The following is a 70,424-nucleotide window of genomic DNA, read 5'->3' as shown; positions in this document are numbered from 1 at the left end:
AACCAATCCTTTCCAAATGGTGCAATCCCTTTTTAGTGTTTCCCACCTATTTCTCATTTGCTTCTTGTCATAATTTTTCTTTGTGCGCGCGTTGAATTTCTCAACTAGGTTGGGGTATTCAAAACCTGTACCGGACGATTATTTGCTGCCACCTCTTCTTTGCACACATCAAGAAACACACGCTAAGCAACGGCATCCCAATTTGCCTTTGGACGTTTCACCTTTTCTTTTAGCGTTCCCATCTAGTTGCATAACATGGTTGTTTAATTGACCAGAGATAAGATAATAGTCTATGCATACCAATTTGCCATCTACTAACTATCATCTATATTACATCTACCAGAGATAAGATAAATCAGCAGCAAACCATTCATAGATTGGAATGACATCAAATTTCCATCCGTGCATAATCAATTTCACCGTTAGCATCTACTACCACATTAGCTAGTTTGAAGAATAAACTAGACAAAAATAGGGACGGAACAACATACATGGCTGGTAGTAGCCATAGGGAGCGATGCCTACGGGAGGCGGGCGAGCTAGCAGGCGAGCGCGTTTGTGGGAGGGCGCGCTGCTGGAGCGCAAGCTCCGCGTCGACCATGGTGGCGGCGGATGGCCGAACTACGAGAGGTGCGGCACGTGGTCGTTCGTCCTCCTGGTGGTGGGGAATCGAGTGGCCCGGGCGGGAAGAGGTGGGGAACCGGGGCGGCGGGGACAGCTGGTGGAGAGGCGGTGACCAGATGAGCCGGCGACAACGCTCAACGGCAGAAATGGGTGGCGGCTCGGGCTAACCCTTGGCGGCGGCAGGTCGCATCATGTGTGCGTGCGAGGAAAAGAACGAGCCGGGTGGGTGACATGGGCATATCCTTCGGGTACCCATTATTAGTATACCCGGCTCGGCCCAAGATAGAGAAGACCAAATATGGAGAAGGCCCAACAAGGCAACCCGAAGAAGTAGTCGACTAGGACTCTTGTAAAACCCTAGGCTGGTTGCATATATAAAGCTAGCCAGGGCACCCGAAATAGAGAGGCCAACAGATAGACAGGAAATAGACAACATCTCTCCGCCTACGGCGGCACCCTGTAAACATACATATGCTCATATACTGGATTGCTAGCAGCACGTAGGGATCCTCCACCGAGGGGACCCGAAGCTGGGTACGTCGTGTGCCTAATCTCGTCCCCGGAATCTCCATCGTCGCTCTCCCGAAACCCTAGTCTACAATACGTAGGCATTGCCGAGATATTCCCTCGTCAATTGGCGCCGCCTGTGGGAATCGCGGCGACTGGATTTTGTTATCCGGGCGAGATCTTTCGTCATCAGCTACAGCCAGATCGCATCTATCCGGCGGCCCGTTCGATTTCATCGGTTGCAGTAACCTCACCGTCATCACGAGGGCACGCGGAGAATTCGACCGCCGAAGATATCCAAGATCCCGACCAGTACAAGCAACCGAGATCCACTTCCCGATGCAGCCACTGCCTGGTCGAATTCCAAAAGAAAGAGAGACTACTAATCGACCTGAGCAATCGGTGCAAGTTAGCTCGAGGAGCCGAGCACAAACTCTGTTGTCTCCAACCCGTCGCGTCGCATCCAGCGAGAGGCCGTCCTGTCAGATGTGTTTATCGAGAAGTTTTACGCCAGACCGATTGATCGTGATGGAAGACAAGTCCCGAGAAAAAAAAATTCAAGATACAAATTTGCTGCTGTCCACGTGACTCTTGTCTCATACGGCAGCTTCACTTGGATCAAGTTCCGAGCAAGACAACTCCAACAGAGCTTGGATTACGGCCAACTCCAGAACTAGGAACGCACCCCCCACCAAGATGAGTTTTATATTCAGTACATTATCTTTTATCATTACTCATCCAACTAATTATTTCATCTAGACCTAATCATCCATACGTAAATAGTGTTCACCTATCGTTTGGATTTAACCTTCTGCGCGCGTGCATGTGTTCATCTAGTATTTGGTAGGCAAGTATAGTATGGAACAATTTCGGGTCCACTAGATTGGAGGAGAAAGTTTCGGCCTGCCCGCAGCCTAGAACCCGAGGAAGTTAGGCGATGGAGCCTGGACTTCACCCAACAAACCCCGGCTTCATCGGACAACAGTATAGCAACCACATCGATTCTGGATCGGAAATCGCAAGTCCATCAGCAGCGACCATTCGACACAAAAATACCAGTCGACATCATGCACCTGCCATGCTCGGGGGCTCGCCTGTCGCGGACTCGACATCATGGACTTCTCACACTCGGGTGTTAACCCGCCGCGGATTCACTACATCAACTGCATCCTCTTCATCGACTACTTCCGGCCAGGCGCCGCACAACTACAGACTGTGTCCGCGGCACGACCTGCGCCAATATCGCACACCCGATAAAAAGCTAAGTTTTTCTCTTTCAAGATTTAACTATTTATTTACTTTCGTTAACACCCGGATACTCGGGGTCTGCACCATTACATTATTAGAGAAAATTCACCTAACACTGAGGGCTGTACCATTACTTATTTACCGCAAATATACTCGGTTACTTGAAATTTTTTTTTCGGCATAGTGAAATTTTCTTCTCCGGAATATATCATTCTTCGGCTCAGTGAAATATATCATTCTTCGGCTCAGTGGATATATCTTCTTCGGCTCTGGATACATCTTCCTCAGCTCATTGGATTTATTTTTCTTCGGCTCAATGGATTTATCTTCTTCGGCTTACTGGATTTGTCTTCTTCGGACTCCTCCTATAAGGTTATCATTGTTTTCTTCTAATATATTACTACCCGATGTGTTTCCGGGTCAAGGGATTCATCTTCTATGGTTATTACTGGATTCTTCGGGTCAATGGATTCATCCTCCATGATATGAATGGACTCATCTTCTATGGTTATTACTGGAACTATTTTCTTCGGGTCAATGGATTCATGCTCTATAATATCAACGGATTCATCTTCTATGGTTATTATTGGATTCTTCGGTTCAATGGATTAATCCTCTATGATATCGGCGGATTCCTCTTCAATATATGCTCTATATTTAATGGCGTCATCTTCAATATGGATTCATCTCAAATACTTCATCTTGGATTCATCTTCATGGACTCATATTATATTATTGACAATGGCTTCATCCTCAATGGCTTCACCTTATATGACGACGCGACTCCGTAAACTTCTTCCGACATCATGGCTAACACTCGGGGGCTCGACCATAACTTCGCCTTGGGTCGCAACTGCGACACATCATCTAAGTGGTTTCTATTTCGGCTCGACTTCTTATCCGTACTCGAAAACTTCATCGTGCCAACTCAGTCGTGCCCAATAAGCTAAGTGTTCCTTTGATTTGTACAAAGTTAATTATCATTTACTTTTGCCGCACCCGATGCTCGGGGGCTGCGCGGCGTATATTCACTTTACATATCATCGAATCTGAGCATCTGACACCGCATGCGAAAAAAAAGAGTCAAGGAAAAGATAGAAAAAGTTTGTTTATTTGTGCAGGATAAAGCAAAATTCAAAGTATATAAGAGGGAACCCGAAGAAATTGTCTACGGGGAGAACTCGACGAAATTGTCTTCAAGAAAGGACAGGACTCGACGAATTCAAAAAAGCACCCGAAAAATTGTCTTCAGGGAGGAACCCGACGAATTCAAAAAAGCACCCGACAAAATTGTCTTCAAGAGGGAACCCGACGAATTCAAAAGAGTACCCGACGAATTCAAAAGAGTACCAGATGAAATCTTGACAGAACTCAACAAAACTTTATTCAAGGAGAACCCGAAGAATTGTCCTCAAAGAGGTCCCGAAGAATTGTCCTCGGGAAGGTCCCGAAAAATTGTCCTCAGGAAGGACACGAAGAATTAGAGAGGACCCGAAGAATTAGGGAGGACCCGAAGAATTAGGGAGGTCCCGAAGAATTAGGGAGGACTGATACGTCTCCGACGTATCGATAATTTCTTATGTTCCATGCCACATTATTGATGTTATCTACATGTTTTATGCACACTTTATGTCATATTCGTGCATTTTCTGGAACTAACCTATTAACAAGATGCCGAAGTGCCGATTCTTTGTTTTCATGCTGTTTTTGGTTTCAGAAATCCTAGTAAGGAAATATTCTCGGAATTGGACGAAATCAAAGCCCAGGGGCCTATTTTCTCACGAAGCTTCCAAGTCCGAAGGAGAGACGAAGAGGGGCCACGGAGGGGCCACACCCTAGGCGGCGCGGCCCCCCTTGGCCGCGCGGCCCGTGGTGTGGGGCCCCGTGCCGCCTCTTGACCTGCCCTTTCGCCTATAAAAAGTCTCCGTGACGAAACCCCCAAGCACCGAGAACCACGATACGGAAAACCTTCCGCAGACGCCGCCGCCGCCGATCCCATCTCGGGGGATCCAGGAGATCGCCTCCGGCACCCTGCCGGAGAGGGGAATCATCTCCCGGAGGACTCTACGCCGCCATGGTCGCCTCCGGTGTGATGTGTGAGTAGTCTACCCCTGGACTATGGGTCCATAGCAGTAGCTAGATGGTTGTCTTCTCCCCATTGTGCTATCATTGTCGGATCTTGTGAGCTGCCTAACATGATCAAGATCATCTATACGTAATTCTATATGTTGCGTTTGTTGGGATCCGATGAATAGAGAATACTTGTTATGTTGATTATCAAAGCTATGCTTATGTGTTGTTTATGATCTTGCATGCTCTCCGTTATTAGTAGATGCTCCGGCCAAGTTGATGCTAGTAACTCCAAGAGGGAGTATGTCTGCTCGATAGTGGGTTCATGCCTCTGGGAATCTGGAGGAGTGACAAGAACCACTAAGGTTATGGATGTGCTGTTGCCACTAGGGATAAAACATTAGTGCTATGTTCAAGGATGTAGTCACTAGTTACATTACGCGTAATACTTAATGCAATTGTCTGTTGTTAGCAACTTAATACTGGAGGGGGTTCGGATGATAACCTGAAGGTGGACTTTTTAGGCATAGATGCAGTTGGATGACGGTCTATGTACTTTGTCGTAATGCCCAATTAAATCTCACTATACTCATCATGATATGTATGTGCATGGTCATGCTCTCTTTATTTGTCAATTGCCCAACTGTAATTTGTTCACCCAACATGCTGTTCGTCTTATGGGAGAGACACCTCTAGTGAACTGTGGACCCCGGTCCAATTCTCTTTACTGAAATACAATCTACTGCAATACTGTTCTACTGTTTTCTGCAAACAATCATCTTCCACACAATACGGTTAATCCTTTGTTACAGCAAGCCGGTGAGATTGACAACCTCACCATTTCGTTGGGGCAAAGTACTTTGGTTGTGTTGTGCAGGTTCCACGTTGGCGCCGGAATCTCGGTGTTGCGCCGCACTACATCCCGCCGCCATCAACCTTCAACGTGCTTCTTGGCTCCTCCTGGTTCGATAAACCTTGGTTTCTTTCTGAGGGAAAACTTGCTGCTGTGCGCATCATACCTTCCTCTTGGGGTTGCCCAACGAACGTGTGAAATACACGCCATCAAGCATATTTTCTCGGCGCCGTTGCCGGGAGATCAAGACACGCTGCAAGGGGAGTCTCCACTTCTCAATCTCTTTACTTTGTTTTTGTCTTGCTTAGTTTTATTTACTACTTTGTTTGCTGCACTAAATCAAAATACAAAAAAATTAGTTGCTAGTTTTACTTTACTTGCTATCTTGTTTACTATATCAAAAACACAAAAAAAATTAGTTTACTTGCATTTACTTTATCTAGTTTGCTTTATTTACTGTTGCTAAAATGGCCAACGCTGAAAACACTAAGTTGTGTGACTTCACAACCACAAATAATAATGATTTCTTATGCACACCTATTGCTCCACCTGCTACTACAGCAGAATTCTTTGAAATTAAACTCGCTTTATCGAATCTTGTTATGCGAGAGCAATTTTCTGGTGTTAGTTCTGATGATGCTGCTGCCCATCTTAATAATTTTGTTGAACTATGTGAAATGCAAAAATATAAAGATGTAGATGGTGATATTATTAAACTAAAATTGTTCCCTTTCTCATTAAGAGGAAGAGCTAAAGATTGGTTGCTATCTCTCGCCTAAGAATAGTATCGATTCATGGACTAAATGCAAGGATGCTTTTATTGGTAGATATTATCCCCTGCTAAAATTATATCTTTGAGGAGTAGCATAATGAATTTTAAACAATTAGATACTGAACATGTTGCTCAAGCTTGGGAGAGAATGAAATCTCTGGTTAAAAATTGCCCAACCCATGGACTGACTACTTGGATGATCATCCAAACCTTCTATGCAGGACTAAATTTTTCTTCACGGAATTTATTGGATTCAGCTGCTGGAGGTACCTTTATGTCCATCACTCTTGGTGAAGCAACAAAGCTTCTTGATAATATGATGATCAACTACTCTGAATGGCACACGGAAAGAGCTCCACAAGGTAAGAAGGTAAATTCTGTCGAAGAAACCTCTTCCTTGAGTGATAAGATCGATGCTATTATGTCTATGCTTGTGAATGATAGGACTAATATTGATCCTAATAATGTTCCATTAGCTTCATTGGTTGCACAAGAAGAACATGTTGATGTAAACTTCATTAAAAATAATAATTTCAACAACAATGCTTACCTAACAATTCTAGTAACAACTATAGGCCATATCCTTATAATAATGGCAACGGCTATGGTAATTCTTATGGGAATTCTTACAACAATAATAGGAGTTCACCCCTGGACTTGAAGCCATGCTTAAAGAATTTATTAGTACACAAACTGCTTTTAACAAATCTGTTGAAGAAAAAGCTTGGGAAAATTGATATACTTGCTTCTAAAGTTGATAGTCTTGCTGCTGATGTTGATCTTTTGAAATCGAAAGTTATGACTAATGAGAATCATCATAATAAAATTACTACTACAGCAAATGCCATTCAAGTTAGAATTAATGAGAATATAAGATTAATGGCTGAACTGCGTGCTAGGTGGGATAGAGAAGAAAATGAAAAACTAGCTAAAAAGAAGAATATAGCTAAAGTTTGGACTATTACCACCACTAGTAATGCTAATGCTACACATGTTGCTGCACCTCCTACTCATACTAATAAAAGAATTGGTGTTAGCAATGTTTCCACTTCGAATGCAAAGCGAAAAACTGCACTGAAACTGCTAAATCATTAAACTGCTCGTGATAAAGTCGCTGAAATTTTTTCCAACATTGGGGATGATGATCCCATTGCTTTAGATTATAATGGTTTGAATTTTGATGATTGCCACATCTCTGAAGTTATAAAGTTCTTGCAAAAACTTGCTAAAAGTCCTAATGCTAGTGCTATAAATTTGGCTTTCACGCATCATATTACAAATGCTCTCATAAAAGCTAGAGAAGAGAAACTAGAGCGTGAAGCCTCTATTCCTAAAAAGTTAGAGGATGGTTGGGAGCCCATCATTAAGATGAAGATTAAAGATTTTGATTGTAATGCTTTATGTGATCTTGGTGCAAGTATCTCTCGTTATGCCTAAGAAAATTTATAATATGCTTGACTTGCCACCGCTGAAAAATTGTTATTTGGATGTTAATCTTGCTGATCATTCTACAAAGAAACCTTTGGGTAAAGTTGATAATGTTCGCATTACCATTAACAATAACCTGGTTCCAGTTGATTTTGTTGTCTTGGATATTGAATACAATGCATCTTGCCCCGTTATATTGGGAAGACCTTTTCTTCGAACTGTTGGTGCTATCATTGATATGAAGGAAGGTAATATAAAATATCAATTTCCTCTCAAGAAAGGTATGGAACACTTCCCTAGAAAGAGAATGAAGGTACCTTTTGATTCTATCATGAGAACAAATTATGATGTTGACACTTCATCTCTTGATAATACTTGATACACACTTTCTGCGCCTAGCTGAAAGGCGTTAAAGAAAAGCGCTTATGGGAGACAACCCATGTTTTTACCTACAGTACTTTGTTTTTATTTTATGTCTTGGAAGTTGTTTACTACTGTAGCAACCTCTCCTTATCTTAGTTTTGTGTTTTGTTGTGCCAAGTTAAGCCGTTGATAGAAAAGTAAGTACTAGATTTGGATTACTGCACAGTTCCAGATTTCTTTGCTGTCACGAATCTGGGTCCACCTCCCTGTAGGTAACTCAGAAAATTAAGCCAATTTACGTGCATGATCCTCAGATATGTACGCAACTTTCATTCAATTTGAGCATTTTCATTTGAGCAAGTCTGGTGCCATTTTAAAATTCGTCAATACGAACTGTTCTGTTTTGACAGATTCTGCCTTTTATTTCGCATTGCCTCTTTCGCTATGTTGGATGAATTTCTTTGATCCACTAATGTCCAGTAGCATTATGCAATGTCCAGAAGTGTTAAGAATGATTGTGTCACCTCTGAATATGTCAATTTATAATGTGCACTAACCCTCTAATGAGTTGTTTCGAGTTTGGTGTGGAGGAAGTTTTCAAGGATCAAGAGAGGAGTATGATGCAACATGATCAAGGAGAGTGAAAGCTCTAAGCTTGGGGATGCACCCGGTGGTTCACCCCTGCATATATCAAGAAGACTCAAGCGTCTAAGCTTGGGGATGCCCAAGGCATCCCCTTCTTCATCGACAACATTATCAGGTTCCTCCCCTGAAACTATATTTTTATTCCATCACATCTTATGTGCTTTTCTTGGAGCGTCGGTTTGTTTTTGTTTTTGTTTTGTTTGAATAAAATGGATCCTAGCATTCTTTGTGTGGGAGAGAGACACGCTCCGCTGGTTCATATGAACACATGTGTTCTTAGCTTTTAATGTTCATGGCGAAGGTTGAAGCTGCTTCGTTAATTGTTGTATGGTTGGAATCGGAAAATAATACATGTAGTAATTGCTATAAATGTCTTGGGTAATGTGATACTTGGCAATTGTTGTGCTCATGATTAAGCTCTTGCATCATATGCTTTGCACCCATTAATGAAGAAATACATAGAGCATGCTAAAATTTGGTTTGCATATTTGGTTTCTCTAAGGTCTAGATAATTTCTAGTATTGAGTTTGAACAACAAGGAAGACGGTGTAGAGTCTTATAATGTTTTCAATATGTCTTTTATGTGAGTTTTGCTGCACCGGTTCATCCTTGTGTTTGTTTCAAATAAGCCTTGCTAGCCTAAACCTTGTATCGAGAGGGAATACTTCTCATGCATCCAAAATACTTGAGCCAACCACTATGCCATTTGTGTCCACCATACCTACCTACTACATGGTATTTTCCGCCATTCCAAAGTAAATTGCTTGAGTGCTACCTTTAAAATTCCATCATTCACCTTTGCAATATATAGCTCATGGGACAGATAGCTTTAAACTATTGTGGTATTGAATATGTAATTATGCACTTTATGTCTTATTAAGTTGCTTGTTGTGCGATAACCATGTTTACTGGGGACGCCATCAACTACTCTTTGTTGAATTTCATGTGAGTTGCTATGCATGTTCGTCTTGTCTGAAGTAAGAGAGATCTACCACCATAGGGTTAAGCATGCATATGTTAGAGAAGAACATTGGGCCGCTAACTTAAGCCATGTTCCATGGTGGAAGTTTCAGTTTTGGACAACAATCCTCAAATCTCAAATGAGAAAATTATTAATTGTTGTTATATGCTTATGCATAAAAGAGGAGTCCATTATCTGTTGTCTATGTTGTCCCGGTATGGATGTCTAAGTTGAAGAATAATCAATAGCGAGAAATCCAATGCGAGCTTTCTCCTTAGACCTTTGTACAGGCGGCATAGAGGTACCCCTTTGTGACACTTGGTAAAAACAATGCATTGTGATGATCCGGTAGTCCAAGCTAATTAGGACAAGGTGCGGGCACTATTAGTATACTATGCATGAGGCTTGCAACTTGTAAGATATAATTTACATGATACATAAGCTTTATTACTACCGTTGACAAAATTGTTTCATGTTTTCAAAATCAAAGCTCTAGCACAAATATAGCAATCGATGCTTTTCCTCTATGGAGGACCATTCTTTTACTTTCAATGTTGAGTCGGTTCACCTATTTCTCTCCACCTCAAGAAGCAAACACTTGTGTGAACTATGCATTGATTCCTACATACTTGCTTATTGCACTTATTATATTACTCTATGTTGACAATATCCATGAGATATACATGTTACAAGTTGAAAGCAACCGCTGAAACTTAATCTTCTTTTGTGTTGCTTCAATACCTTTACTTTGAATTATTGCTTTATGAGTTAACTCTTATGCAAGACTTATTGATGCTTGTCTTGAAGTGCTATTCATGAAAAGTCTTTGCTATATGATTCACTTGTTTACTCATGTCATATACATTGTTTTGATCGCTGCATTCACTACATATGCTTTACAAATAGTATGTTCATGGTTATGTTGGCATGTCACTCCGTAAATTATCTGTGTTATCGCTTTACCTGCTCGGGACGAGCAGAACTAAGCTTGGGGATGCTGATACGTCTCTGACGTATCGATAATTTCTTATGTTCCATGCCACATTATTGATGTTATCTACATGTTTTATGCACACTTTATATCATATTCGTGCATTTTCTGGAACTAACCTATTAACAAGATCTTTGAAGTGCCGATTCTTTGTTTCTGCTGTTTTTGGTTTCAGAAATCCTAGTAAGGAAATATTCTCGGAATTGGACGAAATCAAAGCCCGGGGGCCTATTTTCTCACGAAGCTTCCGGAAGTCCGAAGGAGAGACGAAGAGGGGCCACGGAGGGGCCACACCCTAGGCGGCGCGGCCCCCCCTTGGCCGCGCGGCCCCGTGGTGTGGGGCCCCGTGCCGCCTCTTGACCTGCCCTTTCGCCTATAAAAAGTCTCCGTGACGAAACCCCAATGCACCGAGAACCACGATACGGAAAACCTTCCGGAGACGCCGCCGCCGCCGATCCCATCTCGGGGGATCCAGAGAGATCGCCTCGGCACCCTGCCGGAGAGGGGAATCATCTCCTGGAGGACTCTACGCCGCCATGGTCGCCTCCGGTGTGATGTGTGAGTAGTCTACCCCTGGACTATGGGTCCATAGCGGTAGCTAGATGGTTGTCTTCTCCCCATTGTGCTATCATTGTCGGATCTTGTGAGCTGCCTAACATGATCAAGATCATCTATACTGTAATTCTATATGTTGCGTTTGTTGGGATCCGATGAATAGAGAATACTTGTTATGTTGATTATCAAAGCTATGCTTATGTGTTGTTTATGATCTTGCATGCTCTCCGTTATTAGTAGATGCTCTGGCCAAGTTGATGCTAGTAACTCCAAGAGGGAGTATTTATGCTCGATAGTGGGTTCATGCCTCTGTGAATCTGGAGGAGTGACAAGAACCACTAAGATTATGGATGTGCTGTTGCCACTAGGGATAAAACATTAGTGCTATGTTCAAGGATGTAGTCACTAGTTACATTACGCGCAATACTTAATGCAATTGTCTGTTGTTAGCAACTTAATACTGGAGGGGGTTCGGATGATAACCTGAAGGTGGACTTTTTAGGCATAGATGCAGTTGGATGACGGTCTATGTACTTTGTCGTAATGCCCAATTAAATCTCACTATACTCATCATGATATGTATGTGCATGGTCATGCTCTCTTTATTTGTCAATTGCCCAACTGTAATTTGTTCACCCAACATGCTGTTCGTCTTATGGGAGAGACACCTCTAGTGAACTGTGGACCCCGGTCCAATTCTCTTTACTGAAATACAATCTCATCGCAATCTTGTTCTCTTGTTTTACGCAAACAATCATCTTCCACACAATACGGTTAATCCTTTGTTACAGCAAGCCGGTGAGATTGACAACCTCACTGTTTCGTTGGGGCAAAGTACTTTGGTTGTGTTGTGCAGGTTCCACGTTGGCGCCGGAATCTCTGGTGTTGCGCCGCACTACATCCCGCCGCCATCAACCTTCAACGTGCTTCTTGGCTCCTCCTGGTTCGATAAACCTTGGTTTCTTTCTGAGGGAAAACTTGCTGCTGTGCGCATCATACCTTCCTCTTGGGGTTGCCCAACGAACGTGTGAAATACACGCCATCAAGGACCCGAAGAAATTTTCCTGAAGGAGGAATTCGACGAAATTATCATCAAGGAGGATTCAAAAAAAAAAAAAAAAAAAAAAAAAAAAGAGGACAGGCAAATCTTCGGGTCTATTGACTCGTCATATTCTTCCGAGCAAGAGCATCGGCGATGAACCCGACAATATAGAAGAATCCAATATATGCGGCTGTCTCATCACGCCCGAGAAAAATATAGAAGAACCCGCAAAATGGGTCATTGCGTCAGCCGAACAAGGCACTCGACAATATATTCTCAGAACGCCAAAGTTGCGATCAATTTCTGAATGCCGCAAATTTGCGAAGGTAAGACCCCAGATCCGTTCTGCTGGGCGTGGCATCGCCGAAGACTGCGCTCTGCTACTTTTATCCGTATCAACAGATACGAAGAAAAATCCTAACGGACGCGTTAGGTACCCGATAAATTTTACTGGGACTCGACAGAATGGTAAGACCTTAAGCGGCACCTGTCGAAGTTCGCACCAGTATCCCGAGATCATGTCCAGGGACGTGATCTTGAAGTAGGTTTTTGCGGATTGCCACTAGAGCAGTTAACTAGTACCTGATCCGTCAGATGAACTAGCCCCAATTACCATTATCCCTGTACAATATAGATATGGATGTCAAATAAAAATAGCAACGACTTGGAGTCGATAAAAAGAGGGGCTGCGCCAAGTTCTTTATTGAGTAGTACAACTTGAGCCTATGCCAGGTGCAAGCACTTGCTCATAGGCTCGGGGGCTACTCTTATCGAGAGTATTGTTCACCCTCCCGATAAGATACAAGAAAGAGGAAAAGTTGTGTGTCGATTAAAAGAAAGTTGAGCCTACACCCAAGTGCAAACACTTGGCTGTAGCCTCGGGGGCTACTCCCATCGGGAGCGCTGGCCGCGCACCCGATAGAAAAATAACTTCGACAATATCTACGGTAATCAAGGTTTGTAGACTCAACTCGATTCTACGACTCGAGTGGAGCCTACTCCCATCGGGAGCACATGGATTTCATCAAATCCTCCAGAAATATAGTTAAGTTCTTTATCGAGTAGTACAACTTGAGTCTATGCCCAAGTGCAAGCACTTGCCCATAGACTCGGGGGCTACTCCCATCGGGAGCGCTGCCGCGCACCCGATAATTTCAAGAATCGTCGACATCATTTACGCTACACGTGATCTGCGGCATGGACCTCGCCTTGTATTTTTCTTCGACTTCGGAGATTGTTATGCTTGGAGTTTCTACGCAAGTCTTCGACTTCCCTATAAACTCGGGGGCTACTGACATGGGCATATCCTTCGGGTACCCATTATTAGTATACCCGGCTCGGCCCAAGATAGAGAAGACCAAATATGGAGAAGGCCCAACAAGGCAACCCGAAGAAGTAGTCGACTAGGACTCTTGTAAAACCCTAGGCTGGTTGCATATATAAAGCTAGCCAGGGCACCCGAAATAGAGAGGCCAACAGATAGACAGGAAATAGACAACATCTCTCCGCCTACGGCGGCACCCTGTAAACATACATATGCTCATATACTGGATTGCTAGCAGCACGTAGGGATCCTCCACCGAGGGGACCCGAAGCTGGGTACGTCGTGTGCCTAATCTCGTCCCCGGAATCTCCATCGTCGCTCTCCCGAAACCCTAGTCTACAATACGTAGGCATTGCCGAGATATTCCCTCGTCAGTGGGAGGCTACGGGGCAGGTCGGGGCCAAAGCGAAAAAATGTAGGAGGAAAACGCTTTAGTTCTACGGTGGCATTTCTGGGGTAATTTGATTAAAATTGATGGGCACCGGTTGCTACCTATTCGGGGCTACTTTTGACAAGCTCGAGAAGCTGCCCTACCGACGCTTCTGTGGACCCAAATTTGCACTACAATACTAGTTTGCGGTAGGGAAAAGCTAAATATAAGAAGACACTTCTTTTGGGCTTCTTCAGTGGGGAACCTAGAAGCCTCTCTAGAAGCCCAAAAGAAGGGGGCCTTTTTCAGACGCATCAATTTCCCGCATGAGCTGGCCCATCTTCGCCGAATTTCCTTTTTTCTGTTTAAATTTAAATTTATTTTTATGTTTCTTTTTTCTTTATGTTCTTCGTTTATTTTTCTTTTTAATTGCATGTTTTATTTATTTATGGTTTTTATTACTTTTAGTTTTTATCGGTGAACAAAATTTAAGATTTGAACCTTTTATTAATCATGAAATTTTTGAATATGTATATATTTTACACGATGATCATTTTTTTAAATCATGAATCATTAGCTGAAATCAAAGATTTAATAACAATGCACATTTTAAATCTGAACTGTTTTACTATTTTTATATCTAAACCTTTTTTGAAATCATGAACAATTTTCAAAAACTAGACATTATTTAATCACGAAATTTTAAAATATGAACCTTATAAAAAATAAGGAACACATTTAAAATCTGCGAACTATATAAAAATCATGAACATTTCCTACAAAATGAAAAAAATGAACACCTTACCTAACGTCAAAACGATTCTACTGTGTCTGCTGGGCCAAAAAAAAATGAAGAGAAAACAAGGTTTTAGCATGTATTGGGCCGGCCCATGTGGAATCCTACTCTGACTGTGAGCGAGCGGTCCCTCGTGCTCGCTTCAACGTAGGGCGACCCCCCAGGTAGGGTTTGCCACCGCGCCCACCCCGCCGCCCGGGGTCCGCCACCGGCTGTGCTCACAACAACGATGATCCGTGCGGCACCAGCGGAGGCGGTCGGAGAAGGCTCCGTAGGGGAGGAGGTCTTCATCGACGACCATGACATCATCAATGAGATATCCCTGGACGAGGAAGGTCAATACTACCTATCATACTACCATGTCATACACAGAAACAGCTAGTAGTCTCTCCTTAGTTCTGCTTGCTCCGTGCTTACTTTTTCCTTGCTCAGATCTCCCCGACCAAGACGATGATGATGACCAGGGCGAAGACATGATGGGTATGTGCCTTTGTTGTTATATGCCATCTGTTTTAGTATGGCTGTACTGGCACTGCTTACATGGTTAACAATTATGTTTGTGTCCGTTCTTACTTGAGAGCGATGATCTTAACGGGATAAGATACTGTCTTGTACTAGTGATGACTGGATATTGCATTCTAAACTGAACTTTCTTGTAAATGAGCTCAGGCTTCTAGGGGTACCTTTTTTTTTCATTTTATATAAACCTTGGCACCATGCTATTGGTTATCTGGTTGTTCATTTTACATGCAGTACACTTTAGACAATCTGAAGTTCGTATAATGTGCTAGTAATTCAAGTGCCCTTTAATTTATGTTGTTTCAGATGAGGTTGAGGATCATTCAGCATATGCATTTCATGGGCATGCAGGCAAGATCTCCTTGAACGAACTAGCTTACAATGTCTTGTGACTATGATTTATTGTTTGCACTTATAAGTTTGATACGCCATGCAATTTGTCGTCTCTTGTATCATGCGCTTCCAGCGTACCTTTGCATTGAAAATCACATATATTAATAGCTGCTACTGATATTTTGGGTACAGATGAGGTATTTGCTGCTGCTTGCAGTCCTGTAGATGCATCACTTGTTGTTTCTGGAGGTAAAGATGACAGAGGGTTTCTCTGGAGCATTGGATCTGCAGAGAATGTTCAAGAGCTGCCTGGTACGGTTGACTCATTTTCTTAGTCTAATTGGGGAATTCCTTAGTTGACCTGTTGTATGTAAATGTTTCTCGGGTCTTTCCCTATGCTTATCACTTTTACTATTAGTTCTTAAATGTGCTGTTTCTATTTCTTTTAGCTATAACTCCAAACGTATTATTGATATATTGCAGCAAGTCTTCTTCTTTATTTTTTTAGGAAAATCTTCATACTTATGTTCCTGTTGCATCGGTTTTTGTACCTTTATTTGCGGATGCATCCCTAGAACTGTCTACGAAGCTTATATAATATCTGTTGCTGATACAGGACATAAAGATACTGTCAGCACTGTGGCTTTCAGTGCAGATGGGAAATTAGTGGCTTGTGGAAGTATGGATGGACAGATAAATGTATGGAATACAGCTACACGAACACTTCAGGGAACCCTTGAGGGCTCTGAATCAGGCCTTGAGGTGAGATGATGCTGATTACTTTAATCCATTTAGCTGAACATACCCCCTAACTGTTTCAATTGCAAAATCTGTGTTCCCCGCTGTTAAACTGTATATATATATATAGTGAGAGCGAGTCGGACCGCTCCCCTTTCCCCATCTACAGTGAAAGGATCACTTTTTCGCCTCCCCGCTTCCGCCACCTCGCCGCCGGCGATCTACCCGATTCCTCGCCTCCGGCAGCCGCTCCGGCGGCGGGAGGGTGGGGAATCGGTAGATCCCGGTGTGTACATAGTGTAGGTAGTAGCAGGGTGCTTGCCGGCGGCGTTCTGGAGAGGATGGCGGCGCCGGAGAAGCTTTTGTGGATGGAGATCATCTTCTCTGTTCTGGGTCCTCTGCTGGAGGCTCGGGGCAGGTCTTCCGTCCACGGTGTGCTTGCGGCTCTTCGGAGCTTCGACGCATCTTCCCTCTTGCTGGCGTTCGTGATGGCGGCGCCGGAGTTCGAAGATCTGGATGAAGGTGATGGCGTTGACCAAGTTGGTGTTGCTCATCGTGCGGGATGGAGGCATAGCGCCGAGGACCGTCGACTTCCTTGCTGCCTGAGGGCTCTTCCCAGTCCAACGTTTGTCGGAGGAGTGGCCGCGGGATTCGCCGGCGGAGCGTGCCGTGCGAGCAGGAGGACATCAGAGCTCAGAAGGACTTATTTGTATTTTTTCTTTGTTTCTGGGTTTATCTGTAAGATGCTTGGTTAATGAAATCGGCTTTATCTGCGCAAAAAAAAAAAAAAAAACTGTATATATAGGTACTCGATGATTAATTATATGCCTCTGGTTGTGTAGTGGCTTAAATGGCATCCGCGACTTCACTTTATAATTGCTGGATCAGAGGACTTCAACATATGGATGTGGAATGCTGACCTCAGTTCCTTTGGGAATACATTTGCTGGCCACAGTAACACAGTGACATGTGGTGATTTTACACCTGATGGTACTGAGTATTTTTCTCTAATGCTATTTCATTTTATATACGTATGTTAACGTTATGAAGCTGCCCCTTGGTATGTTATAAAATATATCACCCCAGCCTGTACTTTATTGGGTCCTGTTTTTTGGAACGTCTCAGCATGCAAAATTTTCACCTTATGTGACAATCTGTTTTTAGCTATCAACGCAGCTTCATTTTTGTTCAGATTTCAGAGGAACTTATGGATTATGGTGTATTTAGTATTTCTGCTACTAACTTGTGTTTGAAGTTAATCTCAGTGAAACTAGAGTTGATCATAATAATTGTAAATAACAGAATGGCCTCTATGATGGTTTAACATCTTAGATCCATTTTCACCAGCTTACTTGATGTTCAGATCCCCGATTTAGCATGCCCTTTTTTAGCTAATTCACATGTTTCCTTTTGAAGGTAAGCTTATTTGTAGCGGATCAGATGATGCAACACTGAGGATATGGGACCTTAAAACTGCACAATGCAGACATGTTGTTCGAGGTAAATCCACCATATATTCATATGGTTGTTTTTCTGTGTTCTCTCTTAACCTGAATGTTATTATCTGACCGTTTTACCGCAATCCAGGTCATGGTTATCATACTCAAGGACTGACATGTTTAGCTATTACATGGGACTCCCAATCAATTGTTAGTGGCGCTCAGGATAGTTCTGTGCACATCGTGAGTATAAACTCAGGCAAGGTGGGTGTATGTCGTGATTTTGCACTATATTTTTTTTAACAAAAATGTTCATGAGTCACTCACATACATGCTGAATGAGCTTTGAATCCTTCTCATCCAAGTTGGCTTACAAAGGAAAGTATTTGACCGTTTTTTTGCATTGTAGATCATGTACACTCACCCCTATGAACGCACGCATGTACCTGAATGTTATTATCTGACCGTTTTTTTGCATTGTATATCATGTTTATTATTATTTATCACCTTATTTTGCTTGTAGTTATTTTTCTAGAGTTTTTGTTTTTTAGATACTGCAGGATTTGTTTTCTTAGGAGAGTCGCATACTCTGTTGGTAGTTTTTAAACTTTTAGAAGCATGTGCCATGGCTTTGCATCTAACTCTGAAGGTAAGATCTGAATTGTGTGTAACAAGTTTTGTTGGTTGTTTTTATAGGTTGTCGGTTCATTAGTTGGCCACACTAATTCCGTCGAGTGCATTGCCATCTCACCGAGGTACTTTTTCGTGGGATGTTGGGGGTCTGTATGATAAATCTGTTGCACAATACATATGGCCTTCCTATTGACCTAGCAAGCTTCACCCCTGTTCTGTGCAGGTACAACTGGGTGGCTACAGGGAGCATTGATCAGACTCTCATCATCTGGGACCTCACTCACCAAGCAATCCGATCCATTTGCGAGCATGACGTGGGTGTAGAAATCAGTTGTCCTTTATGGTTCTCTTGTATTTTTATGTCGCTGTGAACTTATTGCTGTTGGTGGTGTTTGACAAGCAGGATGGCGTGACTTGCCTGGCGTGGATAGGTTCGTCGAGGTATGTGGCGTCAGGATGCATGGACGGTATAGTGCGCATCTGGGACAGCCTCTCTGGGGAGCTGGCTTGCATGCTGAGCGGGCACCGTGATGTCGTGCAGTCGCTGGCTGTCTCCGCTGATGGCAACTCCATTGTCTCGGTCTCCTCGGATAAGTCTGCTCGCGTCTTTGACATATCCATGTTCAAGTAAAAATATCGAGATTGGTTTCATTGGCTTTCATGGTCAGGAAATGTACCTGCGGTCATCATGGGGATGTCAGGAGCTTGGCTCTTATCTTTGCGATGTAGTCAGTTGTGCAAGCTGAATAAAGGCGTAAGATAAGGGAAAAGTCCGGTTTGAACCATGTGAACCCTAGTTGGAAATGTATTTTCCAAATGTTAAAAAATTCTGAAATAAAAATATCCGGGTACGTACGCATGTTCCATGTGTGCGTAGAAAGTTTTCACGGAGAAACCATTTTTTTATTTCAGAATCTAAAAAAGACAAAATACGTCACATATATACTGCTATATAGCCCTGCAAAATTTCACTTTTTTGCCGAGACAAAAAAAGTTTTTTCGTCACGAAACTCATGTCCAGGGCACATATTTGAGATCATCCGGGAAATCATTTTGTGTTTCGATTTTTAAAACATGTTTTGACATCACAAACGGAACTTTTCAAAAAGTGGGTTCACATGCCCCCATGTTCCATATATGCAGTCTCTAAGACAAGGGACTTCTTTTTTTTTAGAAAAATAAGTTAAGGTACTTAATGTTATGTTTGAAATGGCTTGGTATTTCACTGCCATGTACAACGCAGATGCTCACAAACATGCATGTACACTCACCCCTATGAACGCACGTACATCCTACCCCTATGAGCATCTCCGAAGGACCGAGCCGTCATATCTTAAGGTTGACGAAGTCACCATTAGTGCCTTGTTGTTGATGGGCACGTCACCTACCACTGAAAGCAAATCGTCGATGAATCAAATCCTAAAATTAATCTAGATAAATACAAACACTCATGCCAAGTCTAGGGCTTAAACCTGGGTGGGCTGGTTCCACCAAAGAACCTAACCACCACAACCAAGCTCAGTTTACCTCCGAAGAACCGAGCCATCATATCTTAAGGTTGACGAAGTCACCATTAGTGCCTCGCTGTTGACGGGCACGCCACCTACCACTGAAAGCAGATCGTCGATGAATCCAATTCTAAAATTAATCTAGATAAATACAAATACTCATGCCAAGTCTAGGGCTGAAACCTGGGTGGGCTGGTTCCACCAAAGAACCTAACCACCACAACCAAGCTCAGTTTGCCACTAAATACAGGTACATGGGACGAGGATTGACTTCAAGAGATCTTTTACCCGGTTGATATTAATCCTATGTTGGAAATTCCTTTGAATAATCAAGGATTTGATGATTTTATTGCATGGAATTGTACTAAGCATGTGTAGTATGCAGTCAAGTCCGGATATCACATACAATGGAGACATTGGTTTGGAGCGAGTGCGGCACAACATGCGCTCCCAGGATCATCACTAAATAACCCGGTGTGGAGAATAGTTTGGAATCCGAAGATTCGGACTAAAATCAAAATATTCATTTGGCAGTCACTTCATGGCATTTTACCACTCAAGTCAATTCTGGCAAATCGCCATGTGGGTACTGATGGAGGTTGTCCTATATGTAACCAAGCAGCAGAGAATGTTCTACATCTACGTTTCAAATGTCCTACCGTTGTCATGCTTTGGAAGTCCCTTGGCATCACAAAAATCATGGAAGAAGTGACGGGAGACGGTCGATCCGGTTCTGCGGTCCTGAAAATTCTTCTCAGGAGGCAAGATGTCACTCTACCAGGTTTTGAGGTGGATCTAAAAGAGGTTATTGCCATTGGGTGCTAGTATCATTGGATGTACGGAGTAATTAGTTTTTCTGAGAGTAGGCCGGATGTAATTAGACGTCGGGTCACGGAAATGACGCCGGCCCATCGCCCAACCATTCGTCCTCACGTCGGCCCAACACGGCCCGAGCCCCACCCACCGAGACATTCCCGGACCATTTCAGCCTCGGGCTGCATTCGCCAGCCCAGAAGTCCGGTCCATTTCCCCACGTTGGACTCCCCGTGTACTTGAGCAGCAGTAGTAGCCAGTCCAAACTCCCAAGACTCCAAAGCTCTCCCTCCCTCCCTCTCCTCCTCCGCCGCCGCAGCTCGCGGCAGATCGGTTTCGGCCGAGCGCCTACTCCCGCCGGTGAGCACCTCGCGCCACTGATCAATCCTCCCCCATTTCCCAGTCTAGATTCGATCCGATCGCGCTGAATCGCGAGCGAAATCCCGCTGCAGATTGGATTGGATTCGCGTCCGATTGATTGATTGATTGATTGCCTGATGCATTTCCTCTTGATTTGGTATGCAGGTGGCGATGGAGGCGAAGGAGATCGCGCTGGGCCACCTGGAGCAGCCCAAGGAGGAGGCGGACTCGCCGCGCAGCAGCGACGGCGGCGACTCCGGGACCGAGCCTGAGGACAGCGACGGCGAGGAGGAGGCGGGGGAACGCGGGGCCGGGGCTCGAGCCCGCGCCCGCGCCCGCGCCGCCGCCGCCCTGGTCAGCGGGCCGCCCCTGAAGAAGGGGCCCTGGACGCCCGAGGAGGACAGGCGGCTCCGGACGTACGTGGAGGCGCACGGCGAGGGCAACTGGAACCAGGTCCAGCGGAACGCCGGGCTCAACCGCTGCGGCAAGAGCTGCCGCCTCCGCTGGGCCAACCACCTCAGGCCGCACCTCAAGAAGGGGCCCTTCTCCGAGGAGGAGGAGCAGCTCATTATCGAGCTCCACGCCAAGAACGGCAACAAGTGGGCTCAGATGGCGTCCAAGGTATCCGAGTTTGAGACCCTTACGCTGCTCTTCTATGCATGCTCCTACTAGATTGTCTAGTCACTTAATAATCTACTGCACTTTTCGTGTTAGTTTGAGTTGGTAATTACTAGTAGTAATAACAAGTCTCTCGTCAGTTGGATGCGACAAACATTGATCCTGATCAAAGCCTGCCAACAGTTTGCCTAGTGTAGGTAGGGAGCTAATGCCGTTTCCTCCTAACACGGTGCTTGTTTGCAAGTTTATATTTAAGAAAACTTCAATGCAGTACTTCTCTCTTATGTAGATTGGAGACAAGGTATTAGTTTAGCACTAAAATTTATGAAGCTACAGCACTGTTAGTTCGTAAAAAGGATATAAGTAGCGGATAGCCAACCGACAAATCCAGGCTTCTGTGTGTCTGCCAATGCTGTCGTTGTTGTGTGTGCTGTGCACATTCACTGTTCTACTATGTACGTAGTAAATTATACTAGTAAGCTCTTGCTCTTAGGCCTTAGTTGCCAGGAAGTATAACAAACTAGTAAGTGAACTGAAATACTGGTTTTGGCTGTGCTACTACATGCCATAGTTATCAGTTCGGCGGTTCTTTGTCTAGCCTGCCCAAGCAGGAGAGGTGGTTTGCAGACTAGTCCTTGTCCTACGTTGAATAGATGTCAGCGCCGATCCTGGGCACGCGACTTTTATCAATGGCTGGCTTGCCGAGTTCATACCTAAGTGGCAGCACTTCTCCTGTTAGCATACCCTTTGAGGAGCTTAGATCTGGTTGAGGAGATATCTACTAGACATCCGATTTTATGTGCCTATAAAACCATTAAGATGCCACTACCTTTCTGGCCAAAATTACTGCTGATATTCCTATTTTCTGTAGTGTTATTGAATAACTTGGTGCCAATGATCTTACATCTATTATAGCTTTGGATATTGATAATGGTCTAAGCCTAGGTAGCCATTTTCCTGTGCTCTTGACTAGGTATTCTTGGACATTATTATTTGACTAGGAAATTTTCCCATGCATTGCTATGGGTTGTAAAATTGACTTCTATCCTTGCATATTTCACCTGCCGGCGGTTATTGTGACGACACAAACAAACAAATACCGACTTCTTGCAGCTTTCATATGTAGAACATTTGTTAGAATTCCCTACTTAATTTTTTCCTAATTTTTTACTCTTCTTATTGTTTGGCAATGTGGACTTATAGGTTTTATATAATGAGTTTTTGAAGTTCCTTGTATAGATTTCTGTTTTTCATGCAGTTAAATATTTCATAGTACAAAACAAACTTTGGTTGTGTTGTGTAGGAAAAAAAAATTGAACTTCTTGTCATACTAAGGGCCTGTGTGTTTGGGCTTTTTTCAGCTTTCCACTAGAAAAAGCTAGCAAATCAAAATAAATGGGTGGCTTTAGGACTTGGCTTTGCCAAAGCCAAAGCACCTAACAGGCAAAGATGGGGAAGCATGTTTTGAGGTGCTTCCACCGGCTTCCCGCAGCTTTTCCATTAACAACTGAACCGTTATTTGCATTGCCCACCCATTCGTTTGACCAAATCGTTTTTCCCTTGCTCTCTCTCGTGGCCAAAATATCTCTGATTTCTTCCCCAACACTAGCGGCCACCCACGCAGTAGGCCGCCACCCGCGATCTTCCGCTGTCCCCCTCCATCTCCGTCCGGTTCCCACCATCCTCGACCCATTCCCACCGCTTCTTCCGTCTTTCCCTCCCAGACCAACCTCATCTCTGTGGCAGACGTGCGCCGCCCGCCATCATGTAGCCGTAGACGATGACAACGAGCAGGTCGAGCTCGCAGCTTGCTGCCTGCGAACTCCGCCTTTCCCCTTACACAGGAGAGCACATCGCTTGTTCCTTGCTTAGGTCCTCTCCGTCCCTGCGCCCTTGATTCGTCAGTTGTTTATATGAGTGTACCGCGTATATCTGTCTATGATACTCGCTGAGACATTTGCATCAGTTGGTCATACAATTCTTGGACCACCTAGCTATTCGCTGAGGCATAGCATGGCTCTTGGACAATTTCAACTTTCAAAACATAAGTAATCAATTTTGTACGCCAAGTGTAAGATCAACACCCATCCTAGTTTAGTGAAATAAGTAAGAACTTTCTTTGTAGGACAAATAATCTAAATTATTTATGACAATTTATGTGAAAAAATAAATCAGCACAAATACATGTTCTCGAAACTCTGGGGTATTTCAGACAATTCATCTGTTCACATCGAGACAGCCAGCCAAGTTGCCAAACAGTGAAACTCGGAACAGCAACTTTTTCTACACAGCTGCTTTCCCTGCACAGCCAGCCACAGCCCAAAAAATTGAACATCCTAGTTTAGTGAAATAAGTAAGAACTTTCTTTGTAGGACAAATAATCTAAATTATTTATGACAATTTATGTGAAAAAATAAATCAGCACAAATACATGTTCTCGAAACTCTGGGGTATTTCAGACAATTCATCTGTTCACATCGAGACAGCCAGCCAAGTTGCCAAACAGTGAAACTCGGAACAGCAACTTTTTCTACACAGCTGCTTTCCCTGCACAGCCAGCCACAGCCCAAAAAAAACAGGCCCTAAGTGTATTTCCGGCAATCGTCCACTTTGTTTGAAATAATAATGATACCTCCACACGGTATAAAAAAAACTTCTTGAAAAGAAATAATGAACTGTGGGACCAAAAGAACTGTGGGCGATTGAAGTAGCAAACTTCTATAATTTTATGCAGTGAACCGCCAAGTTTCCACATGTACATCTGAAACATGATACAATAAACGTATCTATTTTTTGTTGGAAAAAAAGTAAACAGACTATCTGCACCGGTGTGTCAGCAAAAGGGAGAAAAAATATCAAAGGAGTGACACAACGCCCATAGGTTGGAGAAGTTCAGAACCTGCCTCACCCATTTGTTCAGAAGAAGCAATACGCGATAGCCGTTAAAGTCGAATCACTCCCGATTTAGAACATGTACTTCCATGGCAAAGGTAACTACCAGGTCAATCTAGAAAAGACAAAGCAAGCGGTAAAGTCAGTGCACTCTAAGTGGCACTCCGCGGTAAAATTAGTAGCAGGTCGCACCACCTGGAGGCACTGAAGTCAGGCCTCCACCCCCACCCCCACCCGTGGCCTCCAGATCGGCAGGGGCTGGCAAAGTTCAGATCGGTGTACATCTGCATGTACTGCTTTAGATAGCGACTCCTGCCGCTGCAGCCACATCTCTAGTCGGAAGCGTTGGTTGCCGGCAAGAGGGATAGTGTATTAGTATATGATTTTTCTCGTCCTCTGCTACTGTGTGTTGGCAGATCTCAAGTGTTTCTCCTATTGTTCTGCTTCGTGCCTGCGCAAGAATCCCTGACCAACTCTCCTCTCTGCACGTGATGGGTAGCCAGATAGGTACAGACGAGCGAGCGGCTGGCTGGGAGTTCTCTGTACTTTCGTGACGTCGTGCCAAAGGGAAAGGGGATTTGTGTTGGAGTTCTCTGTACTTTCGTGCCGTCGTGCCAAAGGGGAAGGGGATTTGTGTTGCAGTCGGGGCATGCGGTGGTTGTTGAATTCTGCCTCCACCGCAGGCGGCCGCGCTGTGCCAGGAGGAGAGCCGCACCTGGGCTCCCGCGCCACGAGGTGGTGCCTGGGCTTGGGCCAACACTGTCGGTCGTGCATCAAATAGCGCTCGCAAGCAGCGCCGCTTTGTTGTGGTGTGGTTGCTGTGTTGCCATGCGAAGCCAGCGAGCGGCCTGGGAGGGAGCCTGCCGGTGGCCTATTCATGGCAAATCTCGCGGCGCTTGACCCTTACTTTTCCTTGAGCCTGTCTATATTGATTAAGCTTCTACCACGGAACGACTCGGGGTTTTCGTATCAAGGGCTAGAAGATATATGGAGAGGTCGCGGCGCACAAGAGGTAGGGATCGTTCAGGAAGAGAGGAAGAAAATAAATGAGTGGATCGGTAAAATGGCATTGTTTGGTGGAAGGGTAAACTGGCCATTTAGGGGTGAACTCGCTAAAAATTCGGGAGAACCCTTACTGCTTTTATTAGTAAGTCAAGATTTTCTTACTATTCTTGAATCATTGATGGATATCTTGCTTCTGTGGTGTAACTTCGTAGTTGCATGATACTAACCATAAGTCAAATTTACTGTTTGATGTGGAAATTCGAATAAAACTAGGAGAGGTGCATTAGTAGTTCTTGATTGATCTGCTAGGTATGCAGATAACATCTCTACTTTTCTAGTGAGGCCGATGCTATATTTGGATAGCAATGCAACTGTCAAAAACTTCTCACTCTCTGTCTGTCTTATATATTTGTTTCTTTCTCGGTATTGTGTGGCTTGAAGGTTGAAAATGTTCCAGTTTCCTTTCATTCCTTTATCTGGATCCAGCATCTACCAATAAGTTTCTTCTACTGATGCCAGTTAGCCTAGGTGGACACTGAATATCTTTTATTGTTATTCCAGTTGCCAGGACGCACAGATAATGAAATTAAGAACTTCTGGAACACAAGATCTAAGAGACTTACAAAAAGAGGTCAAGATGTCTATCCAGAAGAATTGATATCTCGGATGAAAAATCAAGATATGGACTCTCACAGTTCTGACGATTCGTGTGGCAGTAAACGACCAAATGAGCTCTCAGAGGAAACTAGTCTTTATCTTCTTGATATTAAATTTGAGAATTTGGACTATTTAAAGCGGCCAGAGAATTTCTTTGTTCCAACTTACAGAATTCAAGATTCTTGTGCCATGAACCCTTCGAAGCGTCATGCATCTTCTGACATGGTATCAGGCTACAGTGACAGTCCCACGTGTGAACAATTTCCTCATGAGCCCAAGAGGACCTGTTACACTGATATCAACTTGGGAATAACAAACCACAGTGTTTGTTTTAATTGTGCCATGGCCAATGGCCTGCCAATATTAGATGGCAACTTCTCTACTTCCGGGACCATGCTGAGGCCCGTGAAGATGGAGCTCCCTTCACTCCAAAATACGAGCTTTGAATCAATCAATAGCTGTTTGCACATAGCCCCAGCAACTCCTCTTGATATGGCTGACACCTTTATCCCTTCTCCAGCATCTGTTTGTTTCCCTTCCCAAAACATGGTTCAGCAGCAGGGACAGATACTAGGGGATTCTGCAACATTCCAAGCAGCGTATGAAGTACCGGTTCCTCCTGTTCCGTATGTTCACCCTTTGAGTCCGCACTCTTCAGTCATTAATGACAGTGTCCTTGACAACAGTCCTTTGGATGAATTTAGAACTTCAAAATCACCTGCTAGTAAGTTTCGCTCATTCTTATTTCATTGTAGTCAATATCAGACAGAGCTTACTGTTGGTATTTGCAGGCCTGGATGCTCTTTTGGCGGACAGCAAACATCAAGCAGATGATATATTTGCAGAAGAGTATCTTTCGCCCTTGCTAGATTCCTGCAGGCCTGGTGCATCAGCAGAAGCAAGATATTTGAGTGAAGATTCACCAAACTCTGAGTACCAGCCCATCAGCGATCCATATAGTTCAATCCTCTATGGAGATTTAGGTGATGAGGGTATGTTCTCAGCTCCAGGTGCTGGCTATCAGCACAGGCTTGAGTCAGCCCCCTGGAATAGCATGCCTGGTGCCCGTCACGTGCCTGGATCTTGAAATGCAAGCCAGGAACAGTTATGGTGCCTGCTGCCTTTCCCCTCAAGGAACACAACTGCTGCAACAATCTTAATTTTGTATGGCCTTCAGTGCATTTGTGGTGAAAAAATACAGGTCCAGATGCTGTTACGTTTCTAGTTTATGCAGTGTCCTAGTCTCTTTTGTTTTGCTCCTCAAGGAGCACAAACCATCGAACCAGAACTTAATTTGCATTGTTTTCGCTGGCTTGAGTTGTCGAACGATGTAAAAGGATGTGTCAGTGCTCTATGGAGACCCATTTCATTCATTAATATTACATTGTTAAGTGATTTTTTCTGGACTATGCTGAGATATTCTCTTGGTCAAATGTTAATTGATTGGTTGTTACTACCTAGTAATTTGGAATGATCTGCAATTATATTGCAAGTTATCATCATATGTCATGTTTAACTTTCTCAGTGTGATTCTGTCTCATTTTTCAACAATGGAATTTCTCTAGTTTCATTTTTCAACAATGGAATTTCTTAGTTCCATTATTTTCTGTCGTTGGCACAACCTCATGATGACATTTGTGGCAATAGGTTGGTACTTTTCAGTTACACGAAATGTGTCCTACAAAAGATAATTCTTCACAAACCATTTGCAGCCAGATCCTTTTTTTTATTTCTCTTTTTCTTTCCTTTAAGAACAAGGTATCAACTAGAGTATGTCCATGTATATATCAGTTTATTGCCCTCCTGTACAATCTGTCATTATCATAATAAAGCAGGAAGTATTAAATTACAATTGATCAAAGATATAGATGCCATATTGTTCAAGGTTCGCGACTTCGCGGTACACGAACGAGCTCACCATGTATACACTTTCACCAACCTAGCTCCTGACAATCTATAATCTTAGAAACACATGAGAAATTAACGTGACTTAAACAAATGCTCCGTCCCTGCCTAACTGTATAGGCCTTCCTGCTCCCAGACGTCCACAAGCAAGTCTACCATTTCCTGCAAATGAAGTTTTGATTTGCGAGCATGAGAAAGAAACATTATAATGCAAAAAAGAACTCCACGGTGGGAAGAATGTGTAGTTTATTTAGCATATGATGTTATAGATGATTTAGTATAGAATCTTACAGCAAGAGGGATTGGTTGGGAGAATGGCTTATTGCTCCCTAGCAGGCTCTCATATGTTGTGTTCCAGCTGTATCGTCAGCAAAAATAAGGTGGAGAAAATCAAGTTTAGCATTCAGTATACTGAATTTACTTAAACAAAAAGAAAAGATATAGTTCTAATTTTAATTAAAACAGCCAACCTAATCTGGATAGAAAGAATATAAAATATGTTAAATAGCCATAGAAACAAAACGTTTCATGTGTTTCAGGTGGTGTGAGAGTAAACCATAATAACTCACCTTATTTTTGGCTCTTGAGACTTTTCAGGTCGAGGTTTGCGTTTTTTGTTTCCAACCCACTGTTGTCTAGTCTGGTTCCAATGGGCGAGACCTTCAGATACATGATAAAATAGTAAATGGAAGTCATTGCATATGGATATGTTGACATGTAAACTTGCTACGGAAGTACTAAAGCCTCTTAATGAGATCTTTTTTACTCTCCAAAAAATAGTTATACATATTTTTCAATAAATCTATCCAGTTCAACATAGTAGTTGTGCATCAGCATGTCACACTGCAAAGAACAAAAATGTAGAACAAAACAACAAGGCTTTGTTGGTTGTCAACAGCTTAGATGTATGATTTTTCTTGAGCATAATGTAAACATTAACATCAACTACATTCTGAGACTGTTTCAATCAGAACAAATTGGCACGGAGAAGTTAGAAACCCATTCAATCAGAACAAATTGCCACTGAGAAGTTAGAAACCCAGCGTGCACGGTAATGTAAGCATGTTTAAGAGTACACAACAAATACTATGAACTCTGGATGAAAAGGCACTTAAAATTCATATTAAACTTATATATGGACACGGAAGATAGAGCTCCAATAATCAAATTGTGGATCTGCATTTATTTGACAGTACACTACACTAGCATGATGAAGTAAAGAAAAAACATGAAGCAATCAAACATGTGCCACGACACACAAGGTCCATGATGCATACCTTGATTTACAAACTCGTTCGGTTTGCTGCTACTACTTCCAGCTCCATGCTGATCGCTCGACCGCGGGGCCGTGCTGATCGAAGACATGCTTCTCTGGGACTGAAGCGCGCTGTTTCCAACCTCATGCGTGCTCGTGCTCCAGAAGCCCCCAGACAGGTTGGTCTTCCTTACCGAACGGCCCTGGATCCTCAAGCCCTTTGAAGGCTCATCGACCGCTGTTATCGGAGCAGGCTTAGCGCAGCCACAGCATCCAAGGCAACTTCTGCTCTGTAGCAAAACAGTATTGACCAGGAGACGATTAGCTTCAGGTATCTGATATGAGTCGGAGAAGCCCAAAAAAACGTAAAAATGAAGGAGTATTTGTTTCTGGATAGCTTTTCTGACACTGGACTGCGATACATCGTTCTAAGGCCTCAGGATTTTTTTTTTTTTGACAGGGATAAGGCCTCAGAAATCACAAGACAGCCTTTTGGTACTACAAGAATACAAGGTCAGTTCCAAGAACAGAAAAGATTGGCCATAAAAGAGAAGATCTGACAGAGAGTGTATCTCCTACACCAAAAGGTGAGTCATGTACATTAAAGAGGAATCGGATACCATCACATGGAACACCTCTTATCATACAGTCCTACAATGGAAACAACGGATTCACGGAGGCCTCCCCACCAAAGCAACACCCACATACCACAGGGTAAACATTTAACGAGCGAGCGAGCCGTGTCTATTTATGAACAGACAGCAAGAATCAGAATCAGGACACAGCATCGAACCGGGGCCAATTGGAGGAACATCGCATCCACTAATCCTATTGGCCTCCGGGCGGGGCGCACGGATGGACCGATAATCCATGAACCCGATCGAGCTCGCTGCCGTTACATCGGGTCGCGGTACGGACGGAACAGGGGGGTGGGAGTGAGGAAAGACACGCACCCCATGCAGGCGACGAGGCGGCGAACCCAGGAGGAGAGGGACCTGCAGCCCAGCAGCATAGCATCCGCGGCGGCAGGGTCCGGCGCCGTCGCGGCGGTGGGGGCAAACCCTAGGCCCCCGCGAGGTGCACGGGGGAAGGAGGAGGAGGAGGAGGAGGAGGAGTGGGGGGAGAAGGGAAGGGAACCAGGAATGGGGATTCCGTGGTGGGCTGGGATTGGAGCAGAAATCTAGGATTCATTCAGGAGCAGACGTTACTACTTGGATTTTTTTTTTTTTTGCTTTTTAGATTCTCCACCCGCAGAGTTGTATTTAAGTTTTATTAAGACACACTTTCTATCAAGAGTTACTTTTAGTAACCTGTGGGAATTTTTTTTTTTGAGAGTATGACATGTGGTTTTTTTAGAGTATAATATTAGTTATCAAAAATAGTTATTAATTTCTAGTACTCTCTTTGTTCTAGATAGGTTATCGCAGATTTATCTAAATTTAGATGTATATAGACACTATTTATCTTACCTTACCGAAACTTAATAGGCCCCCTACATACACACATAGGGTGTGTGTGTGTGTGTGTGTGTGTGCGCGTGCGTGCGTGCGTGCGTGTGTGTGTGACTATTCCACTTTCTAAGTGATGGGCAAATGCAATGGGATAGGAAATGTTATTTTTTACTAGTTGAATTCTCGTGCGTTGCTACGGTTTTCTCAAATTATTTTTTGCCGTACATGTAACCGTAACACACATGATAATTAATTTTTGACAATCAATACCACATATATTTATAGTAACAAATAGTACATGGTAGGGATACGAGCAAATCATTGAGATCTTCAAATTCTCCTTTCTTCCATGACACAATCTTAGGGCATGTGCAATGGTTGATAAGACAGTCTTTTGTTAATCCTGCCACGTAATCTAGATATAGCAATAAAACATGATGTACATTGGGTTATTTTTTAGTCTTATCTTTAGTAACGAGACATCTAAAATTTGTGGTGAGAGAGATTGTGCTAAGAGATGATCTCTTAGCTAAGAGAAGGCAAAGTCTTTTTTTATCTTTATCTTTCCTCCACCTCAGCATTTATCCAACGTGGCACTGCTAAGATATCACCATTGTACATCCCCTTATAGTTCTCTAAAGGCAACCAAAAATAGATACCGAACCATAGATCTGAAAATACCAACGAAGATTTTTTTCATTATTTTAACTTGAACCGCAATGCCAAGGCTACGTGTAGGTGTGCAACCATTGAAGTAGTCAATCACCATCGGCAAGAGTACCAACACCAGTATGCCAAGGAAAATTAACCGAACAACCGGGTCGACGTAGCTGGAGAAGCGAGAGGACGAATCACCATTGTCGAAGACGTAGCAGCCGAGACAAATATTGCAAGGATAATCCTCCTTGCAGCAACCATGAGAAAAGATCCAACATTGTTCTGGCGACAGATCCATACCTAGATAATTGTAATCATTCAATGCCACCATTGACGCCACGAATAGGATCTTGTCGTCGAATGAAGGACTGAAGAATAGTTATTGTAGACGATGGCATCTCCAATGTGGCGTAGGCCAACAATAAGACGGCTACCAAACCCTAAACTAATATGTTGAAAACCCTACTTTATAAAAAAATCTCCAAACATAGTGTCAACATCCGGATTTTTAAGTTCGAATGCCTATTATGTCATACATCGCAATCCCAGGAATATTGTTGTTGCGAGGCATAATAGTTAAGTATCACAGTCATCATTCATTACAAACCATAATGTCTTACAACTTGGAATCACATCATCCATATTACACGAATAGTTGATCTATTGATCAACGAACAAACACAAGTTCAAAGCGGAAGCGTAAGATACAAGGACTCTCTAGTCCACAGGCCAACGCTTGACGTCGGAAGACTCCTAGTTGTCGTAGGCGTCCTGCTGGTCATCTCCTTGTTCATCTTCATACTCTGGCCATTTGAATAGCCAGGGACAAAGCCGTGAGTACTTCAAGTACTCGCAAACTAATACTAATGTAAGTGCTAGACATTTCTAGTATGGTTTGCTAAGCTCTAGTTTATTTGCATAAAGCCAATTTTAGTTCACAAGTATTTGAGAAAAGCTTGTTCATATGCTAACTAACTCAAATGGGAACATTAGTGTCATTCCCACCATTCAAGTGGTGATTTCAATTTAATTCACCACAAGTCATTTCACCATCTCCTTTCAACATCATTTTCAAGATATGACATCGGAAACTGTATGGCCTTTCCAACCGTCCGTAACCGTGGACGCGGCTATTCGAATAGATTGACACTCTGCAGAGGTTGCACACTTGTGCCACAACATTTGATTTCATCCGTCGGGATTACCCCGAATCATCGTAACACAGTATGAGCACCTCTCCCCATGAGCTTGGCCTCCCAGTGAAGACCAACTGTCAACCTGGGAAGTGCACAGGGCTTGGCCGTACAATTCACCTCAATTTCACATCATTTCTCAACAACGGAGGCAGCCTCAAGCGTAACCCCTATGACGTGTGTTCAGAGGGAACCCATACTAAGATGCATAAACTTCCAGTTAAGCCCTACCCATAATCAGGTATTGTGGGGGTACTTGATATTGGAAAGGTATCGCATTCAAACCAACATCATGTTTATCAAAAATCACCATCTTCTTTGGGTCATATTCACCTTCAAAAATCATTCAATGGAATGCTTCATCATTCCAAGGTTTCAAATTCATTTCAATTCACATTGTTCCCATCTAGAGTAGTCAAGTTTTATTCATTAGCACTAGCTCTAAATCATGAGAGGGCTATCTTGCTTTGCTTGATGGAGACTAACTTTGCTACTCTAGTAAACTTCTTTACTTTGACCAAAGTTAACTATAAAAGTAACTCTTTGAGAAAACAAGTAAAAACTTGTAATGTATAAACTTGGGATAGGCTAATGTAAGAAAAGGTAAGATTCATGGTGCCTTGCCCCAAGGGGATTTGCACTTTGCAAGAATATTAGCTTGCCTTGGTAGTTCTCAAAATTCTCCTCCTCCTCCTCTTGGTAGCAACCTTCTTCTTTAGTGTACTCTCCGGTGCTAGCGTCTAAATTTGAATACGAGTATAATTACTCACTAATTCAATGGCTATTACATGTATCACATATAAACACACAAACTATTCTATGCACACAAATAATCTAATTAGAGTGCATGGGTTGTGTTGCTTGAGGAGAATTTACTTCTTTGTATTTAATATGTAAATGATAGTTTCCATAGGGTGCTTGAGAAATAATTTCCTCTCATTGAAATCTTCTTAAGATTTAATTTCTCAAACAATCATATATGAACTTATATTGACCTAAGTCAAACATTCATCATTATCATTTGAGAAAATGATTTAAATGAAGTAGACCACCTCATACTATTTAATAGTGCTAACATATGATTTAAATCTCCAAGTAATTCATATAAGTGAGTTTGGCCAGGGGTCCAAAAATCACATGAATTCAATTGAGACAAAGTTTAAATGAAGTATAAGACTTCATATAATTTACTTAATAGTTTTGGACAATATCAACTACATAAACTAGTCATATTGTCCATTAATTAAACTAAGGCATGATCATGCAAAGTGACCACACCATTTTATTGCATAAATAATTAGTGTAAGTCAAATATGAGCTATTAGAGTTCCAATTAACTTAATATCTATTTTGGTTGATTTTTAATAATTGTTTGAATATGGAAAAGTCCCTGCGTCAGTGCCAGGGTGGGATCCGCGCGTCAGTGACTCAGCGTCACCGAAGCGGTACGTTTTAAACAGAGGCGTTGGATTAGAATCTAATCCAACGGCGCTCGTTCATCGTCGTCGCCGGCGAGAGGCCGAGGGTCTGGCGGCGAGCCTAGGGGGTCGAAGAGCTCACCGTGGCTCCAGCGACGGTGGGCAGTATGCTCGACGAAGTGGTGGACGACGGCGAAGCTCCAGGTACCGGCGGCTCATCCTGGGGTGGCTCCAATCGACGGCGAGCTTCCACGGCGGCGTGCGGCAGTGAGGTAGGAATTGGGCGGCTCTGGTGGTCAATGTGGAGCGGCGAGGTGGCTGGGAGATCAAGGAAGGAGAGGGAGGAGTGGTGGTGTGAAGGAATCGTCGAGGCGATGCCTCCTTTTATAGGCGAGCGAGTGCCCGAGGTGCTGCGGCGAACTCGACAAGGGCGCGGCGTCTCCGGCGGTCTAGCGAGCTAGGCGAGGGCGCGGTGGTATTCCTGGCGTCACGGTGGTCCTCTGGGTGGCGACAGGTAGGGTAGGCGGTGCCTAACGCGGTCGGGGCGTCGCGGTTTCTGGCGCGTCTACGGCGGCTTTTCTTCTCCATCTCCGGCGGCGGTGGCCATGGGTCGTGGTCGCGCGCGTGTCTGCGAGCTGCGTGGCGACGCGGCGATGCTCAACCCGCAGCTAGGTGGTCCAGGGTGTGCGTGAGGTGGCCAGGCGAGAGGTGGCCAGGGCGTGCCTGTGGCGCGCCACGCGCGACATGAGCGGCATACTGGCCGTTCTGGGCGTGCGTCGTCCGGCGTGTGGTCGCTGCTCCCTCGACCATGGCGGGTGTAGGCGGTGCTAGGAGGTGAGGTGGCGTTGTTTGGGCACGGTGGCCAGCTCTGGTGACGAAGGAAGAGAGGGGAGGGGCATGCACGTGCCCATGGCCGGCATGGCCATGGCTATGCCATGTGTGCCCTCCCTCTTAGGGTTACTATGTTGCATTTAGTGGGAGAGGGGGCAAGGGGACCAGATAGGGTGGTTTGAGGTAGATTAGGGTGTGATAGAACACTATTTGAAATAGTGTGTAATAGTTCCATATTTGCAATTTGCCAAATTTGTCCAAATTTGATTTAATTCAAATGGTTGCAAGTTTTGAATTGTGAGTGTCTCAATGAGTTAGAAATGACCAGAGGTGGTGAAGTGTGGTGGTGGCATTGTTGAATTCAAAGTTTTGCAAAAATGGCTAAGTGTGAGATTGTTGCATATGTTAAAATGTTGCAACTTTGGATGAGCGTAGCTAATGATCAAGACAGAATTTGGCATGGTGATCTTTACAAAAAGTGTTCACCTTGATGTTGACTTGGATGTGGTGCAAAGAGTTAGCAAGGTTTGGTTTGAGAAAATTGAATTGCAATGGCTCAAAGTAGTGAGCAGACTATAATTGGCAGATTTGACCATTATCATATGTGAGCAAGTTTTGTATTTGAAATCCATTTGATTTGTGATTCTTTGATTCCAAAAGTTGTAATAAGTGTTTAGTAACATTATTCAACTAATGGTGAAGACCAAATTGGTCTAGGGTCAAAATTTATAAAAAATGCCATAGGGCATATGTGAGGGTTTTTAGGGTTTTGCATTTATTTGATTTTCTTATTCTTTGTGATTTAATTGGTTTGTGATCTTCTCATGATCACATTAGGGTTTTAGGGTTTAGCTTATACACCTAATAACAATCATCATGGCATATCAATCAAATGCACAAGTCCTATGCATGGCACTATATGCAATTTAAAAAGTTTTTGTTGGTTTGAAATTTTGCTCTCTGGAATTCTTCTAACTTCTTTTATTGAAATTTGGGATGTTACAAACCCTTCTCCCTTACAAAATATCTCGTCCCGAGATCGAAAAGAAAGTTAGGTACTAAAGAGATCTGGGTACTCCTTCTTCATGAAGTCTTCGCGTTCCCATGTGGCTTCATCCTCGGTATGATTGCTCCATTGTATCTTCAGAAACTTGATGCTTCGGGTGCGGGTGGTTCGGTAAGCTTCCTCCAGGATGCGAATCGGCACTTCGCGGTAAGTCAAGTCCGGGTTGATATCCACCAATCGGTGATCGATGTTCTTGAACACTTCGGTCTTCTCTGGGACTTCAAGGCACTTCCGGAGGAGTGAGATGTGAAACACGTCGTGTACGGCCAACATTTCTTCAGGTAGCTCTAGTTGATAAGATACTTCACCTCGGTGGCTAAGGACTTTGAAAGGTCCGACATATCGGGGTGCGAGCTTTCCTTTCAGCTGGAATCTCTGCATTCCTTTCAAGGGGGATACCTTGAGATAGACGAAGTCTCCGATCTCGAAGGTCATCTCCCGACGTCTCTTGTCGGCGTAGCTCTTCTGTCTTGATTGCGCCGTCTTGAGGTACTCTCGGATCTTGTGTACTTTCTCTTCGGCTTCCCGAAAAACATCTGGGCCAAAAACTTGGCTTTCTCCGACTTCCGACCAGTTCAGGGGGGTACGGCACTTCCTTCCGTACAAGGCTTCAAAGGGGGCCATCTGTAGGCTAGCTTGGTAGCTGTTGTTGTAAGAGAATTCTGCGTAAGGTAAGCAGTCTTCCCACTTGGATCTGTATTCCAGTACACATGCTCTCAGCATGTCCTCCAGTATCTGGTTTACTCTCTCAGTCTGTCCGTCGGTCTGAGGGTGATAAGCGGTGCTGAAACTCAGACGGGTTCCTAGTCCTTCATGCACTTTCTGCCAGAATCTTGAGGTGAACTGTGATCCTCTATCTGACACTATCGATTTCGGGGTTCCGTGCAGGGCGACTATTCTGGAGATGTATAGTTCAGCTAACTTTGGGCCTTGGTAGGTGGTTTTGATGGCAATGAAATGGGCGACTTTGGTCAATCTATCGACAACTACCCATATTGAATCATTGCCTTTGCTGGATTTGGGAAGTCCGGTGATAAAGTCCATTCCTACGGAGTCCCATTTCCATTCTGGAATCTGGAGAGGTTGTAACAGTCCGGCGGGTCGTTGATGTTCTGCCTTGACCCTTTGACAGATGTCACACTTGGCGATGTAGCTGCCGATCTCTCTCTTCATTCCATGCCATCAGAATTGCTCCTTCAAGTCTTGGTACATCTTAGTATCTCCGGGGTGGATTGAATAAAGGGTGTCGTGGGCTTCTTGCAGGATGACTTGCTTCAAGTCTGAGTCCGATGGTACGCAGAGACGTTCTTTGTACCAAAGAACTCCGGCTTCATCTATGGTGAATCCAGGGGCTTTTCCTGCGGCTATCTGTTTCTTGATTCCGTCAATGCTAGCGTTGTCCTTCTGGGCTTCCTTGATTTGGCTAACCAAGGTGGGTTGCAGTTCTATGCTGGCTAGGAATCCCTCACTAACAAGTTCAAGTCTGAACTGTTCAAACTCTTGATGCAAGCTGGGTTGTTCAGTTGCGAGCATGGAGTTCAACTGACACGGCAGTCGACTCAAAGCATCCGCTACCACATTGGCCTTGCCGGGGTGGTAGTGAATCTCCATGTCGTAATCCTTGATCAATTCGATCCATCGGCGTTGTCTCATGTTCAGCTCCTTCTGGGTGAATATGTATTTCAGGCTTTTGTGGTCGGAGTAGATTTTGCATCGATTACCCATGAGGTAATGACGCCAAACTTTCAAGGCTAAGACCACGGCTGCAAGCTCGAGGTCATGGGTTGGGTAGTTCTATTCATGCTGCTTCAGCTGTCTTGAAAGGTAGGATACAACCTTGCCTTCTTGCATAAGCACACATCCAAGACCAGTCTTGGAGGCGTCGCAATATACGTCAAAGGGCTTTGCGATATCGGGCATGATCAGGATTGGGGCGGTTGTCAACCTACTCTTGAGCTGTTGAAAGCTCTCTTCACATTTGTCGGTCCACTCAAACTTCCTGTCCTTCTTCAGTAGTTGGGTCATTGGTCGAGCGATGCTCGAAAAGCCTTCTACAAATCTGCGGTAATATCCTGCTAATCCAAGAAAAGCGCGGACCTCGGTTTGGGTGGTTGGGGCTTGCCATTCCATAACAGTTTTGATTTTGGCGGGATCTACGGCAATTCCTCCTGCGGACAAGATGTGTCCCAGGAATCCAACTTCTTCCAACCAAAACTCACACTTGCTGAACTTGGCATACAACTGGTGATGCCTAAGGGTTTCTAGGACAGTCTCCAAATGATGTTCATGTTCCTCTTTGGACTTGGAGTACACAAGGATGTCATCGATGAAGACAACGACAAACTTGTCCAAAAAGTTCATGAATATCTTATTCATGAGATTCATGACATAAGCGGGGGCATTGGTCAGTCCAAACGACATGATGTTGTACTCATACAACCCATATTTGGTGGTGAAGGCAGTTTTTGGAATGTCGGTGGCTCGGATTTTCAGCTGATGATATCTGATACGTCTCCGACGTATCGATAATTTCTTATGTTCCATGCCACATTATTGATGTTATCTACATGTTTTATGCACACTTTATGTCATATTCGTGCATTTTCTGGAACTAACCTATTAACAAGATGCCGAAGTGCCGATTCTTGTCGTTTTCTGCTTTTTTGGTTTCAGAAATCCTAGTAAGGAAATATTCTCGGAATTGGACGAAATCAAAGCCCAGGGGCCTATTTTCTCACGAAGCTTCCAGAAGTCCGAAGGAGAGACGAAGAGGGGCCACGGAGGGGCCACACCCTAGGGCGGCGCGGCCCCCCCCTTGGCCGCGCGGCCCTGTGGTGTGGGGCCCCCGTGCCGCCTCTTGACCTGCCCTTCCGCCTATAAAAAGTCTCCGTGACGAAACCCCCAGTACCGAGAGCCACGATACGGAAAACCTTCCAGAGACGCCGCCGCCGCCGATCCCATCTCGGGGGATCCAGGAGATCGCCTCCGGCACCCTGCCGGAGAGGGGAATCATCTCCCGGAGGACTCTACGCCGCCATGGTCGCCTCCGGTGTGATGTGTGAGTAGTCTACCCCTGGACTATGGGTCCATAGCAGTAGCTAGATGGTTGTCTTCTCCCCATTGTGCTATCATTGTCGGATCTTGTGAGCTGCCTAACATGATCAAGATCATCTATCTGTAATTCTATATGTTGCGTTTGTTGGGATCCGATGAATAGAGAATACTTGTTATGTTGATTATCAAAGTTATATCTATGTGTTGTTTATGATCTTGCATGCTCTCCGTTACTAGTAGATACTCTGGCCAAGTTTTTGCTATTAACTCCAAGAGGGAGTACTTATGCTCGATAGTGGGTTCATGCCTGCATTGACACAGGACGATGTGACGAAAGTTCTAAGGTTGTGTTGTGCTGTTGCCACTAGGGATAAAACATTAGTGCTATGTTCAAGGATGTAGTCACTAGTTACATTACGCACCATACTTAATGCAATTGTCTGTTGTTAGCAACTTAATACGGAGGGGTTCGGATGATAACTTTGAAGGTGGACTTTTTAGGCATAGATTCTGTTGGATGACGGTCTATGTACTTTGTCTTTATTCACAATTAAATCTCACTATACTCATCATGATATGTATGTGCATGGTAATGCTCTCTTTATTTGTCAATTGCCCAAGCTGTAATTTGTTCACCCAACATGCTTTGTTCGTCTTATGGGAGAGACACCTCTAGTGAGCTGTGGACCCCGGTCCAATTCTCTTTACTTGAAATACAATCATCTTGCAATACTTGTTCTACTGTTTTCTGCAAACAATCATCTTCCACACAATACGGTTAACTCTTTGTTACAGCAAGCCGGTGAGATTGACAACCTCACTGTTTCGTTGGGGCAAAGTACTTTGGTTGTGTTGTGCAGGTTCCACGTTGGCGCCGAAATCACTGGTGTTGCGCCGCACTACATCTCGCCGCCATCAACCTTCAACGTGCTTCTTGACTCCTACTGGTCCGATTAAACCTTGGTTTCTTACTGAGGGAAACTTGCCGCTGTGCGCATCACACCTTCCTCTTGGGGTTCCCAACGGACGTGCCAACCACACGCATCAAGCAAATTTCTGGCGCCGTTGCCGGGGAGATCAAGACACGCTGCAAGGGGAGTCTCCACTTCTCAATCTCTTTACTTTGTTTTTGTCTTGCTTAGTTTTATTTACTACTTTGTTTGCTGCACTAAATCAAAATACAAAAAAAATTAGTTGCTAGTTTTACTTTATTTGCTATCTTGGTTGCTATATCTAAAACACAAAAAAAATTAGTTTACTTGCATTTACTTTATTCATCATGTTTCCTTTTAATTTTACCACAAAAAACATACCGGTAGGACGTGGGTCTATAGGTTGGAGAAATAATATAGAAGAATTTTTCAATCATGTTAGTACTATTGAAAATTTTGAAGATAGACACTTGGTAGACCTTGCGCCTACTTATGAAATTGCTGCTGCGCATTTGGTTCGCCTGTTGGAAACTAAATTTGTTAATCTTAATCCTATAATCCAACACATGTTTTTCACACTTGGTGATATGGAAGAGGGGGAAAAGAAAGATTTTGTATTAGAAACCCTTCTTAGAGAATTTGGTGGTCTAGCAAGAGAAGCTAGAAAGGTGTTTGCTAAATTTAATATGCTTGGTTCTCCTACTAATTTTGTTAGTCTCCTTGAAAGGATGGATATGGATAGAATAAGATACACTAATAATATTGATGATGGAGGGGAGATCAAAGCACCAATACCATGTAAGCTCTTAGCTATGAATGATGCATTAGAAAATAACTATGCTTGGCTAGTTCCTGAAAATTTGTTTGATGAGAGTAGCACGCCTAAGACTAATGAAAAGGGAGATGCTGAAACTTATGTATCCAATATACTATGCCTGGTTGAGAAAACTCCACACCCCGCTGAGAATGCATCACCCTTCGATAATACTTGATACACACTTTCTGCGCCTAGCTGAAAGGCGTTAAAGAAAAGCGCTTATGGGAGACAACCCATGTTTTTACCTACAGTACTTTGTTTTTATTTTGTGTCTTGGAAGTTGTTTACTACTGTAGCAACCTCTCCTTATCTTAGTTTTGTGTTTTGTTGTGCCAAGTTAAGCCGTTGATAGAAAAGTAAGTACTAGATTTGGATTACTGCACAGTTCCAGATTTCTTTGCTGTCACGAATCTGAGTCCACCTCCCTGTAGGTAGCTCAGAAAATTAAGCCAATTTACGTGCATGATCCTCAGATATGTACGCAACTTTCATTCAATTTGAGCATTTTCATTTGAGCAAGTCTGGTGCCATTTTAAAATTCGTCAATACGAACTGTTCTGTTTTGACAGATTCTGCCTTTTATTTCGCATTGCCTCTTTCGCTATGTTGGATGAATTTCTTTGATCCATTAATTTCCAGTAGCATTATGCAATGTCCAGAAGTGTTAAGAATGATTGTGTCACCTCTGAATATGTCAATTTATATTGTGCACTAACCCTCTAATGAGTTGTTTCGAGTTTGGTGTGGAGGAAGTTTTCAAGGATCAAGAGAGGAGTATGATGCAACATGATCAAGGAGAGTGAAAGCTCTAAGCTTGGGGATGCACCCGGTGGTTCACCCCTGCATATATCAAGAAGACTCAAGCGTCTAAGCTTGGGGATGCCCAAGGCATCCCCTTCTTCATCGACAACATTATCAGGTTCCTCCCCTGAAACTATATTTTTATTCCATCACATCTTATGTGCTTTTTCTTGGAGCGTCGGTTTGTTTTTGTTTTTTGTTTTGTTTGAATAAAATGGATCCTAGCATTCACTTTATGGGAGAGAGACACGCTCCGCTGTAGCATATGGACAAGTATGTCCTTGGTTTCTACTCATAGTATTCATGGCGAAGTTTCTCCTTCGTTAAATTGTTATATGGTTGGAATTGGAAAATGATACATGTAGTAATTGCTATAAATGTCTTGGGTAATGTGATACTTGGCAATTGTTGTGCTCATGATTAAGCTCTTGCATCATATGCTTTGCACCCATTAATGAAGAAATACATAGAGCATGCTTAAATTTGGTTTGCATATTTGGTTTCTCTAAGGTCTAGATAATTTCTAGTATTGAGTTTGAACAACAAGGAAGACGGTGTAGAGTCTTATAATGTTTTCAATATGTCTTTTATGTGAGTTTTGCTGCACCGGTTCATCCTTGTGTTTGTTTCAAATAAGCCTTGCTAGCCTAAACCTTGTATCGAGAGGGAATACTTCTCATGAATCCAAATACTTGAGCCAACCACTATGCCATTTGTGTCCACCATACCTACCTACTACATGGTATTTTCCGCCATTCCAAAGTAAATTGCTTGAGTGCTACCTTTAAAATTCCATCATTCACCTTTGCAATATATAGCTCATGGGACAAATAGCTTAAAAACTATTGTGGTATTGAATATGTAATTATGCACTTTATCTCTTATTAAGTTGCTTGTTGTGCGATAACCATGTTCTTGGGGACGCCATCAACTATTCATTGTTGAATTTCATGTGAGTTGCTATGCATGTCCGTCTTGTCTGAAGTAAGAGAGATCTACCACCATATGGTTAAGCATGCATATGTTAGAGAAGAACATTGGGCCGCTAACTAAAGCCATGCTCCATGGTGGAAGTTTCAGTCTTGGACAACAATCCTCAAATCTCAAATGAGAAAATTATTAATTGTTGGTATATGCTTATGCATAAAAGAGGAGTCCATTATCTGTTGTCTATGTTGTCCCGGTATGGATGTCTAAGTTGAAGAATAATCAATAGCGAGAAATCCAATGCGAGCTTTCTCCTTAGACCTTTGTACAGGCGGCATAGAGGTACCCCTTTGTGACACTTGGTAAAAACAATGCATTGTGATGATCCGGTAGTCCAAGCTAATTAGGACAAGGTGCGGGGCACTATTAGTACACTATGCATGAGGCTTGCAACTTATAAGATATAATTTACATGATGCATATGCTTTATTACTACCGTTGACAAAATTGTTTCATGTTTTCAAAATCAAAGCTCTAGCACAAATATAGCAATCGATGTTTTTCCTCTATGGAGGACCATTCTTTTACTTTCAATGTTGAGTCAGTTCACCTATTTCTCTCCACCTCAAGAAGCAAACACTTGTGTGAACTGTGTATTGATTCCTACATACTTGCTTATTGCACTTATTATATTACTCTATGTTGACAATATCCATGAGATATACATGTTACAAGTTGAAAGCAACCGCTGAAACTTAATCTTCTTTTGTGTTGCTTCAATGCCTTTACTTTGAATTATTGCTTTATGAGTTAACTCTTATGCAAGACTTATTGATGCTTGTCTTGAAGTGCTATTCATGAAAAGTCTTTGCTATATGATTCACTTGTTTACTCATGTCATATACATTGTTTTGATCGCTGCATTCACTACATATGCTTTACAAATAGTATGATCAAGATTATGATGGCATGTCACTCCGTAAAATTATCTGTGTTATCGTTTTACCTGCTCGGACGACGAGCGTAACTAAGCTTGGGGATGCTGATACGTCTCCGACGTATCGATAATTTCTTATGTTCCATGCCACATTATTGATGTTATCTACATGTTTTATGCACACTTTATGTCATATTCGTGCATTTTACGGAACTAACCTATTAACAAGATGCCGAAGTGCCGATTCTTTGTTTTACTGCTGTTTTTGGTTTCAGAAATCCTAGTAAGGAAATATTCTCGGAATTGGACGAAATCAAAGCCCAGGGGCCTATTTTCTCACGAAGCTTCCAGAAGTCCGAAGGAGAGACGAAGAGGGGCCACGGAGGGGCCACACCCTAGGGCGGCGCGGCCCCCCCCCCTTGGCCGCGCGGCCCTGTGGTGTGGGGCCCCCGTGCCGCCTCTTGACCTGCCCTTCCGCCTATAAAAAGTCTCCGTGACGAAACCCCCAGTACCGAGAGCCACGATACGGAAAACCTTCCAGAGACGCCGCCGCCGCCGATCCCATCTCGGGGGATCCAGGAGATCGCCTCCGGCACCCTGCCGGAGGGGAATCATCTCCCGGAGGACTCTACGCCGCCATGGTCGCCTCCGGTGTGATGTGTGAGTAGTCTACCCCTGGACTATGGGTCCATAGCAGTAGCTAGATGGTTGTCTTCTCCCCATTGTGCTATCATTGTCGGATCTTGTGAGCTGCCTAACATGATCAAGATCATCTATCTGTAATTCTATATGTTGCGTTTGTTGGGATCCGATGAATAGAGAATACTTGTTATGTTGATTATCAAAGTTATATCTATGTGTTGTTTATGATCTTGCATGCTCTCCGTTACTAGTAGATACTCTGGCCAAGTTTTTGCTATTAACTCCAAGAGGGAGTACTTATGCTCGATAGTGGGTTCATGCCTGCATTGACACAGGACGATGACGAGAAAGTTCTAAGGTTGTGTTGTGCTGTTGCCACTAGGGATAAAACATTAGTGCTATGTTCAAGGATGTAGTCACTAGTTACATTACGCACCATACTTAATGCAATTGTCTGTTGTTAGCAACTTAATACTGGAGGGGGTTCGGATGATAACTTTGAAGGTGGTCTTTTTAGGGATAGATGCAGTTGGATGACGGTCTATGTACTTTGTCGTAATGCCCAATTAAATCTCACTATACTCATCATGATATGTATGTGCATGGTCATGCTCTCTTTATTTGTCAATTGCCCAACTGTAATTTGTTCACCCAACATGCTGTTCGTCTTATGGGAGAGACACCTCTAGTGAACTGTGGACCCCGGTCCAATTCTCTTTACTGAAATACAATCTACTGCAATACTTGTTCTACTGTTTTCTGCAAACAATCATCTTCCACACAATACGGTTAACTCTTTGTTACAGCAAGCCGGTGAGATTGACAACCTCACTGTTTCGTTGGGGCAAAGTACTTTGGTTGTGTTGTGCAGGTTCCACGTTGGCGCCGGAATCACTGGTGTTGCGCCGCACTACATCTCGCCGCCATCAACCTTCAACGTGCTTCTTGACTCCTACTGGTCCGATTAAACCTTGGTTTCTTACTGAGGGAAACTTGCCGCTGTGCGCATCACACCTTCCTCTTGGGGTTCCCAACGGACGTGCCAACCACACGCATCAATATCCAGTTCTAAGGTCTATCTTGGAGAAAACTATGGCTCCGGTGAGTTGATCAAACAAGTCTTCTATCTTGGGTAGGGGGTATTTGTTTTTGATGGTGACATCGTTAAGCTTACGATAGTCCGTACATAAACGATTTGCACCATCCTTCTTGTCCACAAACAACACTGGTGATCTCCAGGGGGATGCACTAGGTCTAATCAGACCCTTGGCTAACATATCATCTATTTGTTTCTTCAGCTCCACAAGCTCTGTTGCGTTCATGCTGTAGGCTCTCTGGGCTATGGGTCCAGTTCCGGGGATTAACTCGATGATGAACTCGATATCCCTATCCGCGGGCATACCGGGTAGATCATCCGGAAACACATCAGGGTAGCGACAAACGACCCTGATTTGATCCAGAGTTGGCTTGGATACACTTTGGTTGCAGGTGAATTTTCTGGGTAGTTTTTCAGAGACGTGCTCTACTATGATACCGGTGCTGCTAGTCATGGTTATGGCTTTCTTGGCACAGTCTATCAATCCATTGTGCTTGGACATCCAGTCCATTCCTAGTACGACTTCCAAACCTTTGGTTCCCAGTATGATTAGATTGGCATAGAAATCTACATCATGGATTTTGATAGGTACATTTTTGCAAAATTTTCTGGCTTTGGTGGTTGATCCGGGAATTTGAACTATCATAACATGCTTCAAACTGAAGGGTTGAATTTTACTTGCTGATGCAAAGTCTTCGGTGACAAAAGAATGAGATGCTCCGAAATCAAACAACACTCTGGCAGGGATGTGGTTGACAGAAAACATACCCAGTACCACATCTGGTGCTTCCTGGGCTTCTTCGGCATTCATGTGGTAGAGGCGGCCGTTGCGGTTATTGGGGTTGTTGGGGGCGAACTTCTTGCCGGTGGAGACACGGCGTTGCTGCTGAGCAGGTGCTGCGGTGTTGCCGGCGAGCTTGGCGAGCCTCTTGGGACACTCGTTGGAGTAGTGCCCCACTACACCACACTCATAACAAGTGATGGTGGTCTTGTCCTGCTTGTTCGCAACGGGGACGGTGTTGCTTCTGGTTCTGGGAGCGGTGTTGGTGTTGTTGTTATTGTTGTTGGGGGCTCTGGGCGCAGCGCGGTTGTAGTAGTTGTTGTTGTTGTAGTTGTTGTTGTTGTAGCCTCCTGGCTTGGAGTTTCCTCCACTCCGGTTCTGATAACCGGGGCGCGAGTTCTGCATCGGGGGTTTGTTGTTCCTCGGAGTGAAACCTCCGCTTGAGCTGGGGCGAAACTTCTGGGTATGGCTAGACCCACTTTGATTTGCCATGCGGCGCTTGCGGTTCTCATTGGCTTGGTTCAACTTGCCCTCCATCTAGATGGCGGAGTCAACAAGGGCTTCAAGGTCGGCGAAGGGGATGTTGACAAGGACAGTCTGCATCTCATCATGCAGTCCGTTCAGGAATATCTCCTTCCTCTTCTCAACGGTGTCGGTCTCATCAGGGGCATACCTCGACAGTGTGAGAAACTTGTCGCGGTATTCTACCACCGTCATGCGACCTTGTTTCAGTTCACGGAACTCATCCCTCATCTTTTTGATAAGACCCGGGGGTACATGGTACTTGCTGAACTTTAGCTTGAAATCCTCCCAAGTCATGAACTGACCTCCGTTCATGGCACATGTGCTTGTCCACCAAGCGCGGGCTGGTCCAGCAAGATAGTGGGTGGCAAACAAGACTTTCTCGTTGGCTTCCACTCCGGCTACTTCCAGGTTGTTCTCTATAGTCTGGAGCCAGTCGTCGGCGTCGAGGGGCTCCTCGGTCTTGCTAAACACCGGAGGGTTGGTGTTCTGGAAGTTCTTGAGCTTGGATCCAGGGTGGTCATGATTTCCATGGCCTTGATTTGCGATGTTCTGCAAAGCGTTGAGGTTGGCTTGGTGTTCGGCTTTTTCTGTCTCCCTGTCGGCAAGCAAGGTTTGCAACAGTTGCATCATCGCGTCGTTGGTGCGATTGGGAGGGGCCATCTGAAGATATGGAAGATCATGAGATAAGAGGGAACATTCTATGGTTCATTTTGGTTATGTTTAAAAACATTTGAAAACTTGTAATCTTTTCATGACAAGCATAACACTCATTTATTCATTCAACACATAGTACAAACTAACACACACATACTCCAATGGTTTTAAGAACCATTCTCATGCTACGATACAAGGGACAGGATACAACTCACACCTACATAAGTGAAACTAGTGCAACTACTCCTCATCCTCGATGTCGATCGGGACGTAGTCGTCAGGTCCTGCCTCCAGGAACTCGTAGTCCTCCTCCTCGGTGAACTCGTCCTCCTCAAAGTCGTCGTCGTCGCTCAGGAAGGCTCCTCCTCCCTGAAGGTCGATGCCTCCGTCGTCATCCTCCAGCTCTCTGATTTGATCCTCCTGGGCCTTGACAGTGGCCTCGAGTGACGCAACCTTGGCGCGAAGGCGCACAATCGTAGCGTCCTTCTTGGCACGCTGCTGGCGAAGGCTCTTGCGGTCGTTGTTGAGTAGCTTGATCGCCTCACCCTGCTCGATGATGTGAGCATGGGTCTGGTTCGCGTAAGCGCGAGTGGCGTCGAGGTCCTTCTGAGTCTGGTAGAGCATGAAGTCCAGGTGCTCAGCATGGTGCCTCAACTCCGGGTGCGGCTGCAGCTCCATGGGCACTCCCATGGCGTCACGCCTCACGAGATGCGCGAAGCGAGAGGCGAGGATGCGAACCACGTTCTGTACACAAAGGCGCGCAAGTGCCTCCTGAAGGCCACGTGCGAGTCCGTCGAGCCAGTTGCTCTCGCGGAAGGAGAAGAGGATCCTCTCCGAGGTGGGAGGCTCCATCTTGCCCCTCAAGTCGGCAGTGATCACCCACTGCAACTCTCCTCCAGGCGTGTCGTCCAACTGAACCCCGTGGAACTCGGGGTGTGGGCGCCCAAGGAAGTCAGAGACGGCGTTGAGGTCGTGCTCGAAGATCAAGCTCCCTCCGTTCCCAAGCTGATAAAACTTGGTGTTGATGGGTTCATTCGGCTCCATCTGAAAGAGAATTGGATGAGTAAGTTAAAGAGTGCAAGGTGTGGCCAAATTTTAAGTAGATTCAAATAAGATAGAACATGATTCATCAAATTTTGGCAAAGTCTCAAAGACAAGAGTGTAAGTAAATTTTCACAAATATTTCTTCATTCGATTTTCAAAGTTAAGTTTTTTAGAACGCCCATTCTAACTAAGGTCTTCTAAGGTCAAACAATGGCTCTGATACCAACTTGTCAACACCCAGATTTTTAAGTCCGAATGCCTATTATGTCATACATCGCAATCCCAGGAATATTGTTGTTGTGAGGCATAATAGTTAAGTATCACAGTCATCATTCATTACAAACCATAATGTCTTACAACTTGGAATCACATCATCCATATTACACGAATAGTTGATCTATTGATCAACGAACAAACACAAGTTCAAAGCGGAAGCGTAAGATACAAGGACTCTCTAGTCCACAGGCCAACGCTTGACGTCGGAAGACTCCTAGTTGTCGTAGGCGTCCTGCTGGTCATCTCCTTGTTCATCTTCATACTCTGGCCATTTGAATAGCCAGGGACAAAGCCGTGAGTACTTCAAGTACTCGCAAACTAATACTAATGTAAGTGCTAGACATTTCTAGTATGGTTTGCTAAGCTCTAGTTTATTTGCATAAAGCCAATTTTAGTTCACAAGTATTTGAGAAAAGCTTGTTCATATGCTAACTAACTCAAATGGGAACATTAGTGTCATTCCCACCATTCAAGTGGTGATTTCAATTCAATTCACCACAAGTCATTTCACCATCTCCTTTCAACATCATTTTCAAGATATGACATCGGAAACTGTATGGCCTTTCCAACCGTCCGTAACCGTGGACGCGGCTATTCGAATAGATTGACACTCTACAGAGGTTGCACACTTGTGCCACAACATTTGATTTCATCCGTCGGGATTACCCCGAATCATCGTAACACAGTACGCGGATCATCAACCATAACCTTTCACTTACAAATCCTAGTATGAGCACCACTCCCCATGAGCTTGGCCTCCCAGTGAAGACCAACTGTCAACCTGGGAACTGCACAGGGCTTGGCCGTACAATTCACCTCAATTTCACATCATTTCTCAACAACGGAGGCAGCCTCAAGCGTAACCCCTATGACGTGTGTTCAGAGGGAACCCATACTAAGATGCATAAACTTCCAGTTAAGCCCTACCCATAATCAGGTATTGTGGGGGTACTTGATATTGGAAAGGTATCGCATTCAAACCAACATCATGTTTATCAAAAATCACCATCTTCTCTGGGTCATATTCACCTTCAAAAATCATTCAATGGAATGCTTCATCATTCCAAGGTTTCAAATTCATTTCAATTCACATTGTTCCCATCTAGAGTAGTCAAGTTTTATTCATTAGCACTAGCTCTAAATCATGAGGGGGCTATCTTGCTTTGCTTGATGGAGACTAACTTTGCTACTCTAGTAAACTTCTTTACTTTGACCAAAGTTAACTATAAAAGTAACTCTTTGAGAAAACAAGTAAAAACTTGTAATGTATAAACTTGGGATAGGCTTATATAAGAAAAGGTAAGATTCATGGTGCCTTGCCCCAAGGGGCTTTACACTTTGCAAAAATATTAGCTTGCCTTGGTAGTTCTCAAAATTCTCCTCCTCCTCCTCCTCTTGGTAGCAACCTTCTTCTTCAGTGTACTCTCCGGTGCTAGCGTCTAAATTTGAATACGAGTATAATTACTCACTAATTTAATGGCTATTCCATGTATCACATATAAACACACAAACTATTCTATGCACACAAATAATCTAATTAGAGTGCATGGGTTGTGTTGCTTGAGGAGAATTTACTTCTTTGTATTTAATATGTAAATGATAGTTTCCATAGGGTGCTTGAGAAATAATTTCCTCTCATTGAAATCTTCTTAAGATTTAATTTCTCAAACAATCATATATGAACTTATATTGACCTAAGTCAAACATTCATCATTATCATTTGAGAAAATGATTTAAATGAAGTAGACCACCTCATACTATTTAATAGTGCTAACATATGATTTAAATCTCCAAGTAATTCATATAAGTGAGTTTGGCCAGGGGTCCAAACATCACATGAATTCAATTGAGACAAAGTTTAAATGAAGTATAAGACTTCATATAATTTGCTTAATAGTTTTGGACAATATCAACTACATAAACTAGCCATATTGTCCATTAATTAAACTAGGGCATGATCATGCAAAGTGACCACACCATTTTATTGCATAAATAATTAGTGTAAGTCAAATGTGAGCTATTAGAGTTGGAATTAACTTAATATCTATTTTGGTTGAATATGGAAAAGTCCATGCCTTATTCTTTTTATCAAATTAATTCTACAACTAATCTTGGCATGGGACCAGTGGCATTCTTTAGATCTTTTCCATAGCTTTCCAACCATATAAAGTTCTTAAATTTGGTTAAGCCAATTTGAATCTATGCATTTTCAAAGTTGGGGCAGTATTGAAATTGTTTGGAATTGTTTAAAAATCATTTGAATTAAAAGGGCCGGCGGGAAACGAAACTGGGCCAGATTCGAATAAAACGGCCCAGTCCAGCCCAAGCCAGCCCAGCCACGTCCACAGACGCGTGACGCGCTGACAGGGTGGGGTCCGCGCGTCAGTGACTCAGCGTCACCGAAGCGGTACGTTTTAAACAGAGGCGTTGGATTAGAATCTAATCCAACGGCGCTCGTTCATCATCGTCGCCGGCGAGAGGCCGAGGGTCTGGCGGCGAGCCTAGGGGGTCGGAGAGCTCACCGTGGCTCCAGCGACGGTGGGCAGTATGCTCGACGAAGTGGTGGATGACGGCGAAGCTCCAGGTACCGGCGGCTCGTCCTGGGGTGGCTCCAATCGACGGCGAGCTTCCACGGCAGCGCGCGGCAGTGAGGTAGGAATTGGGCGGCTCTGGTGGTCAATGTGGAGCGGCGAGGTGGCTGGGAGATCAAGGAAGGAGAGGGAGGAGTGGTGGTGTGAAGGAATCGTCGAGGCGATGCCTCCTTTTATAGGCGAGCGAGTGCCCGAGGTGCTGCAGCGAACTCGACAAGGGCGCGGCGTCTCCGGCGGTCTAGCGAGCTAGGCGAGGGCGCGGTGGTGTTCCTGGCGTCACGGTGGTCCTCTGGGTGGCGACGGGTAGGGTAGGCGGTGCCTAACGCGGTCGGAGCGTCGCGGGTTCTGGCGCGTCTACGGCGGCTTTTCTTCTCCGTCTCCGGCGGCGGTGGCCATGGGTCGTGGTCACGCGCGTGTCTGCGAGCTGCGTGGCGACGCGGCGATGCTCAACCCGCAGCTAGGTGGTCCAGGGCGTGTGCGAGGTGGCCAGGCGAGAGGTGGCCAGGGCGTGCCTGTGGCGCGCCACGCGCGACATGAGCGGCATACTGGCCGTTCTGGGCGCGCGTCGTCCAGCGTGTGGTCGCTGCTCCCTCGACCATGGCGGGTGTAGGCGGTGCTAGGAGGTGAGGTGGCGTTGTTTGGGCACGGTGGCCAGCTCTGGTGACGAAGGAAAAGAGGGGAGGGGCATGCACGTGCCCATGGCCGGCATGGCCATGGCTATGCCATGTGTGCCCTCCCTCTTAGGGTTACTATGTTGCATTTAGTGGGAGAGGGGGCAAGGGGACCAGATAGGGTGGTTTGAGGTAGATTAGGGTGGGATAGAACACTATTTGAAATAGTGTGTAATAGTTCCATATTTGCAATTTGCCAAATTTGTCCAAATTTGATTTAATTCAAATGGTTGCAAGTTTTGAATTGTGAGTGTCTCAATGAGTTAGAAATGACCAGAGGTGGTGAAGTGTGGTGGTGGCATTGTTGAATTCAAAGTTTTGCAAAAATGGCTAAGTGTGAGATTGTTGCATATGTTAAAATGTTGCAACTTTGGATGAGCGTAGCTAATGATCAAACAGAATTTGGCATGGTGATCTTTACAAAAAGTGTTCACCTTGATGTTGACTTGGATGTGATGCAAAGAGTTAGCAAGGTTTGGTTTGAGAAAATTGAATTGCAATGGCTCAAAGTAGTGATCAGACTATAATTGGCAGATTTGACCATTATCATATGTGAGCAAGTTTTGTATTTGAAATCCATTTGATTTGTGATTCTTTGATTCCAAAAGTTGTAATAAGTGTTTAGTAACATTATTCAACTAATGGTGAAGACCAAATTGGTCTAGGGTCAAAATTTATAAAAAATGCCATAGGGCATATGTGAGGGTTTTTAGGGTTTTGCATTTATTTGATTTTCTTATTCTTTGTGATTTAATTGGTTTGTGATCTTCTCATGATCACATTAGGGTTTTAGGGTTTAGCTTATACACCTAATAACAATCATCATGGCATATCAATCAAATGCACAAGTCCTATGCATGGCACTATATGCAATTTAAAAAGTTTTTGTTGGTTTGAAATTTTGCTCTCTGGAATTCTTCTAACTTTCTTTTATTGAAATTTGGGATGTTACACATAGATCGGGTTCCCCACCCATCACGACGTCGGCAAGGCCGGCTAGATGAGGGAGAGCCGATCTATAGTGGAGGCCAAGGCGCGGTTTTCTTGGAGGCGGCGGCCAGGAACAAGGATTATTGTGACACCATTAGAGCAGGAGACACATAATAAATTGTGTTGCATGCACAAGGTTACGTTTGAGCCAGCTAGAAAAATAATGTGTTCCTCTCCTTAGCAAGATTTTTATTATCTTTCTCAAAAAAAACATATCACCCTTAAAATTCTACAAATTTGAGTGAATTAAAAAAATGCGGTAAATACCGGCCGGTGTTCTCTTACACCGGTGCATACCGACAAAACCGGTTACCGGTGATATTTCGAAATTATTGGCCGAGAAAGAAAAATCACTGCTCCTTAGCATCTGCATTATTTTCGCTGATTAGACTTGACTGGCCAGCTAGCCAAACATGTAGGTGATTTTTAAAGCTATATTTTACATTTTTATTTTAGTATACAAAGTTCTATTGCATCTGGCATCATAGAATTTTTTTTGTTCAAATCTCTTCACCTACTTTGGTCATAGAAAATGTACTACTTGCATCATAATTCAATTTAGTTGCCTTAAAAATTGAGGCAGCAGAGATGGATCCAACTATTGCGTATGTACCATTTGCACCAATTTTGATAACATTCAGATTGTATGAATTTGATTTTTGAATTTCTCGGTTGCATCACCATATCAAACAGGAAAAAATAGAAGCTGTAAAGGCAACTTATCATATTTCCCAACACCATCATGATTCCAGCATCTATATCTCTAAAAATATCAAAAACATATATACAATGTTTCCCTTTGCTCCTTTTCTTTTCCTTTCTTTCCCGGTGGATCATGCTTTCTAGAGTACTCTTTATAGAAGAGATAGAAGCACCGGAAAAATAATCCAGATCAGAATATGAAGATCCGAAGATTGCGAAAAAAAAGAAATATTGAGCACTTAGAAACGTGCACACGGAGTAAGCTGACGTATATACTTTGCCATCCTGGCATGGTTGAACAGACCATGCCGCACGGAGCTGATGACGTACTTGAGCTGTTGAGCGCCACCACCATCAAGGCGAGTAATCTTTGTGTCGTAGCAGTCGCCACCTGAGGTCGTGGCCTCTTGAACGACCTATGGTTCGCCATAATCGGTACCTCATATTTGCTAGGGTAGCACACGGGCATCTCTTCTCGTGAATGTTCCTCAGACCTGTAGGAGGAGTAAGATCGCTTCTGTGGACCTAGGGCAACACAAGTGCGTTTTTATTGGACCTTGAGATGAGAGGCGAGAGGTTCATGCAGTGCGCTCGGCAAAGACGTCGCAGTCGGACTCGGTGTCGCGTGAATGTGAGAGGGGAGAGAGCTGGTCTGGCAAGAGCGGTGGCAGCCGACGAATGGCCAGAGAGGGTGCGATGGTGGCGGCCTGGCGGGGATAAGGGGTGAGGCAAGAAACCAATAAAAGTAGCGAGAGCGTTGGTAAGATAAATTTGCCAGATAATACGAGTTTGAGAAGGTAGCGATGCACCACCAACTATCACCGATCGCTAACCGTGATTGCTTTCCATATTTATCTGAATTCTGTTGATTATGACGGTGCTGGGCAAGTTTGTTGACGAAGTTGTACATGACAACCACGACGAACCAAGCTAGCCTAACCCGCTAAAGATCTATCATTCATTTGAATTGTGGAAAATATGTGCATGCGATCTTGTTCTGGTTGCTTTCCATGTACCGTCCTTCCGATCATATTGTCCTAATTGCTTTCCATATGTTCTAGACAACTGTTGATGGGATCGCATAAAACACTGAGGGTCGTCGTCTGATTGCTTTCCATATATTCGTCCATTGATTGTCTCATCACTATTGACAATGCCAATCCCGTTATCAATTTGCTGATTGCTTGATTTATTTTCATGTATTAACTATGGAAAATCCCGTTACTATGGCAGTCCCATTAATATGGCAATCATGCATGTTTCTGCCTGTTGTCGTTTTTTTGGTAAGTATATGACAGATGGCTGGATGGTAAACGAGAAACGTTTAGTAAGATTGGATGGTCAAGATGTCTTCAATCTTTGACATCAAATAAAAACTTTTATGACATATATTTCATATTCTGTTGACTAAATATATGATCAAAGTTTTTCTTAAACAACATGCATACCTTGTAAACTGAACTGGAGGGAGTATTATCTTGTAAATCTTAAAGTCCATTAATAGCATACAGAAACGACCATGACAGCCATGGTATTAACGGAGTGAGAATGGAAGAGATATAAAGTTACCTCATCTCCCTAGAATCCATGAGCGCATACACATTTCTCTCCTACGCCCCCAAAAAATGTAATCATAGATTTAGGCAAATTGTTCAGATTAATTTACGAAAATCGTAGTACTCCCTCAAATCCAATTAATTATTGTAGATTTAGGCAAATTGTTGCCTAAAATCACTCTAGTTCATGTGATAATTAATTTAGATTAGAGACAGTATGTCCGTTCAGCCATAAGTGGTGAAGGCAATTGCAAATACAAGGAATAAAGAGGGATAATACTGAATACACAGCTTAATAAGGATGTAGTATGTTAGAAAGAGTAAATTGAAAGAAAAAAATCATCAAAATTCCATTCAATTTTCTCTTACAAAGCATGGGGCTTATCTTTCTAAATACATAGGATGGCGCCATGAGGTTGATTTTATCCTATACGTTGCTCGATTTTATTGTTGGAGCATGCGAGAGATTTTTCCTGTCGTAAACTGTGTTATCTCATCTCCCTAGACTCCATGAGGACATACACATTTCTATCCTCTCGCAAAAAGATTTAATCGTCCACTCGACCACCATGTTAATCATCGACTCTGGTATCATCATGGAACACCGTTATCCATTGAAAGAAGTCCGTATAACCCCCTATGTATTGTGTTTGGGATGCTAACCTCCCTTAACTATTAACTGGTACACATAACCCCCTATGTATGAGATACCATGCAAATGACCCCCTCAGGGCCAGTGATGGCTGTTTTGGTAGTGGTTTTGGTCCATGTCATGGCTGTTTTGGTAGTGGTTGTGGTCCACGTGCACAGTGATGGTTAGCCATGCACGTGCATCTCTTCGCTTGGCTCCTCTCTTCTGCACAGGGCCTCACTGCTTCGCATCCCCGCCACTCCTAGTTCCAGTCCAATGATGGGCGGCACAGACTGATAATTTGAGGGCATGGTCTGGTCAATTTTCGCTCCGCTCCGCTCCTTCCTCCCTCCCATACCGCTCCGCTCCCCTCGATGCCGCTCTGCTTCTCTCTCCCATCTATGTATGTATCCTCAAGATAAGAACTAAACATCAGGATTTCTGCTAAGCCGTATGTACTGTTTGTTCCACATGTTCACTGAAAATAAAGAATAGAAGGTCCGGTTGAGATCTGATATTTACAAATCTTCTTATAATGAACCATTAGAATTTTTTGTAACTTCAGATAAGATAAAATTAGATATCACCTCAAATAAAAAGCAAAAATGATCATGTAACTGAAAAGATTTCATAACTCTCTAACATGTAGAGGGAAAGGAAAAAAATCATATGTCAATTCGATGCAAAGTAAAGAGGACAGTGATTGAAAGTATTCAGTTTTCAGATTTGCATGATTCTCCCCCTGAATCAAAATCAAGTTGTAATGCAAGATGGTCCTGACTCTATCTATCTATCACAGAGGATGACAGCCAGCCAAACAAACGAACGGACGAAGGGTACAGAGTACGTACAGACAAGACCGCCAGTGCAAGACAGAGGAGAGAGTACGCACCAGGCGGGCGAAGGGCGCGAAGGGGAGGAGCAGTCCTGGGGTTCAGGCGTTCAACTCGTTCCTGATCTTCCTCGGCTGCATCGACATGGCCGCCGCCTCCATCATAAGTTGGTGGTTTGCGGCGCAACATTCCGGCAGGGAGCGGGGGCGCCATCATTGCGGCTTCTCCCTTCCTCACCTTCTCTCCGTCGACCCCTCTCTCTCCCCTCCTGTTGGCTTAACCTCAATCGCCTACCTGGCACAAAACCACTATCCACGTCAACTAAAACAACCATCACTGGTCTGAGGGGGTTATTTGCCTGGTATCTCATACATATGGGGGTTATATGTACCAATTAATAGTTACGGGGGCTACTGTCCCAAACACAATACATAGGGAGGTTATGTAGACTTCTTTCTTATCCATTCATGGTGAGTATGTCATATACAGTTACTAGATTCCTCACAATCCTAGGGACCCATGTGCGCTATCATGTTTCGAATCCTTTGGGTGGATCTGAAACTAGCTCTTATGAACTACATTTATACTTTACTTTTCTGGGTATCCTTGAGCTATTTTATGCATGTGTTTCTCTTTTGATCACACCGTATTTTCGTAAATTTTTATTTATGTGCTTATGTGCGAGTATGGATAGTTTTGGTTGTGTTAATTATTATTGTTGTTTAATTAGTATTTATACCTATTTAGACACACTTTTATTTTCGGAATGTCACATGTAGTGGACTCCAACAACTTAGCAATTGTATCGCCTTTGTGACGCACAATATCATACATAGTTGAATATTTTTCTCGGAGTGTAGTATTACCCAACCACTTATCCTCGTATAACCTTATCTCCGAGACATCCTTAATTAGGAAGGAACCATATGGGAAGAAGCACCATTAGGAAAACCCAGAAATGTGAGTGCCTAGGTTTTCAATAAACTTGAGACAATACACATAAGCCTATGTACTCCCTTTTTTAGGAGAGTTTGCCACACCCCATTTTCGGTAAGCAACTTAAATACCGCTTACCTATGAGAGCTCTATGAGTGGCCGATCATGAATACCACTTCCTCCTGGATCTTTAGGGGGCAAACTACCTTCCATTCAGCTAGTAAGTATTTCTTTTTCTCGCTATCACCTTGCGAAAAAAATCTTGATGGGAAAAAATCCAATCGTTTCGGAACTTCTTAATTAGGAAGCTAGAAGAAACAAATCATATACATTATGAAAATAACGGCTATGAGTGGATACCGAGTCATCTCGTCACAACTCCTATCGTCTTGTTAATTTTTAAGTTTTAGCCGGCCAACTCAACTCAGCTTGTTAGCTTAACAAGTTCAAAGCCCTGACATGGATTGACTCGGTAAAAGAGTTGGCTAGTTAAGATTGTTAGTTAGCATGAACAATTCAATATATTGGACAAGTCACAAATGTGAGGAAATATACCAATTATATGGCAGCACAACCAAACAATACATATTTACACTTCCTTACATAAACCTCACTTATAAGAAATTTTCCACAAATATATGAGTTAAACGAGTTGATTTGCACGTGATAACTCAGCTCAATTTTTTAGTATCTGAGTTCGATTATATTACTGGTTAGATTCATTGATTTTGAGTTTTTCTTTCACTCATTTTTTTCGAAATGGGGGTGAACCCCGACTTCTGCATCCAGGGATGTACACGGCTCTTTTATTGCAAAAATATTCAAGTATATGATATCAAGTTTACATCACCAGCAAACTCAAAGCATTGGCACAGCCGCCAAAAGAGAAAAAGATGGAAACAGACAGGCTAAGCATCATCAACCGCCTAGAAAGCCGCCAGATAGTCTGGTTGTAAAAATCCCGAGTAACCATGAGCAGGGTTGCACCCAGTAAGCATATGATCCCACAGATCCACCAAGAGCAATATGGACCAATCTTGGATCCATTGTGTAGCCATATGGATAACCTGCAAAAAATTAGAATTGATTGCATTGTTAAAAACAACATTATTTTGACTTCTCCAAATTGCCCAACATAAAGTCGATACCCCAATGCGTATTCTAGCTTTAGTGTTTTTTTCAATACCATTCAACCAGTTTCGAAAAATTTATTTTTAATATTGGTAGGCGGAGGAATATTATAAGTGTTGAATACAATGCGCCAAACAATTTTTTGACAAGGGACATGAAAGAAATAAATGTTCTATGGACTCCTCTGCATCACAAAAACAACATTTCTTGCTTCCCTTCCATTTTCTTTTTATCAGATTATCCCTAGTAAGCAAGACCTTCTGACATAGGAACCACATGAAGATTTTGATCTTCAAGGGTACTTTTAGTTTCCACAAATATTTGGTGGGGAAGTGCTCATGGTTGTTCAGTAAATCTTCATACATAGTCTTCACGGTAAAAAAAATCCAGATTTTGTTAATTTCCAAACAAATCTGTCCGGTTCATAATTTAGCTGAACCAGTATTAACCGGTTACAGAGATGCATCCATTCATCCCATTTAGAACAATCCGTGGTCTTGATGATAATACTGAATGGACCGATACATTCTTATGCATAACAATGTTATATAATGATGGGTATTGATGAGTCAGAGCCCATTCTCCAAGCCAAACAGCCCCCAAAACCGCACTAGCCTCCCAGGTCCTACCCGAAAAGAACCATATTTTAGAAACTCATCTTTCACATGCATAAGTTCTTTCCAAAACGGTGAGTCCGTAGGTTTAACCCGAACATGTGCTAGCATCTTATCTTTAACATATTTTATGTAAAAGTTCTTGCTAAATCCCCTCCTCGGTTAATAACTTTAACAACCATTTGCTAAGCAAGCACTTATTTTTCATTTCCAGCACCTCAATTTCAAGCCCTCCTTGATCTTTTGGTCTTGATTTTTTGGTCTGCAAATCATGTCCCATTTAGTTAGACGATATTTTCTCTTCTTATCATCGCTTTCCCAAAAGAAACATGATCTATAAAAAATCAATCTATAGAAAAGATAACATAAACATTGGCAAACTAGAGAGAACTGAGTTGATCAAGACCAACATATCTCCATATGATAGTAGCTTGCCTTGCCAGCATCCAAGTTTTTTATTTCACTCATTTACACATACTTGTACGTTTGTCAAATCTCGCCCACACACACACACCGCCATGGAATTCATTTTTATCTTACTTCACCGATCCCTCCTCCTGTTCTAGAAGATCCATGCGTCGTGAGGCAGTACAATGAACAAGACCCTAACATGAAGAAACTAAAGAGAAACATGGGAATCAAACACGAGTAGACAAATCACACACTACATATTAACACTTCTATACATAAACCTCATGAATAAGAAAATTTGCACACCATATAGCAGATTAATGCATAAAACCGACAATATATTGCAAGCTAAATGAGTTCAACTGGTTGAATTGTTAACGAGTACTCGATGACTCGACTCGACTCAATGAACTCGTTGATCTACAAGTTGAGAAACTCAACTCGATTTTTTAGTATCTGAGCTCGATTAGATTACTTGTTAAACTAATTAATTTTGAGTTCGAATTCGAGTACTTGTATCTTGTGTCAAATCACACACACACGCGCGCGCGCGCGCGCGAGACACCACCATAGAATTCAACCATTTTTTTTAATTCCCTGATCCCTCCTCTTGTTCCAGATCGCCGCAGTGCTATGAACACGACGCTAACTTCACGAAACTAAAGACAAAGAGGGGAATCAAACACGAGTAGACAAGTCACAAAGGAAGTCCACGTCTTGTCGTCCCAAAGTATCCTCTGTTTCATCAAACCATCTTATTCCTCAAACGAAGAGTAAGCCACCGTCGTTTAGGCGTCCACGATGTCGCCGTTGTCAATCGCCGCCAGGATCATCTCTGGGTGCAGCGCCGGGGTCGCGTTCTTGATCGTCCCGTCGATGGCGTTCGGCCGGCCGAGCGCCTTGAGCGCCAGGTGCGCCGCCTTCTGGCCGGAGATCATCATGGCGCCGAACGTCGGACCCTGTAACCACCACAAGACAAGAGGATAACAGAACAGATCGTCAGTCCAACAGTTCAGAGATTAAGAACCCGTGTAGAAGATGGGATATTTCGTAGTACCATTCTGGGGGCTCCGTCGATCTCGGCGACCTCCATGCCGGTGACAATCATGCCGGGGACGACCTCGCGGGTGAGGCGGACGATCGCGTCCTCGGCGGTGTTCATGTCAAGCGCCTTCATCCCGGGCACCGTCTCGATCATTCCGATGTCCTGGAGCCGCTTGACTCCGGTGGCGCCGAATGGCCCGTCGTGGCCGCAGGAGCTGACCACGACCTTGGCCTCCATGACGTTGGGGTCCATGCAGGACTGCGTGTCGTGGTTCATGGAGACGAGCGCCCAGTTGGTGACGACGCCGGCGACGCGGCTGTCCTTGACGATGAGGTCCTCGACGGCGACGGCGTTGAAGAGCTTGACGTTGGGGCGCGCGAGGAGGCGGCTCATGACGGTGGAGGTGAAGAGCGCGGCGTGCTTGATGACGACGTAGTCCTCGGTCTCGTCGTACTCGATGTCGAGCTCGTCGAGGAAGAGGTGGGCGGGCTTGCGCACGACCATGGCGGAGAAGAGCTGGCCGCCGAGCCAGGCGCCGCCGCCGGGGGAGACGGACTGCTCGATGATGGCGATGCTGATGGAGGGGTCCTTGGAGAGCTCGTAGGCGCAGGAGAGCCCCGCGGAGCCGGCCCCGACGATGACCACGTCGGTGTCGGCGTAGGTGATCATGTCGGTCATGTAGCGGCGGGTCATCTCGCGGGAGACGATGGACTCCTTGATGGGGCTGAACTTGAAGGCGTTGAGGTCGTAGGGAGGGGTGGAGGAGGAGATGGAGTTGCAGATGGTGCCGGCGCGCGGGGTGGCGACGCAGGACGGGGCGCGGGTGGCCGACGGGAGCCGAGCGCCGGCGAAGGACGTCTTAAGGAGGAGGCTGGAGGCGGTGGTGGCCATGGCTGCCATGTGCATGCAGGTGTGGCTTGAGGAGATGAGTGGAGTGAGAGCGTGGCGAGGATAAGGCGCAGCGGCAGGGTAGAAGAAGGGGAGGAGGGGACAAATATCTGGAGATTGTGTGTACGTGCGGCCAGATCTCAGGATGTCAGCCTTTGGACTCATTCCTGATATTTTGCGAAGATCCTCTGTCAACTGTTCCATCGAAACGAGCTTGCGATGTTCTGGTAAGCATTGTCGAGTGATATTTTCAGGGTTTTCCGTCGAGAAAAACCCAAGATAATATGTGATCCCACTTTCAGCTCACCGGAAATAAGATCGATTGACATAGAGAAACACAAGTGGGGGTCTCGCGGCACTTGTTGCGTCACCTGTATGTGTGCAGAACTATACGGAGTATACCGTATTACTGATAGTATTTATACGGGAAGTTAATTAATCCTAATGTAAAGTCAGGATGGCCGAGTGGTCTAAGGCGCCAGACTCAAGTTCTGGTCCTCTTACGAGGGCGTGGGTTCAAACCCCACTTCTGACAAACCATTTTTTACTTTTTCAATTTAGGTCGTTCGCAGACCACTTCAGGTCCTCACCATAATACTAGTTCAAACCACACTTCTGACAAACTATTTTTACTTTTTAAATTTAGGTCGTTCGAATACCACTTCAGGTCCTCACCATAATACTATGCATGCAGGATTCAAGTTCAAAAACCTCGCTTGTAATACTATGTCAGGATTCAAGTTGATGGAAGGTTTGGTAGATAATCTTGTAGGAGGAGTTAGCATGGTCCAATATGTCGATGGTTCAGTTATCATGTTTCAGGATAGTATACACAGTGCTAGGGATTTGAAAGCTATTCTTTGTATTTTTTTAGCAGCTTTTAGGGTTATAAAACTAACTTTCATAAATGTTGTTTTTTTGTTTGGTTTTGGGAGAGCTAAAAAGAAGTTCAAGAATACTCTTCTATTTTCAATTGTACATTAGGAAAATACCTTTTATGTAACTGTGGGTGCCCTTGTATCGTAGTAGATTGTGTGATAAAAACTGAAAGGAGATATAACTTTGTGTGCAGTACATTGCATTGCTTGACTTTTACTACTAATACTTTAGACAATTATGTACTTGAGAAAGGATGAGGTGTTATTAGAACCTTGCGGGGGAAAGGGCAGCAATGTGGTGGAAGTTGCAAGATTTATGTTCTTATACTAGTTTAAGTAATCACGAAGATAAGTGTCAATAGTTAATAACCAAATATGGCAATTTTACTCTACGCTATATGTAGTGAAGTGGCCACATAGAAATGTCAGGTTGGTGAGGATCCCACTTATATAAGATTAAAGGCTCATTATGGTTAGCTTTTTATAAGAACATTTTGAGAAAAGATGTGTTAATTAAAAGAGGTTGGAAATGTAAAGATACTAAATGTTGTTTCTGTGATGAACGTGAGACTTTAGATATTATTTTTTTGAATATAAGATGGCTAAGCATATATGGGGGTGGTGAAATGTACTACTCCTAGTAAAGATAGAAGTATGTTTGTTGTGGGAGTAGATGCTGTTTTCTTGGCAGTTTGGAAGGCCCAGAATGCAATAGCTTTTTTTTTTTATCATGTCTACCCGTGTGATCCAATTCTCATAATGTACACTTGTTGGATCGATGCTTGGTCTGTTCTGCAGAAGGTAAGCAGTCGACATGGACTTTCGGACCCTCTTTCAATTGTTTCGAGTGATATTATGAAGGGTTTTCGTAGAGAAAAATCCAAGATAATGTATGATCCCACTTCCAACTCACCATATATAAGATCGATGGATAGAGAAAAGCACAAATAAAGTTCCAAAGAATAGGAGTTTGTCATTTTTATGTATCTTATGTCTATGTTTGCGAGAAGATCTTTTAAATCCGTGGCAACGCACGGGTATTTTGCTAGCGTGCAAAAATATATAACGCATATTACGTAAAATATTTAAATATTGAATTAATTAACTGTAATGGTAAATTGTCAGGATGGCCGAGTGGTCAAGGCGCCAGATTCAAGATCTGGTCCTCAATACGAGGGCGTGGGTTCGAACCCCACTTCTGACAACTCTTTTTCTTTTCTAATTTAAGGTTCGTTCGCAGACCACCCGTTTGGCCCCGTACACCCGGGCGTGGTACTCCGTCGTCGCCAAGCACCACTCCACGTTCATCCGGCTCTCCACCGCCGCCATAGTTTTCTCCTGCGTCACCGGATCTTCATTCTTTAACCCCTCTTGCGCCTGGATCTCTGACTCTGATTCTGTGATCTCCGCTTGCATATCTGCTGCCAGGTTCGATCCGATTCCTATGCGCCCGTCCCTCCTATTCTGCTCTGCAGGGAATCGCTTACCAAATTTGCCTCCTTTTGGTTTGTTGTTAATCGATTCCTAGTATCTGTTTGGCTGTTGACAGGAAGCAGCAATGGCGGGGAGGGGTAATGCCGCGTCGAACAACTCCGCGCTCATCGCCATCATCGCTGATGAGGTGATCCTATCCCCCTTTATATACCGTAATGTTGCTTGAGCTCCCTTTAATAATTGGCCATCTGTTGAATCCCGAGCACTACCTAGATAGCTAGGATTGATAGAGGCATACACAAGTCATCCCAACTCAACTTGCAGTTTAACTAATCGAAGCTCACTACAACCTGAAAAAGACATTTCGAATTGTTCATGAAAGAGGAATTGAATTATAGTTTAAATATTGATCCTAAAGCCACAGAATTAAATGGTGATGCATATATTATACGGAAGAGCAAAATTCTGGAGCAAATGATCATGAAAACCACATTCTGAAGATTGTACTTGTACATGCCTAAAAATGCACACCATAATCCTTCCAGAGAATCTAGATACTTATTCTCATTGATGTCATAAACATTAGAACCCTGCGTATACAGGTTAACATTATAAAGCAAACATAGATACATTATAGTGTTTACCAGAGTGGTATAGAATAATCAACATACTAAGATTCAATATTCAAAATCAAGGCTAAATCGTAAAATAACTACAAGATATAATGCTGGAGTGAGAAAGTCACTGCCTCAAATCTCTCAGTAACCACTGGACCGTGCCTACATACCATGCCCCTTAAACCTGGGAGTACCGTACTTCTGACAGTAGAACTTGTGTTGCTAAAAAAATGACAGCAGTATATAAGAAAATATATGATCAAGCAATTATGTCAAGTCTGTTCTGTAAAAGAAGACATTTATTCCCAGCAGTTTAAGAGAAATTCTGCATCTGCATACAATCAATGCCATGAATCAGGGGATTTATGCTGGTATGCTATACTGCTATGAAACCTGGGAGTACCATACAATCAATGCCATCAAATTTTGTTCTTCGCGTCTTTATCTGCATACAGAGGACTAAAAAATCTTAGATAACCAATATCAGAGGGTAATTATATTGGTATATAAGATTGTTTTGTCGAGATGGGATTAGTTTTCTCAGAGGGTAATTTATCTGATGCTATAGTTTTCTCGAGATTAGTTGTACTCCCTCCATCCCAAAAAGGATGTCTCAACTTTGTCAAGATTCGCATGTATCTACGCACTAAAGCTCGTCTAGATGCTTGCATATCTAGACAAAGTTGAGACATCCTTTTCGGGATGTTGGGAGTAGAAAACATGATTTTTGTAAGTTTTTTCTGAAAAGAACAAAGCATCGCATAATACTATCAGGGTACGCTCATGTCAAACATAGGCCTTTATCGGAAAAAAAAAATGTCAAAGATAGGCAGGAACATTCACATAGAGAAAAACAGAGTTGTTGTGGCATGCCTGTGGGATTTCAGAGAATTTTGACATCAAATTTTCAGGAATAGACCAATGAAATATTCTAAGTTTCGTTTATCCTTGTCTCATTGGTGATTTTTGGAACCACACTCAGGCCCATTTGAAGCCCCCAGCGTAGAACAACCTGTGCAGAAGGTTCTTGTAACTTCTCACCAACAGAGATGACAATATTTACCTTTAGAATCAGTAGTAGCTAGTAAACATATAGGGTTAGTTCATTTGTTAATGGGGGATCAGGACAGCAGTGCAAACTTGATAATAAATAAATTATGGCTAGCCATGTAAGCTCTTGATTGCAATTAGTATTTTGTAGCCAATACATTCAGTTGAAAATTTAGCTGGTTACAGTTGCGCGTACTCATGCTCGATCGAAAACACACTCCATGTGTGCTTTATTTCTGAAGAAGGATGGTATCCTAACTCCGAAGAAGAGTTGGTAAAGAGCCACCTTAAACAGTTACCATTGGAAGAAGTTCTAGTCAATGCATGCATGAAATAAAAGGGATTCTTGCAATTAAAAGCGACAATTGCAGGAACTGAGCCCCATTTGAAATGCAAGGATTCCACACAGAAATTAGGAAACAAATCACGCGTTGCATATGAGACGTGAAAGGTTCATAGGTACTTAAATTTGATGTTTCACTTAGATTTGATGTTTTCCCTTCGACGATCCAACATATGTCCACGAAGAAAGACTAAACAATATTGTTGGCTAATTCAGTAGCTTGAAGCAAGCAAATATATATAAAAAATCTTCCAGAGGAAATATGGGATTAATACCTCCCTTGGACCTTCGGAAACCTGGAACCGGTGGTGCATCACAAGCAAAGCTCCCCAGAGCTTCATCAAACACCTTCTGTGTTGCCTTCCCAGGCAAGTTGATTCTTAACTGCAGAGTGCTGATAACCCATTTCCAACATCGGACGAATTAAGGGCACTCACAAACTCAATAACCCAGTGCAATTATATGTCAGTAGCCACTCGCACCGTCTAGAATGGAGCATCTCTGGACGTTGACTGAATATTTTGACGTGCGTATCATGTCACATACTGAAAAGATAAATGTCTGAATAAGTTGATGTGATTGTAAAGATTTGAAAGGATTCAGTTTGAAGATGTGGACAACTTCAGCTTTACAATCTCACATTGATCTTTTCATCCTTGCGCGATAAGGATGTCTTGATGCTATCCAACAACGGCCCAGTCTTCTCGTCTTCAGCAACCAATGAACCCCAACCTGCAGTTCTCTGAAAACCTTAACATGCAGTCTAAATCTGAAGGTTTTGAAATGGAAACTAAATTTGGATGCCCGCATCTATGGTACTTCTACAGTACCCGAAGAGGGTGTGTTGATCAACCAGTGGCCAAAGCAGCGATGCCTACAGTAAGCGAAACGCTAAGACTAGGCAAAACTCAACCACTTTGATAGAGGGTATAACTGGCGCCTCATAAAGGAGGAAACGACCGCCGCTTTCCATAGCCCAGAACCGAGCGTCAGCTTTGATTTGATCAAGAATCTTTTGCATTGGCAAGAAATTCTTATCAAACAATCTTCTGTTTCTTTCACGCCAAATTCTCCAGGTGGTTAGCAACTTAGCATCACACGTGAATTCAGGATACTTTTTCTGTTACCCTGCCGTCCGTTCCTTGCTGAAAACCACCAGTTTCTTAGCGTTTGTGTCATATTAGGAGCGACCGGCTGCATCCCAGCCCATTGCAGGACTTAATTTCAAATTATATTAGCAAATGCACACCCACTGAACAGATGTTGCACGTCCTCTTGAACTGAATTGCAGAAAACGCATCTGTCATTGTGCGGTAGACATCGTTTTTCCAGCCGATCTGCCGCCCAAATTCTCCATCGCAATGAGAGGTAAATTGAAAATTTACAATGCAGAGGCGCCCAGGAACCCCAGATGTCACCTGCCAAGCCTCCAGAGAATGGAGGTCTCAAAATACGCCTTGTATGCCGATGTGGTGGTGAAAACCCCTTTTGGTTCCCATTGCCTGATCCATCTATCTTCAATTTCCGGTGTCAACTGAATATTTTGCAGAGCTTCCCAAATCGTACCACTTGAATAAGATCCATTATTCCTTTGCAGTTACAAAGTTGATCGCAGATCATACAGAAATCAGAAGTTGACTTCTTACTGTAAATGCCAATTTGTTGTACAGGATTTGACAACCAATAATATTGATATGTGATGATCGATGGTACTAGTATATATCAAGTGTTGTTCTGACATTGAGCTTTATATTCGAACAGGACACTGTTACTGGGTTTTTGTTGGCTGGAGTTGGCAATGTTGATCTGCGCAAGACAACAAATTACCTTCTTGTGGATAACAGTAATATCCTGAACTTACTACATAATGTATTGTTGGTCAACAATTGACATGTATACAATAATATCTGCTGTCATTGAAAGTATGTTGAATGATTGCCAGCAGAATGTTTGAAGTATTGTCCACTTAAAATCCTCAATGCCTATTTTCTTAAGCATTTCTTAGTAGGATTTGACATTCTTTTCATCTTTATCCCTCTTCTATTCTTTCTGCTAGACAAAGGCAAAACTTTGTCCATTACTGTTTTAGGAGATATCTATACTGGTTTTCTCAGTCCTGAGCTTTCATGTATTGTAAACATCTCAAATGTCACTTCTAATCCTGTCACATAACTCCATTATCATTTCTTTATGTCATACTATATTTCATATTTTTGTTACATGCACTGATCCTGGGGACTTGAATAAATACTTTTTTTGTTATATCACAGAAACGACAGTGAAACAGATTGAAGACGCTTTTAAAGAGTTCACTGCGAGGGATGATATTGCGATTGTGCTCATCAGCCAATATGTAAGTGAACCATCGTTATGAATGTACATTATTTGTTTTCTATACAGAATCAACAAATTGCTTGGTCGTCGAAATCTTGTAAAGTATATCATCTAAACAAGAAAGAATGAATTGGAGGGCGGTCGTGATTTGTTGTGGTTACTTAGTCCTGATTACTTTCGTTAGACTCAGCTCCTTGGGATGAAAACAAAATGAATGATGCTGTTGAAACTCGAAAGGTCCCATCTTAGTACATTTAGCTGTATATTAACAAGGAGGATATAAAGCGGGATTTCGAACTCCTAGTTTTTCCCATGCCTTCAATAACTTTCCCATCTCAGTTAAGAATATATGCTGCTAGACTTGATTTAGGTACAAAATTTTCCAACAAAATATTGTAGTCTTATCATGCGTCACTTACTCCTCAAATAAACCTCTCTTGCAACAACAACAACCGCCCCTTTATTCCCAAACAAGTTGGGGTAGGGTAGAGGTGAAACCCAGAAGATCTCGTAACCAACTCATGGTTCTGACGCATGGATAGCAAGCTTCCACGCGGCTCTTTAAATAAACCTCTCTTGCAACTCTTAAAAATCAAACTATGTTTATACTGTATGCTCAGCAGTGCGTATTTCCTATTATGTGTAAAGAAAATAGTCTAAAAGCATTTTGGGGAACCATTTGGAACATTAGCAGTACCAGATGCAGATTTGTCTAACGTCTTTCTAATTTGTCACAGATTGCGAACATGATAAGATTTCTGGTGGATGGCTACAACAAGCCAATCCCTGCTATATTGGAGATCCCATCCAAGGATCATCCATATGACCCAGAGAGTGATTCGGTTCTTTCCCGTGTGAAGCATCTATTTTCTGCGGACTCTTCTTCTGAGAGGCGTTGAACAGAGACCTTGACGATATCAAACAGGGGCATCTCCTTTTTTTTTATTGGAGTCTTCCTGTACTTGTTCAATGTAGGATTTGTATTAAATTATTCTTACCATTCTTTTGCGGGCATGCGGAGAGACTAGAATGAATTAGGGGTAAATAATTTTGATTGGACCTGTGGTTGAATGTAATAAGGCTTTATTTGCAGAATATGTAGCATGCCCATCATTTTCATTGGATAAACAGAGGAATTAAGCAATATGCAATCTGTTGTATTCTTGTCAAGTTTTATGTCGTGCTGCAATAGACTTGATTCTAGTGTGCGTGTGTTGTAGCTTTACCCACGAAAATCCAAAAGATAATTCATCCTGAGACATCAACAACCTAGTGCTCAGCGTGATCGCTGTGTCAGAGAATTCAGATAGCTCTTCGAGGCTTTTGTCAGGTCAAGATGGTGCTGCCAAACTCGCTGGCTGGTAGTCAAACCATTGCAGTTTTTTTAACGCATGTATCTGCTAGGTTTGGGGGTTTAGCCCATATATATGATTTTGGACAATAGAATCTTAATATAAAAGTAATATAGATCAAAATTATTAATGTTTTCACCATCACGCAATACAAAAGCAATCCAAATTACAACAAATGCTCAAATCAAAATAATTAAATGAATAATGAATGGTCCTCATTGAGAGCCGAAGACCCAGGGCATAACTTTAGCGAAAATCAGGACACAATTCAGAGTAGTATCTTTGCATATCTTCTCTAATGCGAAGATACTTATCGGTATAATCCGTCGGAATGCCATATGCGATCACTATCATAGCGACCGATATCTTTTTTGGTATCAATGAGAACCAAGAAGACCGATAACATTCCTCCATCGAGTGAAAAAACAAGAGTTTGCACAAACTTCTAATTCGAATGGAAAATTCTATCCGCGTTCGGCATTTTTTCGGATTTTTTTGTAACTTTGAAAAGACCGTTCTGAAAAGAAATATGCAATTTGGCCGGCTCCAAAGCGACTTTTTGCAGGCCTGAGCGCGCAAGTATAGCACAGTGAAACGGTTGACAAAGTCCAAAATCCTTCAGCGAAGCGTACGCACCGTATCGCGCGCGCTAGGGAAATCTCCGGGGCCCCTCGATGATGCTGCGTCCGAAACCTCTCGGGGCCTCCAAAGGCTGCTGGCTCCTACACCGATCAAAAGACCAACCTTTATATTCCTCCACTGTTTATTTATCAATCTTGTGATTATTAGGTGACCTGCTTTTCAAGATCCTGTGTTGTTGGACGATTCACATGATTGGACCTGAATACTCTATGCCCTGATCCACATGGCATCATGCATCGTTCGTCGCAGCCCCAAAATATATTATGGATTGCGTTTGTTGGAGTATACTACTAATAACAAGACTGGATAGAGAATATTCTTGGCCAAATATGACAGGCTGGTCTTCCCTCAAAAACTACGCAGGCCTTCCTAGAATACAAAATTCGAAAACTAATTAATCGATCAACTTTAAACGGGTTTGGACATTCCTAAATAAAAGGGGAGAGACA

General features: G+C 43.4%; 5 protein-coding genes and 2 non-coding genes across 7 annotated transcripts; 5 read left to right on the top strand and 2 right to left on the bottom strand.

Moving 5' to 3' along the window:
- Positions 1–14,689: 14,689 nt before the first annotated feature.
- On the top strand, positions 14,690–19,106 carry LOC127313557 (uncharacterized). Its single transcript, XM_051344041.2, has 11 exons — positions 14,690–14,884; positions 14,982–15,029; positions 15,375–15,419; positions 15,594–15,713; positions 16,018–16,163; positions 16,982–17,129; positions 17,556–17,639; positions 17,727–17,842; positions 18,275–18,333; positions 18,435–18,525; positions 18,615–19,106. Exons 1-11 carry the CDS (start codon positions 14,779–14,781, stop codon positions 18,840–18,842), a joined length of 1,191 nt encoding a protein of 396 aa, XP_051200001.1. The 5' UTR covers positions 14,690–14,778; the 3' UTR covers positions 18,843–19,106.
- A 1,678-nt stretch (positions 19,107–20,784) lies between these two features.
- On the top strand, positions 20,785–27,473 carry LOC127313555 (transcription factor GAMYB). The gene is made up of 4 exons (XM_051344039.2): positions 20,785–20,892; positions 21,058–21,513; positions 25,969–26,788; positions 26,856–27,473. Exons 2-4 carry the CDS (start codon positions 21,064–21,066, stop codon positions 27,149–27,151), a joined length of 1,566 nt encoding a protein of 521 aa, XP_051199999.1. The 5' UTR covers positions 20,785–20,892; positions 21,058–21,063; the 3' UTR covers positions 27,152–27,473.
- A 352-nt stretch (positions 27,474–27,825) lies between these two features.
- LOC127313556 (uncharacterized) lies at positions 27,826–30,375 on the bottom strand. Its single transcript, XM_051344040.2, has 5 exons — positions 30,178–30,375; positions 29,247–29,509; positions 28,539–28,629; positions 28,261–28,327; positions 27,826–28,131 (listed from the first exon to the last, which is right to left on the bottom strand). Exons 1-5 carry the CDS (start codon positions 30,234–30,236, stop codon positions 28,078–28,080), a joined length of 534 nt encoding a protein of 177 aa, XP_051200000.1. The 5' UTR covers positions 30,237–30,375; the 3' UTR covers positions 27,826–28,077.
- Positions 30,376–59,964: 29,589 nt separating this feature from the next.
- Positions 59,965–61,544, bottom strand: LOC127313554 (thiamine thiazole synthase, chloroplastic). Its single transcript, XM_051344038.1, has 2 exons — positions 60,450–61,544; positions 59,965–60,351 (listed from the first exon to the last, which is right to left on the bottom strand). The coding sequence occupies exons 1-2, from the start codon at positions 61,527–61,529 to the stop codon at positions 60,181–60,183; spliced, it is 1,251 nt and encodes a 416-aa protein (XP_051199998.1). The 5' UTR covers positions 61,530–61,544; the 3' UTR covers positions 59,965–60,180.
- Positions 61,545–61,776: 232 nt separating this feature from the next.
- Positions 61,777–61,860, top strand: TRNAL-CAA (transfer RNA leucine (anticodon CAA)). The gene has a single exon. It is a non-coding gene; the product is annotated as a tRNA-Leu (tRNA).
- Positions 61,861–63,323: 1,463 nt separating this feature from the next.
- On the top strand, positions 63,324–63,407 carry TRNAL-CAA (transfer RNA leucine (anticodon CAA)). Its single transcript has one exon. It is a non-coding gene; the product is annotated as a tRNA-Leu (tRNA).
- Positions 63,408–63,439: 32 nt separating this feature from the next.
- Positions 63,440–69,151, top strand: LOC127313553 (V-type proton ATPase subunit F). Its single transcript, XM_051344037.2, has 5 exons — positions 63,440–63,631; positions 63,753–63,824; positions 67,409–67,490; positions 67,918–68,000; positions 68,719–69,151. The coding sequence occupies exons 2-5, from the start codon at positions 63,762–63,764 to the stop codon at positions 68,878–68,880; spliced, it is 390 nt and encodes a 129-aa protein (XP_051199997.1). The 5' UTR covers positions 63,440–63,631; positions 63,753–63,761; the 3' UTR covers positions 68,881–69,151.
- The last annotated feature ends 1,273 nt before the right edge of the window (positions 69,152–70,424 follow it).

Source organism: Lolium perenne, chromosome 7, assembly GCF_019359855.2.
Source record: "Lolium perenne isolate Kyuss_39 chromosome 7, Kyuss_2.0, whole genome shotgun sequence".
NCBI lineage: Eukaryota > Viridiplantae > Streptophyta > Magnoliopsida > Poales > Poaceae > Lolium > Lolium perenne.
The sequence above is the reverse complement of the archived record's forward strand: the minus strand, read 5'-3'. Positions and strand labels throughout refer to the sequence as shown.

Bases quoted from the DNA above. Each gene is read 5' to 3' on its own strand.
- LOC127313557 (XM_051344041.2), top strand. From the start codon at position 14,779: ATGATCCGTGCGGCACCAGCGGAGGCGGTCGGAGAAGGCTCCGTAGGG. The intron at 17,640-17,726 runs GTAAATCCACCA...ACCGCAATCCAG, and splicing joins ATGCAGACATGTTGTTCGAG to GTCATGGTTATCATACTCAA. The intron at 18,526-18,614 runs GTGGGTGTAGAA...TTTGACAAGCAG, and splicing joins GATCCATTTGCGAGCATGAC to GATGGCGTGACTTGCCTGGC.
- LOC127313555 (XM_051344039.2), top strand. From the start codon at position 21,064: ATGGAGGCGAAGGAGATCGCGCTGGGCCACCTGGAGCAGCCCAAGGAG. The intron at 21,514-25,968 runs GTATCCGAGTTT...TTGTTATTCCAG, and splicing joins GGGCTCAGATGGCGTCCAAG to TTGCCAGGACGCACAGATAA. The intron at 26,789-26,855 runs GTAAGTTTCGCT...TGGTATTTGCAG, and splicing joins AACTTCAAAATCACCTGCTA to GCCTGGATGCTCTTTTGGCG.
- LOC127313556 (XM_051344040.2), bottom strand. From the start codon at position 30,236: ATGCTGCTGGGCTGCAGGTCCCTCTCCTCCTGGGTTCGCCGCCTCGTC. The intron at 28,630-29,246 runs GTATGCATCATG...ATGTATCTGAAG, and splicing joins GAACGAGTTTGTAAATCAAG to GTCTCGCCCATTGGAACCAG. The intron at 28,328-28,538 runs GTGAGTTATTAT...CTGACGATACAG, and splicing joins TCTCAAGAGCCAAAAATAAG to CTGGAACACAACATATGAGA.
- LOC127313554 (XM_051344038.1), bottom strand. From the start codon at position 61,529: ATGGAACAGTTGACAGAGGATCTTCGCAAAATATCAGGAATGAGTCCA. The intron at 60,352-60,449 runs GTACTACGAAAT...TGGTGGTTACAG, and splicing joins TCGACGGAGCCCCCAGAATG to GGTCCGACGTTCGGCGCCAT.
- LOC127313553 (XM_051344037.2), top strand. From the start codon at position 63,762: ATGGCGGGGAGGGGTAATGCCGCGTCGAACAACTCCGCGCTCATCGCC. The intron at 67,491-67,917 runs GTAATATCCTGA...GTTATATCACAG, and splicing joins TTACCTTCTTGTGGATAACA to AAACGACAGTGAAACAGATT. The intron at 68,001-68,718 runs GTAAGTGAACCA...AATTTGTCACAG, and splicing joins TTGTGCTCATCAGCCAATAT to ATTGCGAACATGATAAGATT.